The 72089-nt window shown below is 35.4% G+C and overlaps 1 protein-coding gene and 1 pseudogene across 3 annotated transcripts; one reads left to right on the top strand and one right to left on the bottom strand.

Annotated features, from left to right (window-relative positions):
* The first annotated feature begins 29346 nt into the window (after positions 1 to 29346).
* On the top strand, positions 29347 to 32830 carry LOC114313108 (putative receptor protein kinase ZmPK1; annotated as a pseudogene). The gene has a single exon (XR_014340505.1). The product of XR_014340505.1 is annotated as a putative receptor protein kinase ZmPK1 (transcript).
* Positions 32831 to 36340: 3510 nt separating this feature from the next.
* On the bottom strand, positions 36341 to 48043 carry LOC114285570 (putative inactive purple acid phosphatase 1). 2 transcript variants are annotated; one of them, XM_082887879.1, is made up of 14 exons: positions 47882 to 48043; positions 46300 to 46385; positions 45961 to 46184; positions 45614 to 45705; positions 45440 to 45506; positions 45204 to 45326; positions 44295 to 44387; positions 43948 to 44077; positions 43190 to 43271; positions 42728 to 42860; positions 42236 to 42441; positions 42016 to 42141; positions 37952 to 38261; positions 36341 to 37091 (listed from the first exon to the last, which is right to left on the bottom strand). In XM_082887879.1, the coding sequence occupies exons 3-14, from the start codon at positions 46123 to 46125 to the stop codon at positions 36786 to 36788; spliced, it is 1833 nt and encodes a 610-aa protein (XP_082744005.1). In that variant the 5' UTR covers positions 46126 to 46184; positions 46300 to 46385; positions 47882 to 48043; the 3' UTR covers positions 36341 to 36785. The 2 variants fall into 2 exon arrangements, with proteins under 2 accessions (XP_082744005.1, XP_082744009.1); XM_082887883.1 differs by lacking the exon at positions 46300 to 46385 and having other exon boundaries at positions 47882 to 48024.
* Positions 48044 to 72089: the final 24046 nt, after the last annotated feature.

The following is a 72089-nucleotide window of genomic DNA, read 5'->3' as shown; positions in this document are numbered from 1 at the left end:
GGTTATGAAATAGGAATGTTGAGATTGGGAATGTATGGGGTTAAAGGGTGTAGTTGAAGTATTTATCACTCACCGAAATGAAATGTTGATTGAATATCCATTTGTGCATTTATTTTCTGTTTAGAAATAACTGCTTTGGGCTATCGGTGGAGGATAGTCGTGATTGTTGTAAACAATGCATGATGATTAGGCAAACGAAAACTAATCAATGGAACGTGTCATGGAATTTGACGGTTGATAGAATACATTAACTGTATGTATTGAATGATGGTATATAGAACCAATGTGTTTGTATACGTTATGTGTAGAGGAGGAGATGGGGGATGTACTCCGCGGTTTAGGGGAAGATGGGGGATGTACCTCTAAACCGGATAGTATTGGGAGAAGATAGGGGATGAACTCCGTAGATACAGCTCATATGCTTGTCTAGAGAAGTAAAGATAGAGCTCATATGCTTATCTTTGAGAAGTGTAGATATAGCTTATATGCTTATCTATGAATGTGGGATATAGTTGTTATACATATCTGTTGAGAAGTGTAGATATAGCTTATATGCGTATCTGTGAATGTGGGATATAGTTGTTATGCATATCTATTGAGAATGTGGATATAGCTTATATGCTTATCTGTGAATGTGGGATATAGTTTTTATACATATCTGTTGAGATGATGATAGAGCTAATATGCTTATCTGTTGAAAAAGGGAAAATGAAAAGTAACTTGGACTCATAAGTCGTATGACATAAAATGTGATTTATGTGGATGTATCAGTGTTGGCCATGTATCAGTGTTGGCCATCTATCAATTGCTAATCTTTTAGTCATTGTTCATGGTTGGTTTAGTGTATTTCTGCTGGGCTGTGGCTCACCCTATATGGGAATATCATTTTCAGGTGCAGGTAGCATGCCACCTCCAAGGACATAGCTTGGGAGGCTAGATGCGAGCAGATTTTTGCTGTTTAGTTTCTTTTGATGTATTACATGTATATTCAAGCCAAGGGCTTAATGTGTAGATGAGTTAGCACTCGTTTGTTGTAACCAAGTGTTAACTTGGAAAGCTGTAAGCCCGTAGGGCATTTTGCTTTTGTTGTTAACATGTAATACTTTTGTAATGAAACTCTAATGAATAGAAGAATGTGGATATTTCGTATGTCAATGGATGTTTTATTTGTTGGGTTTAATGTTATTATTTTGAGGGCGTTACAATAGATGTTATAAATATGGTTAGATTTCTCAAGTTTACTGCTAATCGTTCTACAGAATCTGTTGGTTTCAGATTCTAAGAATTTTTTAAACTGAAATGGAGTACTTGGGTTTTTTAACTACTTTCATGTTGTTGCTCTGTAAAATATTCTCAGTCATTGATGTTGTGTAAACTTATATAGATTTGGTTTGGTGTGGATGTTTGCTATGTGGATTTTGATCAAAAACACCATTTTCATGTTGGCATGGGGTGCTCCAAAGGGAGAATGGAGAATCCTCTACACATGATTCCAATATGTATGCATATATATGATTCCAAACCCCAAACCCATCTATATAATAAGGGAGAAGGGTTTTTGAAAATATATAAAATGTATTAGAGATACATTTGATATTAACAGATAAGATGAATTTAAGTTTATATCGATGGTTCAGATGAATAACGATTGTTGCCTAAATATACCCGCGTCTAACCCTTACAGAGTAACAGAGTACTCATTTTGATTTTGATTTTGATTTTGATTTTTGTTTTTCTAAACCTTAATTGATTTGTTCATTAGGTATTTTCTGGATATCATTTTTAGGTATTTGGATTGCTCTAAAACAATTCGGTTTCAAAGCATTTCGGTTTCAGAGCTCTCTGTATACACCGCTTCCATGGATCGGTGAGTGTTTTATTTTTTGATAGTGACTTCAATTCCATTGTGGGTTTCGATTAGTTTGTAATTGTGTTTATGTATAGTTGATGTGTTTCAAATTATGTTGATTTGTTTGTACCCAATTGTGTTTGTTATTGCCAGAAAAAAGAGAATTTTTATTGGGTTTTGAGTTTTAAGACTTAATAGAAGTAGTTTTGTTGGTGGGTTGGTGTCATTGGATTTGTTTGATGGAAACTTAGGAGTGCTTCTACGTTTGGAGCTAATTTGGTGAGCTGGGTCTAAATTTGGAGGTGAATTAAGGAGTGGTGAGTGGTTGTCAAGCTTTGAAGAATAAGTTATTCTCTTACTTTCTCTCTTTACCCAACCCCGAACCCCCTATTCCTTTGTTTCTTTCTTTGAATTTATTTGGTGTAATGTTTAGTTTGGTGTGATTTTGATTGACTTTTGTTAGGTTGTTGTTGCCTCAAGCTGTTGCCTCAAGTTATTTGGCGTGATTTTGATTTTGCTATTGCCTCAATTTGATTCATGTTAATTTTGATTTTGACTTTGCCTCAATTTTAATTTTGATTTTGCTGTTGGCCTTAATTTAACTTCTCTCTTCTAATTTCTCTTTAAACTTGGGAATTTGATACACGGAATTTTTTCTATTTCAAAACAGTCAAGTTTCTTGAGGCAACAACAAAATCAAAATCACACCAAATAACTTCTCTCTTCCAATTTCTCTCTAAACTTGGGAATTTGATTCATGAAAATTTGTCTATTTCAACACAGTCAAGTTTTTTTTTTTGGTTAAAATAGTGTGGGTCTTTGTATATTAGATCAGTCTTTGTATGTTATTAAAATAGTATATTTGTTGTAGTGAACCAAAATAGTATCTTTGTTGCCATTAATAACCTACAATATATTTGGGTTTTAATATATTGTTTACAGCTTTTTGAAATCTATATAAGTAACCAAACACCATAGAGAAAGGTTGATCATCATAGGATTTCTGAGAACCTAAGAAAAGAAGGAGAAAAGAAAATGGAGAGAGAGAGAGAGGGGAAGGTGGGTATGCTTTTTTATGCTTTTTTTAGAGAGCTTAAAAAAAATGATTTGGAAAAAATATTTTATTGGCTAGGGAATCATGTATATTTTTGGATCTGAATCAAAATATTATATTGTTTTTTTATTTTTATTTTTATCATTTATATTTATTTTGTATTTTTTAATAATTAACAATGTTTCCAACTGGTTTGTTTTCTTGATGGGAACTCAAAGCAACATATTTATCCAAAAATGAATATTAAACACAAGGTAAACTTTAATTGCTTTTTGAATTTAATTATGTGTCAGTTTACAATCTTAAAAAATTCTTATCCATTATAACGTTGTTTAATCATGTTCCAATTAATAATGTAACTTTTCTTTTCTGTGAAATACATGTCTCACATTACTTTTTTTGGTTTTCCATTGAACAATACCCTCAATGAGTTAGAAGAGTGTAGGAATAACCTAAACTCTTACATTAGGGAAAAATACACAGATACTCTCCAGGTTTTGCTTTAAAGTTAATGATTTTGGTGTAAACTATTTTAATTTGTTGGGGTTTGGTGGGTTTTGATTTCTGAAGTTTGAAATGGATTTGATGGGTTTTATTCGCAGAAATCCGTAGAAACTCGAAGTTGTTTCGCTTGAGACATCACCCCCGGGAGCAAGTTTTCCGGCTTCGGCACTTTCCGGCACATCCCCGTGAGTTTACTCTCTCTATCTCTCCTAGAAATGTGTATAGATATATTAATCTATAAACATATGAATTTGTGAGCAGCAATGGTATGCTCTCTCTATGTCTCTCTCTTATTTTGCTTTCTATGGATATCTATGAAAAAACATGAAATTATTGTTGTATTTTTGTTATCAAAATTAGACCAAATTGAATAAAAGATTCCGCCATGAATACTTTCATCCCATGAATACTTAAACTTCCATCAGATTTTAGATTTTTCAAACAACCCATTATTTTTTCAATGTGTTGGTTAGTTTAGGTTTCTTTATCAGTTCAAATATTTAAAATTTCATCAGATTTTTAAACTTTCATCCCATAAATATGTCGAAATTCCACCATAAATCGGCCCATAAATCAGTAGTTTCATCATATTTTTATCAACCCATAAATCAATAGTTTGTGCCAAAAAAATTATATCCTGTTTGGTTGGAAAGAAAGTGGGGGAAATTGGTTGTGCATTTGATGATGGTTGTGTTCCATTGTATTTTCAACGTGTTGGGTTAGTTTTATTTGGGCTGGTTTTATTTAGGTTTTCTATGCCATTTGTGGAATACTTGATAGTTTTACTTGGGTTTTTTCCTTGCTGCACTTCCTTGCTGCACTTGGTGCAGAAACTTTTATCTGATAAAATTTCTGCCATGAACACTTTCATCCCATGAATACTTAAACTTCTATCAGATTTTAAATTTTAAAATTTTCAAACTTTTCATTATTTTTCAATGTGTTGGGTTAGTTTTAGATTTTTTTTTATCAGTTTAAATATTTGAACTTTCATCAGATTTTTGAACTTTCATCCCATAAATATGTCAAGTATTCCACCATAAATCAACCCATAAATCTGTAATTTCATCATATTTTTATCAGCCCATGAATTAGTAGTTTGTACCCAAAAAAATTATGTCCTGTTTGGTTGGTAAGAAAGTGGGGGAAATAGTAAAGAAAGTGAAATTTGGGCTAAATATATATATATATATATATTTAGCTTTCTGAGAATGAAAAGAGAGTCTTCGTTTGAGAAGAGAGAAGAACGAGGGGATATCAGCTGGTGAGAGAGAGAGAGAGACAGTTGAGAAGATTAATGTTTTACAGTCTTTGAGGGAGAGAGACTGAGGTAATAGAGAAGAAGAGACAGAGTGGGTGAGAAAATTGAGTGATTGCAATTTGGGTACGTGCAATTTATCTTGGGAAGATTTTTTTTATTAAAAATATAAAAAATGCTACATATTCTTAAAAAAATACAACTTTATAACTCTGACTCACTTATGATTGGTCCAGGAAGGAAAGAAAAAAATAAAAATATATGATTGGTTTACATCATTTTGGGAGTCATGGAGGCTCCTAATTTTGGGGGTTCTTGAAATTTATTTGGGATACTAATAAGGCACGGTACAATTAATTATCAGATTAAAATATAAATCAAAATTATAGAGGAATGTATTCAAATTTTTTGTTTTTTGTTTTTGTTTTTTTTTTTTTTTTCTTTTCAAAGAGTAGGTAATGAATTCACATGAAGGAGAAAAATTCCTAAATGAAGACATGAAACTTAAATGAAACACCAATTTATTAGTAACCCAAATAAATTTCAATAACCCCCAAAATTAGGAACCTCCATGACTCCCAAAATGATGTAAACCAATCATATATTTTTATTTTTTTCTTTCCTTCCTGGACCAATCATAAGTGAGTCAGAGTTATAAAGTTGTATTTTTTTAAGAATATGTAGCATTTTTTATATTTTTAATAAAAAAATCTTCCCAAGATAAATTGCACTTCCCCAAATTGCAATCTCTCAATTTTCTCACCCACTCTCTTTCTTCTTCTCTATCACCTCAGTCTCTCTCCCCCAAAGACTGTAAAACATTAATCTTCTCAACTGTCTCTCTCTCTTTCACCAACTGATATCCCCTCGTTCTTCTCTCTTCTCAAACGAAGACTCTCTTTTCATTCTCAGAAAGCTATATATATATATATTTATATATAATTTCACTTTCTTTACTATTTCCCCCACTTTCTTACCAACCAAACATATAGCGACCCCGGTCTTTTCCCATTTAATTATTGTATCCGGACTGTTCCGTAGATTCTGTCATTGTATAATGGTTGTTGTTGTTATTCCTTATTTTCTCTTTTGGAATTATAGGATGTGTTGGGCAGGTTTGTTTCAGGTTGGTTGGGTTTAGAAACCAAGAGTTTGCTGTCCAGGTTTTTGGTTCTTCGCTCGAGCGAGGAGTTGTTCGCTCGAGCGAGAGGTAGTGTTTGATTTGGACCTGTAGCTGTGCATTCTTGGCTCGAGCGAGATTTTCTTCGCTCGAGCGAGTTAGTTCATCCTTCGCTCGAGCTATAGTTCCTTCGCTCGAGCGTGTGTCTGGGTTCAGACCTGAGGGTTTGAGTTCTTCGCTCGAGCGAGCATTCGAGTTGTTGGCTCGAGCAAGGCTTCCTTGGCTCGAGCGTAGTTTCTCTGTGTCTGGTCGCTCGAGCGACCAAGTCTTCGCTCGAGCGAGCTTGTCCAGTTTATATACACAGCAGCGGGATTTGATCAGTCTTTTTCATCTCATTTTGATTCCAAACCCTAGGTCCGACTTCTCTTTCTCTCTACTCACCTTCTCTCTTAGGTTTGATCCATTTAGGGAGTGTTTCTACCCTAGATCCTTCATTAAAAAGATAGAGTGAGTTGAGGGCTTCCATTTAATCTGAATAGTTGGCGATTTGGAGCACTTTGGCATTTGGGGTATCATCTCTGTCTTCTCCTTTTGGGTTGTTTTCTTCAAGGTAGGGATTTCCTACTCCATTTTATAGGTTTTGCTCTAAGTTTTGGTATTTTGATGTGTTGGGTTACTTTGGTAATTTTTTGGGAAAACTCTGGTTGTAATATTAAAATTAATTTGTATAATTAATTTAAGGGAATTGGGGAATATGGCTAAATTCATTGTATCGGAGAAATTATTGAGTAAATGGTGTAGTTGGTTAGTTTAATCACTCACCTATGAAAATGTAGGAATTATGTTAGTTGATACATTTATTTCCTGTTTAGAAATAACTGTTTTGGGCTATCGGTGGAGGATAGCCGTGATTGTTGTAGACATTGCATGTGGATTAGGAATAACTGAAACTAATCACATTGGTTAAGTCATTAACTTTGACTATTGCGTTGATACAGAAAATACGTGTATTGATTGAGCATTGCATTTGCATACATTGTTTTGTGTGGGAGGAGATAGGGGATGTACTCCACGGTTTAGGGGAAGATAGGGGATGGACCTCTAAACCGGATTTTGTTTGGGAGGAGATAGGGGATGGACTCCATTAGCATCACTTTTATGTGTGCTTATTATATTGAAGTGTTTTTATTGATACAGCACTAAAATGTGTATCAATCTGGAAGTATGAAGTGTTGTGAATTGAGCTTGAGTCTCATTTGTTTGTTGATATTGGAAGGATGTGAATATGGTATATGTAATTCACTGTTGTAGGTTGGCCAGGTTCTGAGCCATGTTGATAAAATTGGAGAGTAAATTGTATCTTAGACAATAGTGTCATGAGACTGTAAAATGAAGTGGTTGATTATCTTGGTTAACCATCTGTCAAATACTATTGCTTTATTCATTGCTTATATTTGGTTTAGTATATTTCTACTGGGCTGTGGCTCACCCTTTATGGGAACATCATTTTCAGGTTCAGGTGATAAGCAACCTCCCAGGACTTAGTTTGGAAGGATGCGGATTTTGAAGACTTGTCTTTAGTTATTTATTTTAAATAAGATTACATGTAAACATTCAAGCCAAGGGCTTAACTTGTAAATGGGTTAATACTCATTCTTTTGTGTCCAAGTGTTAGCTTGGAAAGATGTAAGCCCTTAGGGCATTTATTTTGATGTTCCATGTAATGACTTTTAATAAAAGTACTCTGATGAATAATTCAAAAGATTCGTTTTCTTTTAATAATGCATGTTAATGTTATGTACATTATGGGTTTAATTTGAGGGCGTTACAACTTGGTATCAGAGCGTATCGGGTTTGAATACTTTGGGTACGTGGGAAGTGATTAGTATCACATTGGGTTCGTCTCGTTTGATAGAGACTTAGTGTAATGTTATATGCTTATGTGATAACATGTTTATGTGATTATGTGGGTATGGAATGTAGTTTCTAGGATGTTGATTGGACCCTTGAGTTTCTTGTAGTCTTGTTGGAAAGGCACTTGATCACTGCTGCTTCCAACCGAAACTATAGTAACGCATTGGGACTATCATTATCCGGGAATGAAATTCGTAGGTGCTTATGTGATTATGTGCTTACGTGGAATGAATTATTGTTGTCCATTGAATTAGGACGCGAGTGTTTAGCTTCGGCACATTTATTAATGTGCTAATGTCTTTGTTTCCTTTATTAGGATGTCAGGACGAGGACGAGGACGCGGTAGGCGTGGTAGGCCGGGTAGGCAGGAGTTGCCTGTGCCAGAAGAGATTCCGGCAGTTCAGGAGGGAATTGGCCAAGCCAATGTGGCCGAGCCAGTAGGCCAGCAGGCTATGGGCGCTCTCGCCCGAGAGATAGCAGGGGCATTCAGGGAGTCAGTAGGCATTCTTAGAGCTGAGAATCAAGCTCAGGCTGGTATTGCGGATGCAGGACCTTCCTTTCTGAAGAGGGAGTTCTTCCGGTCCAATCCGGATGAATTTGTGGGTGATCCTAAAGAGCCACTTAAGGCAGATGAATGGCTCGAACAGATAACGAAGACGTTTGAGATGCTTGGCATCGAAGACGAGGGGTTGAAAGTGACCTTGGCATCTTTCCAGTTGAAGGGGGATGCGGGTCAGTGGTGGAAATTTACTAAGGGGCGTATAGGAGGTACATGGGAGGCTTTTGTGAATGCATTCCAGGAGAAGTTTTTATCTCCGGCAGTCAGGGAGAAGCTACGAGACCAGTTTTGTCAGCTTAAGCAGGCGAGTTCTTCAGTGGCCGAATTTGAGGCTGCATTTACTAGTTTGTCCAGGTTTGCACCTGAGTTGGTGGCGTCTGAGGAACGCCGTTGTATTGAGTTTGAGAAGAAGTTGAGGCGTGGCCTCAAGCTGAGAGTTGGGGGTACTATGATTCGAGATTATGGGCGTATGGTTGATGCAGCAGCCCATATGGAGATCATGATGCAGGAGGAGGAGGAAGGACAGAAGGGCTCCAAGAGGAGTCAGGATGGTCAGAGTGATGGTAGGAGACAGAAGGGTTTTAATCCCCAGCAGTCTCAGGGTAGCTATTCTAGATCGACTTTTCCTGTACCGAGTGCTAGTTCGGGGAAAGGCAGTCAGGGAGACATTACCTGCTTTAAGTGTGGCCAGCTGGGCCACAAGTCTCCAGTTTGTCCTCAGAGGGGAGGAGTTCAGAGAGCAGCATCTTCTTCGGCTCGATCTCAGAGCCAGAGTCAGGGTAGAGGCCAGCCACTCTCGTGTTATCAGTGTGGTCAGCCGGGGCATATGAAGAGGTATTGCCCGCAGTTGGGTGGCACATCTGGTGCATCTGGTTTGAGGCCGATTCAGGGTCAGCAGCCAGCTCAGTCGGGTCAGGCCTCAAAGGCCAATCAGGGGGCTTCATCGTCTCAGTCAGTACAGCAATCTTATGCTCCTAGGGTTGAGCAGGTTGATCAGAGGTCGTCTGGGCGAGTGTATGCTGTTACCGCACAGGATCTTGTGCCAGCACCATCAGTTGTGAGAGGTACCTTCTTGTTTTGCAACTCGGTTGCTAATGTTTTGATTGATACAGGTGCATCTCATTCCTTTGTGTCTGCTGCATTTGCATCTGTTTTGGAGTTGGAATTAGCACAGTTAGCATCTCCTATATGTGTAGTATCACCTCTTGGGGGTGAATTGATTTTGAAACAAGGCGTTAGGGGTTGTGATATAGAGGTTGATTATCATAGAATCCCATTTTCCTTTGTAGTTATGCCTATGAGGGGTTTCGATGTTATTTTGGGTATGGACTGGTTATCATCATACCGGGCAGTGATTGATTGCTACCGCCAGAGGGTCACTTGTTGTACCGTGAGCGGAGAGTATTTTCATTTTCTGGGGGACCGGGTTGGTGATGTGTTGCCACCGGGGTATGTTCGGCGAGGAAGGAGTGAGCTTAGTGGGCTACTAGCTAACCTTTTGATTAGTGAGGATAATGAGACTCAGATTGTGTTGCCAAGGGTGGTTTGTGAGTACTTGGATGTCTTTCCCGAGGATCTTGTTGGTTTGCCACCGCATCGGGAGATTGAGTTCTCTATTGACCTAGTGCCCGGCACGGCGCCGATTTCCATGGCACCTTATCGTTTTGCCCCAGCCGAGTTAGTTGAGTTGAAGATCCAACTCCAAGAGTTGCTAGATAAGGGCTTTATACGTCCTAGTGTTTCACCGTGGGGAGCACCGACCCTCTTTGTTAAAAAGAAAGGTGGTGCTTTGAGACTTTGTATAGATTATCGGAAATTGAATCGGGCTACGGTTAAGAATAAGTACCCTATGCCTCGTATCGATGATTTGTTTGACCAGTTGAAGGGTTCCCGTTGTTTCTCTAAGATAGACTTGAGATCGGGTTACCACCAGTTGAGGGTCAGGGAAGAGGATATTCCGAAGACGGCATTCCGTACGCGGTATGGCCATTATGAGTTTTTGGTGATGCCATTCGGGCTCACCAATGCACCGACAGTTTTTATGGATTTGATGAACCGGATCTTCCGGGAATTCTTGGATCGGTTTGTAGTCGTTTTTGTGGACGACATCCTTATCTATTCGCCTTCTGAGGAGGAGCACGAGGCACATTTGAGGGTGGTGCTTGAGTTACTTAGAGCCCATAGGCTGTATGCCAAGTTTGGGAAGTGTGAGTTCTGGCTGAAAGAAGTCAAATTCTTAGGCCATGTGGTATCCGGTGAAGGAGTGTCTGTTGATACATCCAAGGTAGAGGCAGTGCAGGATTGGGCACAGCCTAAGAGTGTATTTGAGATCCGCAGTTTTCTGGGGTTAGCTGGGTATTACCGTCGGTTTGTGAAAGATTTCTCCAGGTTAGCATCACCGTTGACTAAACTGACTCGGAAGGGAGTCAAATTTGTATGGAGTGAGACTTGTGAAAAGTCGTTTCAGGAGTTGAAAGTTAGACTGACTACCGCTCCAGTATTGATTATTCCAGAGAGAGGGTTGGGTTATGCAGTCTATTGTGACGCCTCACGAGAGGGTCTGGGTTGTGTGTTAATGCAAGAAGGGAAAGTAGTTGCCTATGGCTCTCGTCAGTTGAAAATTCACGAGCAGAATTACCCTACACATGATCTAGAGTTAGCAGCTGTGATATTTGCCTTGAAGATTTGGAGGCATTATCTTTATGGTGAGAAATTCGAGGTGTTCTCGGATCATAAGAGTTTGAAGTATTTATTTACACAGAAAGACTTAAACTTGAGGCAGAGGAGGTGGATGGAGTTCATAGAGGATTATGACTTTGAGTTGCATTATCATCCGGGAAAGGCCAATGTGGTGGCCGATGCCCTTAGCAGGAAACCTGTTGGTGACATAGCTAGCATAGCCATCCGAGAGTGGGAGATGTTGGGTGCACTTGGAGAGTTTGATTTACTTATGGGCGAATCCGTTGAGGCTGCGGCCTTGTTTTCTGTTGTTGCACAGCCTACACTTGTGACTCGAGTGTTAGAGGCTCAGAGAGGTGACCTTGAGGTAGAATCTCTCCGTGAGAAGATTTCCAGTGGAAAGATTGAGAAAGGTTTGACGGTGTATTCCGACCTGAGTGTGAGATACCGAGATCGTCCGTTTGTGCCGGAGTCTTGCCGAGAGGAGGTACTCCGAGAGTTTCATCATTCACGCCTTGCGGTGCACCCGGGAGGCACTAAGATGTATCGGGATTTGGGTCGTCAGTTCTGGTGGCGGGGTATGAAGAGAGATGTGGCAGCTTTCGTATCTAAGTGTCTTACTTGTCAGCAAGTGAAGGCCGAACATCAGAGGCCAGCGGGTTTGTTGCAACCCTTGCCTATTGCCGAGTGGAAGTGGGAGCATGTCACTATGGACTTCGTTGTAGGTCTTCCGAGGACTCAGCGGGGTAGTGATGCTATTTGGGTGGTTGTAGACCGGTTGACTAAGTCGGCGCACTTTATTTCTATGCGCATGAGAGATTCGGTAGATCATCTTGCCGACTTGTATATTCGGGACATAGTGAGATTGCACGGGGTCCCAGTGACGATCGTCTCAGATAGAGATCCTCGTTTTACTGCTAGGTTGTGGCAGAGTTTGCAGAGTGCCTTAGGCACTAAGTTGACCTTTAGCACGGCTTATCATCCTCAGACTGACGGACAGTCCGAGCGTACTATTCAGATACTTGAGGATATGCTTCGGGGTTGTGTTCTAGACTTTAGTGGGTCGTGGGAGAGACACTTGCCGTTAGTGGAGTTTGCCTACAACAACAGTTTCCAGTCTAGTATCGGTATGGCACCATTTGAGGCCTTGTATGGCCGACCGTGTAGATCTCCTGTGTGTTGGGCCGAGGTGGGTGATGCACCTCTGTTGGGTCCAGAGTTGGTGAGGGAAACTACGGAGAAAGTTGAGCTTATCCGTAAGAGGCTTGTTACAGCACAGAGTCGTCAGAAATCGTATGCCGACCGTAGGAGGAGACCTTTGGTGTTTGAGGTGGGTGATCATGTCTTTCTGAAGATATCACCTAGACGGGGTTTGATGAGGTTTGGGAAGAGTGGGAAGTTGTCCCCTCGATTCATTGGTCCGTTTGAGATCCTTGAGAGGATTGGCGAGGCTGCTTATCGTTTAGCTTTGCCGCCGCAGTTGTCTGGAGTACATGACGTGTTTCATGTGAGTATGCTTCGGAAGTATGAGCCGGATCCATCACATGTGTTGGATTGGACCGATTTAGTGGTTGATGTGGATATTTCGTATGAGGAGAGACCGGTTCGGGTATTGGATAGGCGGGATCAAGTCTTGCGAGGCAAGACCATCCCTTTGGTCAAAGTTTTGTGGAAACACCATGGAGTGGAGGAAGCCACTTGGGAACGTGAATTGGAAGTCCGCGAGAAATATCCGGACATGTTTGTTGATTTGTAATCTTACAACTAGATTCTGTTATATTGTTGAACTTAAGAGCTTTACATATGTCTTAAGTTGTAAAACATTGAGTATGTTTTGGTCATTGGTTGTATCTTGAAACTTGTTTCATTATAGAAGATTAGTGTAACATTGTATATGTTGGTTACATTGTTGGATGTGTTATATATATCATGCAATTGAATATGATATGGAAATGGTTACCATTGAAGGGAATAATGCATAATAGTGGTGCAGGTTGAAATATATGTTGTTTTATATATATTGTGGGATACCTCTTGATAAAAAGATAAAGTGACCAGTATTGGGTCAAGTTGTTTATTATTGTTATATACTATCTTTGGGTATTTAAAAAAAAAAAAAAAAAAAAAAAAAACCTGTTTTCAAATTTGTGCCTAATTTCGGGGACGAAATTCTTTGAAGGGGGGGAGGTTATAGCGACCCCGGTCTTTTCCCATTTAATTATTGTATCCGGACTGTTCCGTAGATTCTGTCATTGTATAATGGTTGTTGTTGTTATTCCTTATTTTCTCTTTTGGAATTATAGGATGTGTTGGGCAGGTTTGTTTCAGGTTGGTTGGGTTTAGAAACCAAGAGTTTGCTGTCCAGGTTTTTGGTTCTTCGCTCGAGCGAGGAGTTGTTCGCTCGAGCGAGAGGTAGTGTTTGATTTGAACCTGTAGCTGTGCATTCTTGGCTCGAGCGAGATTTTCTTCGCTCGAGCGAGTTAGTTCATCCTTCGCTCGAGCTATAGTTCCTTCGCTCGAGCGTGTGTCTGGGTTCAGACCTGAGGGTTTGAGTTCTTCGCTCGAGCGAGCATTCGAGTTGTTGGCTCGAGCAAGGCTTCCTTGGCTCGAGCGTAGTTTCTCTGTGTCTGGTCGCTCGAGCGACCAAGTCTTCGCTCGAGCGAGCTTGTCCAGTTTATATACACAGCAGCGGGATTTGATCAGTCTTTTTCATCTCATTTTGATTCCAAACCCTAGGTCCGACTTCTCTTTCTCTCTACTCACCTTCTCTCTTAGGTTTGATCCATTTAGGGAGTGTTTCTACCCTAGATCCTTCATTAAAAAGATAGAGTGAGTTGAGGGCTTCCATTTAATCTGAATAGTTGGCGATTTGGAGCACTTTGGCATTTGGGGTATCATCTCTGTCTTCTCCTTTTGGGTTGTTTTCTTCAAGGTAGGGATTTCCTACTCCATTTTATAGGTTTTGCTCTAAGTTTTGGTATTTTGATGTGTTGGGTTACTTTGGTAATTTTTTGGGAAAACTCTGGTTGTAATATTAAAATTAATTTGTATAATTAATTTAAGGGAATTGGGGAACATGGCTAAATTCATTGTATTGGAGAAATTATTGAGTAAATGGTGTAGTTGGTTAGTTTAATCACTCACCTATGAAAATGTAGGAATTATGTTAGTTGATACATTTATTTCCTGTTTAGAAATAACTGTTTTGGGCTATCGGTGGAGGATAGCCGTGATTGTTGTAGACATTGCATGTGGATTAGGAATAACTGAAACTAATCACATTGGTTAAGTCATTAACTTTGACTATTGCGTTGATACAGAAAATACGTGTATTGATTGAGCATTGCATTTGCATACATTGTTTTGTGTGGGAGGAGATAGGGGATGTACTCCACGGTTTAGGGGAAGATAGGGAATGGACCTCTAAACCGGATTTTGTTTGGGAGGAGATAGGGGATGGACTCCATTAGCATCACTTTTATGTGTGCTTATTATATTGAAGTGTTTTTATTGATACAGCACTAAAATGTGTATCAATCTGGAAGTATGAAGTGTTGTGAATTGAGCTTGAGTCTCATTTGTTTGTTGATATTGGAAGGATGTGAATATGGTATATGTAATTCACTGTTGTAGGTTGGCCAGGTTCTGAGCCATGTTGATAAAATTGGAGAGTAAATTGTATCTTAGACAATAGTGTCATGAGACTGTAAAATGAAGTGGTTGATTATCTTGGTTAACCATCTGTCAAATACTATTGCTTTATTCATTGCTTATATTTGGTTTAGTATATTTCTACTGGGCTGTGGCTCACCCTTTATGGGAATATCATTTTCAGGTTCAGGTGATAAGCAACCTCCCAGGACTTAGTTTGGAAGGATGCGGATTTTGAAGACTTGTCTTTAGTTATTTATTTTAAATAAGATTACATGTAAACATTCAAGCCAAGGGCTTAACTTGTAAATGGGTTAATACTCATTCTTTTGTGTCCAAGTGTTAGCTTGGAAAGATGTAAGCCCTTAGGGCATTTATTTTGATGTTCCATGTAATGACTTTTAATAAAAGTACTCTGATGAATAATTCAAAAGATTCGTTTTCTTTTAATAATGCATGTTAATGTTATGTACATTATGGGTTTAATTTGAGGGCGTTACAAAACAGGACAAAAAAATTTTGGGTACAAACTACTAATTCATGGGCTGATAAAAATATGATGAAATTACATATTTATGGGTTGATTTATGGTGGAATACTTGAAATATTTATGGGATGAAAGTTTAAAAATCTGATGAAAGTTCAAATATTTAAACTGATAAAAAAATCTAAAACTAACCCAACACATTGAAAAATAATGAAAAGTTTGAAAATTTTAAAATTTAAAATCTGATAGAAGTTTAAGTATTCATGGGATTAAAGTGTTCATGGCAGAAATTTTATCAGATAAAAGTTTCTGCACCAAGTGCAGCAAGGAAAAAACCCAAGTAAAACTATCAAGTATTCCACAAATGGCATAGAAAACCTAAATAAAACCAACACAAATAAAACTAACCCAACACGTTGAAAATACAATGGAACACAGCCATCATCAAATGCACAACCAATTTCCCCCACTTTCTTTCCAACCAAACAGGATATAATTTTTTTGGTACAAACTATTGATTTATGGGTTGATAAAAATATGATGAAACTACTGATTTATGGGCCGATTTATGGTGGAATTTCAACATATTTATGGGATGAAAGTTTAAAAATCTGATGAAATTTTAAATATTTGAACTGATAAAGAAACCTAAAACTAACCCAACACATTGAAAAAACAATGGGTTGTTTGAAAAATCTAAAATCTTAATCTAAAATCTAAAATCTAAAATCTGATGGAAGTTTAAGTATTCATGGGATGAAAGTATTCATGGCAAAATCTTTTATTCAATTTGGTCTGATTTTGATAACAAAAATACAACAATAATTTCATGGTTTTTCATAGATATCCATAGAAAGCAAAATAAGAGAGAGACATAGAGAGAGCATACCATTTCTACTCACAAATTCATATGTTTATAGATTCATATATCTATACACATTTCTAGGAGAGATAGAGAGTAAACTCACGGGGATGTGCCGGAAAGTGCCGAAGCCGGAAAACTTGCTCCCGGGGGTGATGTCTCAAGCGAAACGACTTCGAGTTTCTACGGATTTCTGCGAATAAAACCCATCAACTCCATTTCAAATTTCAGAAATCAAAACCCATCAAACCCCAACAAATTAAAATAGTTTACACCAAAATCATTAACTTTAAAGCAAAACCTGGAGAGTATCTGTGTATTTTTTCCTAATGTAAGAGTTTAGGTTATTCCTACACTCTTCTAACTCATTGAGGGTATTGTTCAATGGAAACCCAAAAAAAAGAATGTGAGACATGTATTTCACAGAAAAGAAAAGTTACATTATTAATTGGAACATGATTAAACAACGTTATAATGGATAAGAATTTTTTAAGATTGTAAACCGACACATAATTAAATTCAAAAAGCAATTAAAGTTTACCTTGTGTTTAATATTCATTTTTGGATGAATATGTTGCTTTGAGTTCCCATCAAGAAAACAAACTAGTTGGAAACATTGTTAATTATAAAGGTTAAAAAATACAAAATAAATATAAATGATAAAAATAAAAATAAAAAAACAATATAATATTTTGATTCAGATCCAAAAATATACATGATCCCCTAGCCAATAAAATATTTTTTCCAAATCATTTTTTTTAAGCTCTCTAAAAAAAGCATAAAAAAGCATACCCACCTTCCCCTCTCTCTCTCTCTCTCCATTTTCTTTTCTCCTTCTTTTCTTAGGTTCTCAGAAATCCTATGATGATCAACCTTTCTCTATGGTGTTTGGTTACTTATATAGATTTCAAAAAGTTGTAAACAATATATCAAAACCCAAATATATTGTAGGTTATTAATGGCAACAAAGATACTATTTTGGTTCACTACAACAAATATACTATTTTAATAACATACAAAGACTGGTCTAATATACAAAGACCCACACTATTTTAACCAAAAAAAAAATTTTGACTGTGTTGAAATAGACAAATTTTCATGAATCAAATTCCCAAGTTTAGAGAGAAATTAGAAGAGAGAAGTTATTTGGTGTGATTTTGATTTTGTTGTTGCCTCAAGAAACTTGACTGTGTTGAAATAGAAAACATTCCGTGTATCAAATTCCCAAGTTTAAAGAGAAATTAGAAGAGAGAAGTTAAATTAAGGCCAACAGCAAAATCAAAATTAAAATTGAGGCAAAATCAAAATCAAAATTAACATGAATCAAATTGAGGCAATAGCAAAATCAAAATCACGCCAAATAACTTGAGGCAACAGCTTGAGGCAACAACAACCTAACAAAAGTCAATCAAAATCACACCAAACTAAACATTACACCAAATAAATTCAAAGAAAGAAACAAAGGAATAGGGGGTTCGGGGTTGGGTAAAGAGAGAAAGTAAAAGAATAACTTATTCTTCAAAGCTTGACAACCACTCACCACTCCTTAATTCACCTCCAAATTTAGACCCAGCTCACCAAATTAGCTCCAAACGTAGAAGCACTCCTAAGTTTCCATCAAACAAATCCAATGACACCAACCCACCAACAAAACTACTTCTATTAAGTCTTAAAACTCAAAACCCAATAAAAATTCTCTTTTTTCTGGCAATAACAAACACAATTGGGTACAAACAAATCAACATAATTTGAAACACATCAACTATACATAAACACAATTACAAACTAATCGAAACCCACAATGGAATTGAAGTCACTATCAAAAAATAAAACACTCACCGATCCATGGAAGCGGTGTATACAGAGAGCTCTGAAATCGAAATGCTTTGAAACTGAATTGTTTTAGAGCAATCCAAATACCTAAAAATGATATCCAAAAAATACCTAATTAACAAATCAATTTAAGGTTTAGAAAAACAAAAATCAAAATCAAAATCAAAATGAGTACTCTGTTACTCTGTAAGGGTTAGACGCGGGTATATTTAGGCGGCAATCGTCATTCATCTGAACCATCGATATAAACTTAAATTCATCTTATCTATTAATATCAAATGTATCTCTAATACATTTTACATATTTTCAAAAACCCTTCTCCCTTATTATATAGATGGGTTTGGGGTTTGGAATCATATATATACATACATATTAGAATCATGTATAGAGAATTCTCCATTCTTCCTTTGGAGCACCCCATGCCAACACGAAAATGGTGTTTTTGATCAAAATCTACATAGCAAACATCCACACCAAACCAAATCTATATAAGTTTACACAACATCAATGACTGAGAATATTTTACAGAGCAACAACATGAAAGTAGTTAAAAAACCCAAGTACTCCATTTCAGTTTAAAAAATTCTTAGAATCTGAAACCAACAGATTCTGTATAACAATTAGCAGTAAACTTGAGAAATCTAACCATATTTATAACATCTATAAATACCCACAAATCTGAAATTCATGTATTGACTAATTCATGAAAACATGGTACTTAAAAACAAACACAAAAAGCAATTTTAAAAACAAACCCAAAAAAAAAAAAAAAAAAAAAAAAACAAACAAACAAACAAACAAACAAACAAACAAACAAACAAACAAACAGAGAGAGAAGAGGAAAGGAAGGAAAACAAACACAAAAATCATAAATTATATACACACACACAAAAAAAACATGAAATTGCTTTAAATCAATCACATACTTAAACAAATTCTACAAAACATGCTTTCAGAGCATATATAATCAGAGCATATAATAAGCATATAATCAAAGCTTTCAATAGAATTTATATGCTTTCAGCTTTGATTCTACTTAAAAAAAACATGCTTTTAGCTTGCTTTGAAAAACAGCTCTGAGCATATAATGACATACTTATTATTATATTGAAAGCTGTTTTTCAAAGTTGATTATATGTGATTAGTATACTAATCAAAGCATTTTTTTTTATATGCTTTCAGCTAATTATAAATCATTTTCTCCTACAGATTATATGTGTGTATATTATTATATTGTAACAATATAATAATAAGTATGTGATTATATGCTCTGATTATTCAAAGCTGTTTTTTTTTTGCTTTGAATTTCTAACATGTAAATCAACAGTAAAAAAATTAAATATGATGAAGAAAAATGAGACTGGCAGAGGTATTAAAAAATTCAAAGCTCTTAGATACTGCCCAATTCAAAGCTCTCAGAGGTATTAAATATGATGAACCAATGCCATAGATACTGCCCAATTCAAAGCTCGCAGCTGGAGTGAACAACGGTGAGAGTGGTCAGAGTGATCCATAGAAGCTCTGATGAAGGCAAAAGCTGAGAGAGGAAAAAAAAAATTTCAAGAAGAAGAACAATTACCCGAATCAATGAGAGAATACTAAAGTCATGTTTTCAATTACCCGAATCAATTCTCTTGAACTCAGCAATTAAAGTCATGTTTTCAACACTAAATAATAATACTGAATTGGTTAAAGTCATGTTTTCAATAACTCTATTGAACCCAGTAGTTAAATATATATATCATTTGTCTGTGCAAAATCGGGTTGCTTCAATATATATTGAATCGGGTTGCTTCAATAACTATAGATTGGTCTGTGCAGAATATACTTTAAAATTCAATTCTCTTTTGTATATGCTTGAATATACTTTAACAATTCCATAATGATATGAATACATTATAAGAGAATATTGTGCTATCTAATATTATTTATTTAAAATATTTTAATGATATAACCAAATATTTAATATGTTTATTAGATATGAATACTTTGAGATAAGTTGATGTCCTGTTGTTAAATTCTAGGCTTGAACACAAACCCTTAACCCAGAGAAACCAATTCAAGCAAGCAAATACAAAAGAGAAATCCAAATAATTAATCTTGAACACAAACATCATTAGGCTTGAACACAAACCCAACAAAAAATACAACACAGCAACTCATCTGCAACTATCACCAATAAATTCAAATAATTTAAACAACAAATTTAAAATTCAGAGTTAAGGATTCAGAATTCAAGCAAACAGAAAGTCCAAGGAAACATAAATTCAAAATTCAAAATATTATTAAGGATATCGATTTTCAATATCTGTTTCCTTTATACATATATCCATAATGATATACTTTAACAATTCCATAATGATATGAATACATTATAAGAGAATACTGTGCTGTCTAATATTATTTATTTAAAATATTTTAATGATATAATCAAATATTTAATATGTTTATTAGATATGAATACTTTGAGATAAGTTGATGTAGCAACTCATCTGCAACTATCACCAACAAATCCAAATAATTTAAACAACAAATTCAAAATTCAGAATGAAGGATTCAGAATTCAAAATTCAGAATGAAGGATTCAGAATTCAAAATATTCAAAATTCATAATTCAAGCAAGCAGAAAGTCCAAGGAAACAGAAATTCAGAATTCAAGATATTATTAAGGATATTGATTTTCAATATCTGTTTCCTTTATACATATATCCAAGGAAACAGAAAGTCCTTAGGACTTATTTTGAATTAGAAAGTACTTTTTCTCATGTTTCATTATTCAGAAACCAGCTCAAATACATATATCCAGTACTCATGTTTCCAATACATATATCCAAGGACTATACACCAATACTCTGTTTCCTTTATTTTAGACTTAAGCTATACACCAAGTCTTGCCCTTTTTGTTCAATCAGGTCTACTATTTCGGAGCAGAAAAAGGAATGATTAAGCAGAAAAAGAGCAGAAAAAGGGAAACACCAGTTAATTGTGGAGGATGATCAACACTACAGGCCAAGACATGAAAGACATGAAAGATGTTGCTGAACGGATCACTCCAGCTGAAAATGCAGATGATTTTCTATGTTTTGTCCAATCGTATTCTATCCATTCTAGTTGTTCTTCTCGTTGGTTGGTTGTTCTTATCGTTGGTTGTTCTTAGTTGTTCTAGTTGTTCTGGTTGTTTTACCCAAAAGACAAACCAAAAAAAAAAAAAGAATGAAACTAAAACAAATGAAATATAGATCTATTCTGGTATGATGCAATAATAATAAGGCCAAGAGAAATAAGTGAACTGTTTGGAACTCATAACACTAAAATTGCTCGAAATGTAAAGAACAAACACATGAGATCTAAAGTCATCAAATGAGAATTACAAATCAGAATAAAATCAAACACAACTAAATTCAATTAGAATCTTATGGTTTAATGAAATGGAAAGCAAATGATTAGAAGCTAAAACAACAGCATCAGAAAATGAAAGTGCTGATTGATAGACAGCGAGATTTAAACATAAATTGATGAATCAAAATACATTGAATCCCAGACAGAGAAAGAACAAATTTTATTCCTGGAAAATTTAATTGGAGCGCTATTTGCTTTGAAAGAAACAAAAATGAGAATCGCAAATCAGAACTTAATGAAACACAACTAAAAAAATATCAAAAGCTTCAAATTTTCCAAATATTAAGCATATTATCATTCTGACATGAGTAAATCAATTTGATAAATCAAATTCACGATGAACAAATGGAAATGATGGTAGATCTAACCTCGGAGATCGAGAAAACAAACCCAGAAAACTTGTATTAGAGAAAATGAGGAACTCAAAATTTTATCGATTGTTTGTGAAAATGGCGACTGGAGCTATTTCGGCATCGTTTACGGCTCTGAAGAACAGGGACCATGGCTTAGGCAATTAGAATGACTAATAAAAAAACAGATTCATGACTAATAAAAAATGTAGAAGCACTGATGACTAATAAAAAACAGATTGATGATTGAGTCAATTTTATTCTTATTCTTCAGTTACCAAAGCAAAAAAAAAAACTAACCCAATGCCAAAGTGTCAGAGTGAACAACGGTGCTAAAGTGCCGGAGTGCCAAAGTGAGAATGGTGTGAGCTCTGATGAAGGCTCTGGTTTGAACAACGGTGTAAGCTCTGATGAAGACAAAAGCTGAGATTTTCAAAAAAAAACAAGAAGAAGAACGGAGAGTAAGAGAGAGATAGAGAGGATAGGTAGAGAAATAGAGAGGGAAGGTGGGTAGACAAAGGGTAGATGGGGAGACAGAGGTTAGATACTGAGAGAGAAAAGTGGAGAAACATACAGTAGAGTCCTGGGCAGGAACATCATCTGAAGAATTGATCTGAGCCCTTCAAAGGAAATATGTCTCTCATACATTTTTTACATTTTCAAAAACCCTTCTCCCTTATTATATAGATATATATATCCATTATATACACTCTCTATATCCATTCTAAACCCTTGATTGCAATATTTCAAAATCAATGTATAATATGACTACTAAAGATACAATTTTTTTAAATCAAATAAGCATAATTAATCCACAACCAAGAGGCCAAATATGTATTCCCGAGGCAACCAAATGAGCAAATTGCCTGAACAATAATTTCAATAAACACACAACCCAATTTCCATTCGACTCAAAATCCAATATAGTAGTAATATAATATAATCCCCAAAAGATGAAATCAGAGAGTCTTAAACCCAATACCACATAAAAGTACAAAACACAAAATTCAAATTTGAAAAGCAAAAATCCAAAAAGGGAAAAGGGTATTACTATTATAGTATACAGAGAAAAGAAAATACCTGTACTGAACCCTCATCTTGATACCGAGCGACATGTCAACACTGCCAATAGCCTCAGCAATGGAGAAATACTTGGAAGGGTCATCAGCAACGTACCTAAAAGGCCTAATCCCAGCTTCTCTGACCAGACCCAGAAGCTGCCTCATACACAGCTCTCGATGATCGTCCTTGGAGATCTCAATCGGAGTCTGAAGATCGGGCCTAGAATTGAAGTACTCAAAAACCCTCTCTTGTATGTCCCTGTGCTTCCCTCTCATGTAGTCCGACAGCTGTTGGGTGCTCATGCTCAACTTCGTCGTGCTCGCGCACGATTACAGCTCGAGGGCGTCGGTCACTTGACGGTCAGGATGAATCGGCGGTGGGTTTAGGTGCAAGGACAGCCGTTGGATTCGCCGGGAAATGGGTTGATCATCATCTTCAGCCGTCTGATTGGGATTGGGAGAATGAATTGTGGGGCTCAAAGAGATCATTTGCAGGGAGCGGGTGCGAGTGCGAGTGCGAGTGCGAGTGCGAGTGCGAGGAGGGTAGGTGTCGATGAGCCAAGTTCGATTTTCCCCTTCAATGGCGGCGATGAGCGAACGTGTAGAGAGGGCCAGATGTGTAGAGAGAGAATGTGTAAAGAGAGGCGTCTGTTTGGGCAGACGTGGGAGTGAGAGAGAGAGATGAGCATTTGGGCAGCAATCAAACACATCTCAACCATTGATATTTATTAGAATGGATCTAAACCCTTCATTTAAAATGTATCAAAATATATCTCACATACATTTTAAGACATTTTCAAAAAATCTCTCATCTTATTATATAGATATATGTTTGTATAAAATATATACATATTGCTCTAAAAATATAATTAAATTTAAATTTGGTTAAAAAAAGTTATGAATTGAATAAATAATTAGGAAGCTAATGATAATTTGTGTTCTAATTAAATTAATTTTTTGTTTCAAATTAATTTGTTAAATCGAAACCCTAATTTCACATGTTGAAACCTTAAGTTCTCTTCACATAACCCTTACTTTTCTCAAATGCATTGGAATGAGAAATAATAAACTAGGGTTATATGTAAGGGTAAAATAGTCTTTTTACTTCTGCTGTTAACGGTGTTAACTGTGCACTTCAATCCGTAACCACGAGGGGTTATGTGGTAATTTTCAAATGTCAAGGGGTAATCCGCACCTTACCCAAACTACAGGGGTGCCTCTATTTACATACCACATTTTGTCTCAAGGCATACCATTAATTAATTATTTTTTATTACAATAATAACCTTACTTAAAATGACTAAAATGACCACAAAAGAATATCAATACACACCTTAGTTGAATACACAACATCCAAATCCTAACTCTAGCCACCATTGCTACAGCTACCGCCATTTCACCACCGTTGCCTCGTCGCCTCTCTCCAGCTCCAGCGAATTCCCATCACCATAAACCCTCGCTGGCGATCTCTCTCTCTCTCTCTCTCTTGATCTGTATTCTCGCAATTTGCAAGGTAGTGGGTCGTCAGCGCCGAAGTTGCCTCCTCCCATCCAACCGCCACCCCCTCTCCCTCCCTAGCTCCTCTCCTTTCCCCGTCACCCTCTTCCTTCAATCGCCAGCCCACTGTCGCCCCCTCTCTGTCTCCCTCTCTGTTCCGTCCTTTCCTCTCCAGCTCTGTCTCCCCTCTCCCCAAACCCTAACACCACAAACCAATCGCCACTGCGACCCAACCTTCAAAATCGTGACTTCTGTCTAGCCTTCGCCAAATTAGATCTAGGGTTTGAGAGGGTTAGAGATATAGGATTTTAGAGAAGAAAAAGAAGAAGGAGAAGAATGGCAGAGGAATGGCGTTGTAGAGAGGGAGGGAGGGAGAGGGTTGGAGAAGGAAGGCAATTGAGGGAGGTGTTGCAATGGAAGTGTGAGAGGTGGTGGGAGGTGTTGCAAGGGTGGTGTCTAGGGATGGGGAGGGTGGCATGAGGCTGGTGGGGTGGTGGTGCTAGTGCCGGTGCTGACATCAGATAAGGTTTGAGGTGTGTACTAGGTGGTGTGGGACTAAGGACAAAAATGGAACGTTGTGGTCTGTGTTGAGAAAAATTATATTTTTTCAAATTATTAAAGGTGTGAACTGAGTAATAGTGTGCCTTGAGACAAAATGTGGTGTGTAAATAGAGGCAACCAAACTACAGGGGTAAAGTGAAGTTTGTCCATTTTTTAATATATAATATTGGTCTAAATAAATATTTTTTAGTGAATTACAAATACACTATCTGAAATTTATTTAAAATATGGATTATCCTTTATAGTTTGACAAATTACAAATATCTCATTGTCATAATTTTTTATTTAATAGAATTAATTGAAAATAAATTTCCTAACTACTCTCTTATAAAATAATAAAATTACCTAAATTATTAATTAAAATAATTTTTTACCATTATTAAAAATTGTTAATTGAGTTAATATTTTTTACAACAATGATTCATCCCCCCTTTTCCTCTCACCCCCTTTGACCCCCTCTCTCTCTCATTGGTTACATTTTCTTTTTCTTTTTCTTTTTTTTCCTACTCCTCCAATCACCCCCCGCCACGTGGCAAAGGGGGGTGAGGGGTGACCCCAAAAGGGGGTCCCAAGCATTAAAAGAGAAAAATTAAAAATTTCCAGCGACGTGATATAATTTTTAAAATTATAAAAAATAATTTATATTTTAAACAAATATAAGAATGTATATTTATAATTCACCTTTTTGTTATATCAAAAAGCTCACTGACACACTACAATTTGGAGTATTAAAATGACAAAGTTAAAATTTAAGAGATTATAGTGACAAAAAAAAGCATTCTTTAAAAATTAAAACTGTTTTTTTATGTTTATTTCTCATTATCAATGTAGGCATAGTATCAAATTGACTGAAATTGATAATTTTGATGACTAAAATAACAAAATTAAAATTAAAGAAATTAAAATGACAAAAAACATATACTTTAGAGATTAAAATTGTATTTTATCCTATTTCATCTATCAAATTGTGGATGTTTACATTGCAATCATGGAAATTAGTCTTTCCACACACAACAACAAAAATATACTTTAGTGACACTACACTAGTGGCATATTTTTAGAAAATGCCACTAAAAATGATATTTAGTGGCACGTTTTTGAAAAATGCCACAAAACGACAAACATAAAAGGCTCTAGTGACATTTCAATGAACAAGTGTCACAAAACTACAACAAAAACATACTTTAGTGGCACTACACTAGTGGCATATTTTTAGAAAATGTCACAAAAATGATATTTAGTGACACGTTTTTGAAAAATGCCACAAAACGACAAACATAAAAGGCTCTAGTGACATTTCAATGAACAAGTGTCACAACACTACAACAAAAACATATTTTAGTGACACCATACTAGTGGCATGTTCTTAAAAAATGTCACAAAAAGGATATTTGGTGGCATTTTTTAGAAAAATGTCATAGAGCCACAAACATACAAGGCTCTAGTGGCATTTCAATTAAAAAAAGTGTCACTTCACTACAACAAAAATGTCACTACAACAAATTTACACTTTAGTGACACTACACTAGTAGCATGTTTTTAGAAAATGCCACAAAAATAAAAATTGGCATTAAATGTTTTAGAAAAATGCCATAGAGCCACAACACATATAAGGCTCTAGTAACATTTCAATAAAGAAATGTCACATCAATTTTATGACATTTTATAAAATAATGACACAAAAAATTATGTTCGTGACATTTATCAACAGATGCCACTAAACTTTAGTTGCAATGGCATTTTTTAAAAAATGTCAGGACATTAGGTAGGTGCAAATTACTTTTTATGGCACTTAGGTGAAAAGTGTCATAAACAAATATTTTATAACATTTTGAGAAATGTCACTAAGCCAAAAACTTTCCAAGCTTAAAATGACATTTTTGAAAAAACAAAAAATGTCAATATATTTTCTAAATTTTTAAAATGCAGTAAATGATTAAAAATAAATGAATTAAACTCAATATACACTACAGGAAAAAGCATATTCGACGACTAAATTTCCTGACCAAAAAAATTTGGTCGCTGAAAGTATAGCTTTCAGCGACCAAAACAGCATTAGTTGCCAAAAGTAAAGCTTTTTGGCGACTAAATAATTTTAGTAGCCAAAAGTCTACAATTGGCGACTGAAACTAAGTTTGGTCACTGATTATATGGGTTTTAGTGACTAAAAAATTTTTAGTAGCCCAAAGTAAAGCTTTTTGGCGACTAAAAAAATTTAGTGCCTAAAAGTCTACAATTGGCGACTAAAAATAAGTTTGGTCGCTGATTATATGAGTTTTACCGACTAAAAAAATTTTAGTTGCCAAAAGTAAAGCTTTTTGGTGCCAAAAAAAATTTTAGTAGCCAAAAGTCTACAATTGGCGACTAAAAAATAAGTTTAGTCGCCAAAAGTAGTCATTTTTAGCGCGGGAGAACTAAAATCCTAAGGCGGGAATAAAATTTTTTGGTGACCAAAATTTTGGTAGCTGAAAGTGCATCTTCGGTGACCAAATCCAATTTTGGTCGACAAAAGTTATATTTTTAGCAACTAAAAAACAATTAGTAGCCAAAAGTATAGAATTGGCGACTAAAAAATATTTTTAGTCACCAAAAGTGATCTTTTTTTATTTTGGTAGTAAATAATTTATTTTACATAAATTATGTTCAATAAAATAATTATGTTTATACATATACTTTTATATTAATATGGATATATGTACTATATAAATAATATATGTTGCATATATAATCATGTGGTGGTATAGAGGTGTAGTGGGAAGAGTGTGGTGTACAAGGTTTATGGTGCGGAAGGTTGGCGGTTCGAGTCTCCGCAAGAGCGGATCAAATTGTTCTATAACAAATTATTGTCATGAATGGCACTTGATAGCGTCACGAATAGTGCCTATCATGACATTAAAGTGTCACTGAAAGGTTTTAGTCTTGATGGTGTAATGACACTTACAAGTGTCACTAACTCTTTTTTTAATGGCGCTTGATAGTGCCACAAATAATATCTACCATGACATTAAAATGTCATTGAAAGTTTTCAGCCATGATGGTGCAGTGGCACTTGCAAGTATCTACCGTGGCACTCGTATCTACCGTGGCACCGATAGAAGTGGCACTTGTTCAAAATGCCACAAGACCAAAAAATGTCATTAGAAGAATAATTTTGTGGCACTTTCAAATGTCACTAAACTAAGAAAATGTTGTAGTGACAAATGAAATTAAAGGTTTGAGCATAATCATATGACATGTTTTTTTATTTATTTAGTTAACATCATAATTGACATTAAGTATTTTCTTATGCAAAGTCAGGTCATAGGAGGCATAAAATCAAATGACATTAAATTATCATTGTCTTACGGGTCATGTACGCAGTTCACTGTTATATAAGTTTCACAGGAAGATGTGAATCTTTTATACAAATAAATATTCCAAATATGATAATGAATAATTATTTCAAACGCACAGTTTCATCGTGGAGGGACAAGTCAAGACTAAGAATTTTTCAACCAAGAATGGGAAAAAGAGCATGTTTTTTAATACAAAACGATAATTCGAAGATATTTTTAAGAGATAAATCAAATTCAGACTTAAAATGAAATTGATATCCAAGTTGCATTTGAATTTATGAATTTAAATTTTAAAAATTTATTAATAATTATTTTAAGGAAAATCACTTAAATATATACATATTGATATTCACTTAAATTGCAGAGTTAAGAAATTAAATCAGAGGAGACACTTATCAATTACAATATTGAAAATTTTTATAAAAATATTTCACATAAATTTTTACGATTGACTTTAAAAAAAAATAATAATAATATTAGTTGTAACTAGTGTATTATGAATAATATAAATAAAATAAATAAAATCATGGATATAAGTTTTAAAATAAATTATATAATGATAAAGTAGTTTTTTATACAAAATTTGAGTAAAAATTCAATATAATAGCAATACCACGACATCATGTGATATTACTAGCCAATAATAAAAAAACACATGGAGGATGAACTCCACATATCAAATATAACTAACAATCCAATAATTTCATATATTCATTAAGGTTAATTATGTTTGCATGTCAATAATGATAGACATCACCATTATATTAAAATTTTCATACATTATTGACTTATCATAGTCTCTTTATTTTCAATCAAAACAATTATTATTGTTCTCATAATTTTAAAAATGTCATTGACATTTCATTCTAAATAATATTTAATAATTTTTTTATTTAAAATATTTTATTTATATTTGAAAAAAAAAATTCCAAAACGTAGAGGGGGTACGTGACACCCCGGACCCTCTATGCCTCTGCCACTGAGTTCAAATATGAAGTTTAGATCCGTTTTTCAACGCAATTGATGGCCTGATGGGAGGATAATAGTCCTGAATTGAGTTCAAATATGAAGTTTAGATCTGCCTTTCAACGCAATTGATGGCATGCCATCATAGTCCTGCATTGAGTTCAAATATGAAGTTTAAATCCGCCTTTCAAAGCAATTAATAGCATGATGGCAGGATAATAGTCGTTGGTTTTTTTCTATTGACATCATTAGGTTTTTTCTATTTCCTTCCAATATGAATAGTCAGTACACACTATCTCAACATGGCATGAGATAATAGGGCGTGTGTAGACATAATTTCTTATATCATATCTATATATATATATATATATATATTCACAACCACCATCCCACAAGAACCACAACTCCAAGTAATTCATATGCATAACGATAATCACTTCATGTCTATGCCAATTTTGATCCTCTTTATTTCCTTGACCCTGTCATTCCTACCTTTATCATTTTCAACACCATACATACATAGCTTAAACAAAGGCTCATCCCTCTCTGTGGAGAAGCCAGACCAAGTTTTGATTTCACCAAATGGGGTATTTTCAGCTGGATTTCACTCTGTCGGCGACAATGCTCACTGCTTTGCAATATGGTTCAGTGAACCATTGTATGATGGGAGTCACACCATAGTCTGGATGGCTAACCGAGACCAACCCATTAACGGAAGACTCTCAAAGCTCTGCCTCTTGCAAAATGGCAACCTCATCTTAACAGATGCCGGCCAACTCAACGTTTGGGCCACCGGCACTGAGTCAATCTCTTCAGCGCAATTGCTACTGAATGACACTGGTAACCTTGTTCTTCTTACTTTAGAAGGTTTGATTCTTTGGCAAAGTTTTGATTCACCAACCGATACCCTTCTTCCCAACCAACCACTCATTAAAAACAAAAAGCTTGTGTCATCTCGAAGCCAAACCAATTATTCTTCTGGTTTCTACAACCTCTTTTTCGACAATGATAACGTCCTCCGTCTTCTCTTTGCTGGCCCTGAAACATCTAGCATTTATTGGCCAGACCCATGGCTAAACAACTGGGAAACTTTAAGGTCCAGTTACAACGATGACAGAACTGCGGTACTCAACTCCTCAGGGCATTTCAAGTCAACCGATAATTTTGAGTTCACAGCTGTAGATTCTGGCATTGGGACTCAAAAAAGATTGACTATGGATTATGATGGCAACATTCGACTCTACAGTCTAGACAAGATAGGCAAAATTTGGAGCGTTTCGTGGCAAGCCATCCAAAAGCCATGCAATATCATGGTATCTGCAGACCCAACAGTCTGTGTACTTATGTTCCCCTTGAGAAATTTGGAAGGAGATGTTATTGTATAGCAGGGTACAAGATTAAAAGTCATACAGACCAATCTCTTGGGTGTGAACCAGAATTTAGTCTCTCTTGCAGCGATGGTGAGGCTGGTTTCCTTGAACTTCCTCATGTTGAATTTTATGGCTATGATATTACTTTCTATAGTAATTATACCTTCAAGATGTGTGAGGAGAAATGCTTGCAGCGTTGTGACTGTTGTGGGTTTCAATACAGATTTCACTGGGGCGATGGTGTTTACAAATTACAATTGTTATACCAAGTCACTATTGTTGAATGGATATCGTTCAATAGGTTTTCCAGATCCCATGTACATAAAATTGCCGAAAGTCACACTCAAATCCTATACAAATCATGTTCAAGGATTCAGCTCAGATTGCCCATGGCCAGTCAGTTTGCAACTTAATAGAATTTACAAGAAACCCCAAGAAAATGAGACATTACAGTTCTTGGTTTGGTTCGCCAGTGCTATTGGAGGAGTTGAGATTATTTGTGTATGTCTTGTGTTTTGCTTCTTGTATAGAACTCGTCCAGATTCTGTTGCAACTACACAAAGCTACCTTCAAATCGCTACTGGATTTAGAAAATTCACCTACAGTGAGTTAAAGCAAGCAACACATAATTTTGGTGAAGAGATTGGAAGAGGAGGCGGTGGCATTGTATACAAGGGTGTATTGTCTGATCATCGAGTTGCAGCAATCAAGCAGCTCAACGATGCTAACCAAGGAGAAGCTGAATTCTTAGCAGAAGCAAGCACCATTGGGAGGGTTAACCACATGAACTTGATAGAGGTCTGGGGATATTGTGCAGAAGGGAAGCACCGACTTTTGGTTTACGAGTATATGGAACATGGGTCCTTAGCAGAAAATCTTGCAACCAATACCCTTGATTGGGTGAAGAGGTTTGATATAGCAGTTGGTTCTGCGAAAGGACTAGCCTATCTACACGGGGAGTGCTTGGAGTGGGTTCTCCACTGTGATGTGAAGCCTCAAAACATTCTCTTGGACTCTAATTACCACCCAAAGGTTGCAGATTTCGGTCTCTCCAAGCTATTGAATAGAGGTGGTGGACATAACTCGAGCTTTTCTAAGGTCAGAGGAACAAGAGGTTACATGGCTCCTGAGTGGATTTTTAATCACCGAATCACATCCAAAGTTGATGTTTATAGCTACGGAGTGGTGGTGTTGGAAATGGTCACTGGAAAGAGCCCGCTTACAAATTCTCCTAGTTCTGGCAATTCAGGGGAGGGAGATGGAACAGAGGCATTTGGTTAAGTGGGTGAGAGAAAAGATGAATGAAACTGTAGCAAAGGAATCATGGCTTGAAGAGATCATAGACCCAGTTATGAAAGGAAGATATGATGCAAGTAAGATGGAAATATTGGTTGGAGTGGCATTGCAATGTGTAGAAGAAAACAAAGATGCAAGACGAACTATGAGTCAAGTGATAGAGAGGCTTGTACATCATGAGCCTAGTGATTATTAGCAAAGGCCTAAGCAAAATAAACAAATAATGTTTATTAGCAAAGGCATGAATAAAACATTGTCACGTGAATGCAGTGGAAGAAATTGAAGCTTTTCTAAATGTAGCAAGCAACAATCATGTCTCTCAGGTTGTGGGAAGTTAATTTTGACCTCTTGGTTTGTGAAAGATTGTCCTGTTCCTTTTTTTTTTTTTTTTTTTTTTTTTTTTTGAACTAGTCCTGTTCTTTTTGTTGGTCAGGATCTTTTGTCCTCCTATCCTAGTTTTTCTTTATCGTGAGGCATGTTTTGAGATTCTCATGTTAAAATGTTATTCCATAAGCATGTTTTGAGATTCCCAGATTAAAATGTTATTGATAAACCACATATTCAAAAAAACTTAAAAATAAATAAGAAAAACGGAAAAATCTATTTTACCTCGTGTTCTGGTTTGGTAGCATTTTATTCTTGTGTTCTAAAAATAACTACATACCACCCTAATGATTTTGGACTAAAATGAAATACCCAACTTTGTTAATAGAAATATATTTTGATATGTAGCATTTTTTTGACATTGTTTTTGCTCCCTAATGATTGGGTGGTGTTTAGTTTATTAGACTAAAGAGAAATAGAATTATTATTCTATCAAAATATTTATTTATTTATTTATTTATTTTATTTACTATAATAATGATGAAAAATGCATTGTAATGAATCAAATGAAACCTCGAAGTATTATATGCCATTGCTTACATGGAGCTTGTAGTGAAAAATTGTAATCCACACTAATTGAGTCGTTCTTTGTCTCTCATTTATTTAACAAAGATGAGTGACTATGTTTCACTCAAAAATTCACACTACTCTATTGATTTGGATCATCATAGACAATGTCACATGATACTCTACTCGGCTATAATGGAAAAAATAAATTCTTATATAAAATTTTTGACTATTATTTTTGTAAATAATACCAAAAAAATTACATTTAAAAAAATAAAATAAATTTTTATGCATTTGTTTAGAACATTAATAAATTATGCCTTACCTCAACTTGTGTTGCCCCACCACCTCCACCTTCGCAACCCCACTACCCCCAACCACTATTACCATTAATATAACTACTAGCCTATCACATGTGCTATGCACGGGATAATTATAAATATTTATATTTGTTTTAGATTTTTTTTAATATATAAATTATGTTTTTTTAAGATTTTTTATAAAAATAATTTAACAATTTTATCACTAATCATAATGTATGAGAGAAGTTGAAAAGGGTGTTGTAGTACCTATACACAGATTGTATCTATAATTATTTGTATGAGGGGATTTTAAATGCTGATCAAGGGATTTTGACCAAATCAATAAATGCAGGCATGTAGAAAGACATGTGGATTGAAAAAAGTTAATAAATGTTGATCAGGGATTTTGACCAAATCAATAAATGCTGAATTTTTTTTTTAATAAAAAATTTAGAAATTCAAATTGAGATTATTTAGAGCTATTGAACAAACTACAATCACTTACAGTTTTTTTTCAAAAAACACAGTGAGTTAAAAAAATCAATTACAATTTTTTTTTTCAAAATACAATCTAATCATTATCAATAATTGGTACTTTAAAAACCAAATCAGAAAAAAAATCAAATCAAATCAAATCACAAATATTTTTATGCTATCTAACTACAATCATATTTTTTTCATAAATAATTATAAAGAAAAACCATTAAAACAGTAAATAAAAGATTAAATCACATTAAAAAAAAAAGAACCATTGAACAAACTACAATCGCATCACATTTTTCTCATAATAAAATAAATAAATAAAAGAATCATTGACTAACTGCAATCACATTAAAAAAAAAACCATTGAATTAACTACAATCACATTTTTTTTCTTTGTGAGTGTTTATGTTTATCTAACTTCAATCATATTAAAAATAAAATTAAAATGGTAAATAAAAAGCTTAAATAACGTTAAAAAAAAAAAAAAACTATTGAACTAACTACAACAATCATATTAAAAAAAAGAGCCATTGAAACAAACTACAATCATATCACATTACAATCACGTTTTTTTTCTTTGTGAGTGTTTATGTTTATTTAACTTCAATCATATTAAAAATAAAATTAAAATAGTAAATAAAAAGATTAAATAACATTAAAAAAAATCATTGAACTAACTACAACAATCATATTAAAAAAAAGAGCCATTGAACAAACTACGATCACATCACATTTTTCCCATAATAAAATAAATAAATGAAAAAAAAGAACTATTAAACTAACTACAATCACATTAAAAAAAAAAAAAGAATCATTCAAGTAATTATAATCACATTTTTCTCTTTGTGAAGATTTATATTTATCTAACTTCAATCATATTAAAAAATTAAATTATAATTTTTTATTCGCTAGACAAATCACAAATATTTTTATGCGCTATCTAACTACAATATTAAAACAGTAAACAAAAAGAAAAGTCAAGAAAGAAAAAACAAAAGAAGACTTACTGTTTGCATCCGTGATTATTGAAGTTGAAAGAGTAGAACTGAGAAGTCAAGAAGGAGAAAACAAAAAGGAGACTCATTATTTGCAATAGGTATGTGAAAAGTTAAAAGAGTGTGTGTATTGAAAAAATTAAAAAGACTTGGAAGAATTTAATAAATGCTAAGTTTTTTTTTTCAAAAAAAATTAAGAAATTAAGGTTTAGATATTGAAACTCCCACAAAACTTATAGGTTAGAGATAGATATAAATAAATAGATAGATATAGATAGAGATATTTATATTTGTTTTAAATTTTTTTTAATATATAAATTATTTGTTTTGGAAAAGGTACTGCAATAATTATGGGAGAAGTCAAAAAATCTTGTGGATTGAGAGAAATTAATAAATGATGAGGCTATTTTTTTTTTTAAACAAAAAATTAGAAAATTAGGATTGGCATATTGGAGCTCCCACAAGCTTTGGGGGTTAAAAACTCCCTTTTGCTTAATATATAGTATAGATATAGATAGATAGATAGATAGATATATCTTTTTATTTTTATTTTTGTTTTTATTTTTGTGTTTATTTAAGATGGAGTTGTGGGTATTTTTTTTTTTAATTTAATTTATCTGTGGTTTCCATTTGTTTTTAATTATTATTATTTAGATAAGTTATGATGTGAGTTAGATGTGTGACAGGTATGTGAATTTTATTGATTTAAAGTTTATTCAGATAAGATTTAAAATTTATTTAGATAAACTTTAAAAAAAAAAAAATTAGTTTTTTTTGTTATGTTATAATATAATATATAAAGTATAGGTAGATATCTACAACTTTAATAAAAAATATTATCTGATTTTTTGGGAAAGAGAAAAGGAATACAAGTTTTAATATTTTTTTTTAAAAATTTGTAAGAGAGATTAGGAGGGAGAGATTATGAAATATTTTGGTTATTAAATAAATAAATCAGTCAATAGTTTTTTTAATTTATTTTGTAAATTAAAAATATATAAATCAGTCAATAATTTTTTTTAATCTATTTTGTAAATTAAAAATCAATAATTTTGAAAATTTGATTAATTTGTCCCATTAAGAGATTTAAAATTTTGATAGATATACATAAAAAAAAATACATAATTATATTATTAAATAATAATTTAAATTTAGATGTTATATTTTTTTGAGATCTATAACTAAATTCTTATTTTTTTAAAAAAAATTTGTGTTTGACTATAGTGTATGGAAGAAATTGAAAAATGTATTGCAATAATTATGAGAGAAGTCAAAAGGGATTGTGTATTGGGAGAAGTCAATAAATGCTAAAGTTTGGTTAGGAGAAGTCAATAAATACTGAGTTTTTTTTTTTTTTTTTAAATCAAAAAATTAGAAAATTAAAATTAGGAGATTGGAGCTCCCACAGGCCTTGGGGTTAAAAACCCTTTTTTGCTTAATATATAGTATAGATTAAAGTATTAATTTTAAGGTCATGAGTAAGGCTAAGTTTGACATTCCCAAAAAAGTCAAAAAGTTAAAAAATTACTATCCTATTTAAGTCGCATCATCTTATTTAAATCACATCACCTCTCTACCACATCACTTCAAGCACAACCCATATTCCATAAAAAGTGAAAAAAATATACTTATTTAGAACATCTCAAGCAACCCCATAAGAACAAATCTAGAAAAAAATTAAATACAAGAAAATAATTTTAATGACTTTTTTTAATAAAATTATTAGGCACATTCGTGAAACAAACGGAACGTTAATCTTTTATTCTATTCATTTTCTTAAAGAATATTCTTGTTTTTGGATAATAATCTCAAATAAGGTTTGATTAATTGAAATGGAGATGGAATGCCATTGATTTAGGTAGAATGAAATGAAATAATTATTTTTTTACACTCAATAAAAGAATTATTCTATTATATTTTCGTTTCATTAAAATAAATACTAAGTCAAAAATAAAACCAAATTCAAAATAATAATAAAAAATCAAATACCCTGTGCAAGTAGCTCGGGCAATTTTTAACTAGTATATACACAAGACATTGAGGTTATCAAACCCATCACCAAAATGAAACAACTTGCTATTATATTTCAACCAGAGATTTCTACTTTCAACAAACATTTGGGGTGAAGTACATTATGCAACCTGGATTTCAAATAATGGCAAAAAATGCAGTGGTTGTGGATGTTTTGGAAGTTAGAGAGAGAGAGAGAGAGAGAGAGAGATTGGCAATGGCAATGAAATGAAAATGACCCTGTAAGGCCTCAGAAGCTAATGCACAAGAAGGGTGGCCATAAAAGCTAAATGACCTAGTAAGGCCACATGTGGAGGTTTTCAATTCATAACTGCCATAAATATGGTTGCACATATACATATGTACATGCATCTCTTTTTTCTTTTTCTTTTTTTAGTTTTATAAAACCAAAACAATAAAGGCATGAGTTATTATACCTTATTTTCTTGTGTTTTTATGGCAGCAAATTCAAAACAAAGTTCTCCCTTCATTCCCAAAATCAAGATGCCAAAGTCAAACTTGGGCAACTATCCACAGCGCAGGCCAAGATGTCTCTATAATCGCGAGATATTCTGAAAGAATCATAAACATTCCCATCCCTGCTCTTCTTGTACTCAAACAGAAGGTTTGAATGATCAAATGCGGTGAGTTTTACGAATCCATAATCCAAATCCCTGAAAATACTCCAATGAGTCTGGATGGTGGTAAATGGTGAAAGGCTTGCTCCTGCACCCCCGGCAGCAACATGAATTGTCCCATTAAGGGGTCCCTTGTAATAATGCTTCTCCTCATTAGTGCAAATATTCTGTACCAAGAAAAACATAGACAATCAAAATGTTATATAAATCCATAATGCCAGTTAATTTGATAGCTAACTGTATAGTCTCTTTTATCATCGCTTCCTCTTAGTTTTTGCTTTTATCTTCTAAGGAAACAAAAAGAATAAATAAAATAAAATGTGTTCGAGAACCCCAACTGTGACAATTCGACAAGAATAAACACAAACTTACAAAGAGATGACTAGTATCAGCACAATCCATGTATTGAAGAACCCCAATTTGCAAATGGTTCAAAATCCCAGTTTCAATCTCGTGGCCCTGTTTGTTGACCGTATATAAGGGCGGGATATGAGGGTGGGGAAGGATATAATAGGAGGTGGGTCCCACATGTTTTCTTATCTCCCACATCTTGTGTTTGGTTGCTCCAATGATATTGTATATCCCCACAGTTGGATATAGGGAATCTTTCATCCAAAGGTCAAAAATAATCACTCTCCTCTTACCCATCCTATATCCTATCTTAACCAAACATAATATAAGTGACCCCACAATATATAATCCATCTCATATCCTACAACATATTATATCTCATCCTTGTCCTTAGATATTACATATCCTTCTCAAACCTTTATATCCAATCCAAACAATCAAGCAGGACCTAGGCTTTGTTTTAATCATGGATTTGGATAAGAATTTGAAAAGGGAAAGGCAGAATATAACTATATTTCATTCACATTTCATCAAACTTTTCCCTTTCCCTTTTTCCTTTTCCTTTCCAAATCCCTATCCAAATCCAAACACAGCCTAAGTGATATAAATAAAAAAAAGGATAAAGATGGGTTGAAAAGTATAATGGAATTGACTTCTGTACAACAAATTCAAGTACCTGGTAAATGGGACATGTCCTTTCATAGTTGTGTACATGGCCAAACATGGCTATATCAACCTTGTACTTCTGCCAAAGCTTTTGAAGACTCTCCCTCCCCATTGGTTCTGCAAATGATCCTTCTACAGCATAAGACGCATCAGAGGAATAACCTAACACCCGATGTGCAAGGAAAATCAGCCATGGTTGCTTCAGTCTATCAGCAGATGCCAGGCAATGCTCGATGAACACATATTGCTCAGACCCCTCTCTCCAGTCTTGTTCTGTGTCAGCTATGCAGAATTTGAACATGCCATAATTGGTGGAGTACCTAGCAGAGAAAGATATGACACTTAAAAGCAGTTCCTCCTGGACTCGGGTTGCATGTGTTGAAACATGTCTATATTTCAACATGTCTATATAGAAAATTTACATTAAGTGAATTCTCTGCTGTTAAAAAAGCAAGAAAATCAGTGTTGGCAACAAACACAACCAAAAATGTAATTGAAGAAAATGGCAAAAGTGAAGGAGGAGAAGGAGAAGAAGCATGTGTTTTCATATGCAATTTGCAAGGAATAGCTCTGGAATACAACATTATAAATATTCCAAATACTTCTGATATTTACGCAACTCATAGTCCTTGAATGTAAGAAACTATATATGATTACATTGTTACACGGTCTTGGGTAGAACTCACCCCAAAAGCTAGCTATTAAGGCGAGGGTGCCCTCACACTTATATGCTTAATATTACTTTAGTACTCAGGCGATGTGGGACTTTGCTTCACACTCTCCCTCACGCCCAGCGTGCTCACTCGACAACACCTGCGGCGTGTAGGCCATGGACACGCACCCTACCCATCCTTGAGTAATCTGGCTTTGATACCATGTTACACGGTCTTGGGTAGAACTAACCTCAAAAGCTAGCTATTAAGGTGAGGGTGCCCTCACGCTTATATGCTTAATATTACTTTAGTACTCAGGTGATGTGGAACTTCGCTTTACATAAACACCATCATCTCCTTGAAATAGCTCGATCTCTTCTTTTCTCTGCTTCTGTTTCGGCACCATTCTGAGGTGAGGCAGTTTTTACCGCTGCTTCCTCTTTAATTGCATGCTGACTCCCTTACTCTCCAGTCAATCCCCTTATGAGGCTTTGTATTCCCAACCTCCCAATTATTCCCTCCTGCATGTCTTTGGGTTTGCTTGTTTTGTCCTACTTCCTTGTAAAGATAGGACCAAACTCAGTGCTCGGTTTATCTTGTGTGTCTTTTGGGGTTACAGTCTTACTCAGAAAGTCTATCGCTATTACGATCCTGTCTCTAGTCACCTTATGTCTCCGGCCATGTTGCCGTTCTCAAACGTCTGTCTTACTTTCAGCTTCCCCCTCTCACTACTCCAGTATCCAAAGAGGATTTAGTTCACATTGACCCATTTCCTTCTGAGGTCTCGTCTGATGAATACATTTCCACTGTTCCTCTTGAGCTTGTTCTATCTTCTCCTCCTGCTTCACCTCTGGCTGCTTCTCCTCCTTTGACTTCTTCTCCTCCTCCGTTATTAGTTTATTCTCGTCGCAAGGTTCCTCCTCCATCGGTTGTCTCTGCCCCTACTGCTGCTCCTCCTGCTTCTGACAACTCCGATCCTACTGAACACCAATATCCTACTCGAGTGCGTCATTCTCCAAACAAGTTGGGTTGGTCTAATACATGTTTTTCTGCTGCTTCTCATACTTTTTTGTCTGCTATTCACTCTTTTTCAGAATCTCAGTCTTACAAAGAGGCATGTCAGGATCCTCATTGGGTTCATGCTATGGAGGATGAGTTGTCTGCTCTACAGAAAACTAGTACTTGGGCGCTGGTTCCTTTGCTTGCTGGTAAGAACTTGGCTGATTGCAAATGGGTCTACAAAGTCAAGACTCATTCTGATGGGTCTCTTGAGCACTACAAAGCTCGTCTGGTTACCAAAGGTTTCTCTCAGGAGTATGGTATTGATTATGAGGAGACATTTGCTCCTATTGCCAAGATGACTACTGTCCGTACTTTGATCTCTGTCGCTACTATTCGTTCTTGGCCTCTTTATCAAATGAATGTTAAGAATGCTTTTCTTAATAGCCATCTCATTGAGGAGGTTTACATGCGTCCTCCTCCTGGCCTTCCTCATTCCTCTGGCCAAGTTTGTCACCTTCGACGTGCTCTGTATGGTCTGAAACAGTCTCCTCGTGCTTGGTATGATCGTTTTTGGACTGCTGTTACACGGTCTTGGGTAGAACTCACCCCAAAAGCTAACTATTAAGGTGAGGGTGCCCTCATGCTTATATGCTTAATATTACTTTAGTACTCAGGCAATGTGGGACTTCGCTTCACATTCATATATATATACATATAAATAAAATACAAAACTACAACCAATTTAGTCCCATTTGATCTGGAAAGGGTTATGCTTTTTGTTTGGTTTTGGCAACTTGGCGTAGAAAGTAAGGAAATGTTAGATGGGGCTAGAAATTGCAGGATTTGTCCTTTCAAGGCCTTAATATGCAGAAATTAAGGCCTCCTAGCCATTGAGAAAGCCAATCAACAGTGACAAACCTCTCTGCAAACTCAATAGGTTTGTTGGCAAGTATGTCAGGCCATATAAGAATCTAGAAGATCCTACCAGCACAAGCCGAACAAATAAGAAGAATGGCAAGCCTTCCAGTACACTTGTCAGGAATTTGCAACATCCTGGAATATAGTGCAGAACCTGACATTCGGCCTGGAACATAGTACAAAACTTGACAATTCGGCCTTCAAAATAGTGCAGAACCTGACATTTCGTCTATACCATGGTGCAGGAACTCACAGTCGCCCATGACATGGTGTTGCAATTCATAGTCATCCTAGATATGGTACAAAACTTCACGGACAAGTGGCAAGATGACAGTAATTCTTGGAATCCTAACAGGGCAGGAGGTCATGAGGTTCTAATGATGTGGCAAGGGTTTGATGACATAGAAGATATGTGGCATGACAATAGCGCTACAGGAATAATGGCTCCAAGTAATGACATGGCAGTCGTAATTCCCTTTAATTAAATTAATTAAATGGATAAAGAAGAGAAACATTAATCAGCCCAACTGTTCCTCGAAAATAGGGGTGGTTGAGCAGCCCCACATGCTAAAATGGGTGTTGGATGATGGTCCATGTTCCTAAATAGTTGCTAAGTTAATCCACGTGGAGAGCAAGTTGAGATATAATGGGCCACATGACAACCATCCAATGAAATATGTTGCATATATAGCCGTTAGTGGGAAAGTGGTTGCTAAACTTGGGCTCCAAACAAGGAAACATGGAAACTTGGCACAAAATCAAGCAGACACGTTTTGGCAGTTGGAACAGAAACAATAGGTAGTTATTAGCTATTTTTTCATTATAAAAGGATTTCATGGCCAACATTTGAAGTGGTCCAACACCAATAACACAATATCAACTCTTGCCAAATCATTTTATCAATTTATATTTTATTATGATCCAGCACCAATTCCTGCAAAATTCACTTTTCAATTCCTGCAATTGGCAGTTTTATTTGAACCATTTATTATCTTTTCCTTTAATTGTACTTCATTATCCGTTTAGCAAGTCCAATATTCCTGCAAAGTCAGCAACTTTAGTTCTTTATAATATTTTTATTCTAGTTTGTTCATTTCCTTTGAACTTTTTATTTCACTATCATCACCTAAGAAAATATTGAAGTCCTCTTCGTTGATGCAAAATCCGAACCAGTTATCCATCTTCCTGACCACACACAATTCCTACATTGGAAGTCTGAATCCCACACCTTAGACTACGTTCAAACATCCTGACACGCCCGCGCAATCCAAAGCATCAACACTACGCCCAAAGTTGTGTTTTCCCTTTTAAGGGTAAACAACGTTACAAAAATTTGAGTATACTGCAACAGTTTCACAAGAGAACAAAATGAAGGAGAAGAAAGGTGAGAATGAAATGCTGATCCATATCACAAAACAGTCAAACAGGTACATATAAATATACAAACATATATATATGTGCATATGTGACTGTAACACATTACTTTTGCAATGACTCATACCAGAACTTAGCCCTGTTCTCAGTAGGAACATAAAACATAGTCTCAGCCAACACGCCACATTCTCCTCCTGAATCCATGTTCCCATAGAACGATCCTGTTCCAGGCCAGTCACGTTCATGGTTACCACTGCAAGGAAAAACTATTAATTCCCATAAGCCACACAAGAGGAGAGAACAGATGACTGACTATGTGTTCCAATAATATAAAAGTTGCAACACACCTAGCAATCATATAAGGCACAGTTGAGGCAATTGGCTCAATTTGAGAAGTAAACTGATCCCACTGTGAAATATATCCATTTGCATAACAAATATCTCCAATGTGGAAGACTATATCAATGTTCTTCAAGTCCTTAATAAGCTGTTTAGTAGTGTTAAGAGAGCCGCGCTGGAAATTATTATATTCACTAGAGCCATCAGCCTCATCCTTCATATTGGAAAACAAAAAAAAGATACTTCAGAACAGAAGCTTACTGGGTAAATGGAACTGGGCTGGCCTTAGAGTATTGGAATAAAAACTCAAAATGAGTGATGCAGTGGAAAAGAAATAGATTTATTACTACATGACATAGATCTATTACAATCTCCAGTTACAATGATATATTCAAAATAGACAACAGTTGGAATCATAAATCATCATGATAAGAAAAATAAATTAATCAATAAAGAGCTAGGTTCAATGTGCATAATGAAGCTTGCAGGGTAGTTCAGACCTTTCCCATGTCACCATAAATGACTACACGTTGTATTGAATTTTGACCAGGATAAGGTGATGCCCTGAACTGGTACATCTGAGTCCATATATATGTACCATTCAACAACATATGCCCTATCTTGTACGTATACCTGCATTATAATTCAGAAAATAGGAAAACACCTTTTGTACCCATACTCAAAGTAGAATATTCAACTAAATCTTTTTGAAGAGGCCACCATCAAAACAAACAGTTTCTTTTTTATTTTCTTTCTTTTTTCCTCAACAAAAGTATGTATCTCGTAACATTATCAGAGAACATCATACTTCTACAAGTTCTAATAACAATTAGTATATTTCATTCTTTCGCTGATTTGGATACATTATTTAACTTTATTAAACAGAGGGCTTCTTTATATTATCATAAGTTATAAATTAGTTTATCCTTTATTCTGATATAATAAAAATCATATAGACATACACTGAGTTGGGCCACAAGTCCTTCAGGAAACTAGTGTGTATGAATCCAGGATCACGCCATCCCACTGTTCTTGCTGGTGCACCTGCACCATGGAAATATAAGATGAATTATCTACCATAAAGATTTTTTCATAGAAGTCTTGCTCCGTTCAACCAAATGAATAAAAAGGCCAGGAAACACCAACTGTGTAGAATGCTCAGAAATTGAAGTGCCAAACAAAACTTTTGTTAGTTCAATAAAAAAAAATAAAAAAAGAGCATGACTTGTGTAAATTGTCTAGTATTGGCACTGATTTGCCAGTTCTTATGGAATAGCATTTTTGCCACAACTGCATTACATGTTACATAAATCTCCATACAAGATTTGATTTAGTAACAATCACTGTGTGCAAGAAGCATTATCCAAGTAAAAACAGCACCAAAAAAAGTAAATAAGACTTTGTTTCATTATTAAATATTGGTGCATGGTACTATTGAGACAGTCACTCTGCCCAGAAGGGTGTATCTATAAATGCACAAAATATTTAATTAAATTTTAATATATCATGTTTTACTCAAAACAGAAGTTCCATAATTATCAGCATATTAAAGATGTTGCCACCAGAATTCTATTTTATATCCATTACTTTGAAAGTATGTGGAAATTCAGTACAAAAATAAGGTCATCATTCCAAAGCAATGCACCTCGTGTCCATACTAAAGAATATGTTATAGAAACTAGATTCAAATGTATATTTACATTTATAGATATTTACGCACCACACATACTGCTGCGATCAAAAGTCACTGTCCCAGCTGGGGAACGGCTCTGTTCTCTTCCTTTTGGACCCCATTGAACGAAAGGTTCTGCTTCATTGATCCCATATCCACTTGTCCATGTTACGGTCATCTAAGTTTCAAGTTAAAGTACATCATCTCCTCTAAGAAATTTTTAAAATCAACCATGTAATTAAATGACTAAATAAAAGAAACAACAAGAAAGAAGGCCCTACCCATGCATTGGCAAGGCATTAAGATAATCATCTACCCAAATTAATAGCTTTCTTATACTTTCGGCATACACTACACATAAGATCTAACAACTAATGTGACAGAATTAGACTTACTTCATTCCATGTTTTTCCTTGTGCTAAGCGTGGGTACACCGGCGCATTTGGATTTGCAAAAGCTACAATATTTGACACTGCCACTAGCTTTGGCTGTTATAGAAAGAAAAAAAGATTTAAATTTCATTGAAGGTGGTTGTGGCTGAAACACAAAAGAGAATATAATCTTCATATACAAGCTAAAAAAAATGGTAAAGAAAGGAAACAAACCAACAAAAATTTAAAACAAAAAATATTTTATATAACATGGTAGATGAACAATGAATTCATCAGCTAGTGCATTCAAAACACATTATGGGGGGGAAAAAAATGAAGAAGAAGAAGAAGAAAGAAAGAAAGAAAGAAATTTCCTAATTGGAATTTCATTTGTAATTTAGATTCAGTTGGAGAGTTTTTGGTCAACTAGCCTTGTAAAGATAAACTGCGATATTAAAAACAAAATTTCAATTATAGTCACTAATGTTCTCCCACAAAATTATAATCCATCAAGAAACAGCAAGAAACATTACTATGTCTGATTTTTGTTTTTAAGTATATATATTTGAAAAATACTAAAAATAGTTTGGTGAAAGTAAACATCAAAATGATATTTTTGAATTTTCAAAAAGTATTTCTGCGCAGAAAAATAAAACAACATAAAAATGATGAGTTTTCTAAGTTTTTCATTATTTTTTCAGCAAAATTATTTTTTTATTATTTTCAAAAGAAAAATTTTAAAAACAAAACTAAACAGAGATATTGAACTGTCAAAGTCCAGCTCCAGCCAATCATTTTAAAATTTAGAAAAGACCATAAAGGGCCAACACAGAACAATCAATGGTTCTTTATAATATTCTGTTCATGAAGGACGGTTTGACCTCCACATAGCTATGTTGGCTATATAGGAAGAGTAAGACATTGTGAGCATACAGCTAACAAACCGCCAGAAAACAATGCAAAAGAGAAGTCGGATCTCTGATTGATCAATTGAAGCCTTAATGATCCCTTGCCATTATCTTTGTACTCAGGATTTGCGTAATTTGCATATTGATACTGCAAGAGAAGTGTAACAGTTTAATATTCAATTTAGTTATAGAAACCCCCTTCTTCCACTCGGAAGCAAGCCAAGAAGTCATAGAAGAAATCCAAGGCAGCGCAGCTCGAACCTTAATTGGTGCAGTACACAAAAGGGGAGGAAAAACTCTTCCATTTTCAGGGGCGCAAGTAGAAGCACTGAAAAAATAAATAAATAATTAAAATTAAATGATTTATTCAGATTAACACCATCAAAATTATATATATATATATATATATTAATCTCAGAGAAAAATCATTTCAACCTGAAATTTGCCGGTGAAAATACTCCAATCCAATCATCAATTGATGGGTTCGAAATGCTATATTCCACAGTCAACCATTCAGAATTTTGCCCCTATAACCGAGAAGGAATCTTGGCATCAAGACCAGACCAAAATTACACAAAATCCTTCATGAATTTTCAGATGTTTGAAACTACCCTCAGTCTCAGTAAGTTCTTGGCAGCAGACACTGGGCACTACCCATTTTATGTGGGAATCCATTCTCTCCATTGGTAATATATTAATTAGTTTTAAACATTTGGCAAACACTCCTTTTTTCATGACTGCCCTGAACTCTGAGACTGAGAGTGCAATTGAAGGTTTCCTACCTCTAACCCAAGAACTGGAGGAGAGGCTTTAATATAAGCAAGGTCATCAAGTGCAAACACTGCCTTGTGAATCGCAATTCTTGAGAGAGGCTGCTGGTCTCCATGCGATGTTGCCTCCTTGAACCCCGACAAAATTGCCAACAAAATCAACCCCAATAATCTCATCCCTCCCGCCCGAGATATGATCAACTCAATCAAAAGTCAAATACCTAACAGTAAGAACCCTATTCACAGCAACACAACACGAATGCAATTGCAAACTCAAAAAATATATAAATAAAAGAATAATTACATTCTAAACTTAGCAAGGAATCACATGGAATGAAAATCTTAACTCACATTTGCTATTATGACCATTTATCATACCAAACATGCCTTCTTTTTTTCTTTTTCCTTTTTTTTTTTTCAGGTTTTTCTCTCTGGACCTAATAGGAAAAAAAAAAAAAAAAAAAAAAAAATCATAATCAAAGGCTAAAAACAAGGAATTCTTAATGCACGGCATTGCTAGTCACCCACAAAAATATATCTACCAAACAGAATCCCTAAATACATGCATGCAGACATATAAATGTGTGTCTGTGTTTAACCATTTATGGACACCAACATACAAAAACAACTAAAATTCTGCACTGCTCTTACAACAGTGGGTGACAATCTGAAAATAAGCAAATATATTGGGGACACAATAAGCATAGGCGTGAGGTGGCTTATACTTGGACAATTTTTCAAAACATATGAAATCTCACCAGATTCTTCTTTATATCCATTTTACCAAAATGATCTAATGGTTAATAGTGTAGAATAATCTCTAAGTATAAAATCACCATTTTGTCTTTATGGATCATCTCTAAGTATGAAATCACCACTGTGGCTTTGTGGATCAAAATTATCATTTTTCTCATAAGGGTCTAAGTTTACCATTTTACTCATATTAACTTCATCAAGTTAATTCTAAATGATCAAATCAACCATTAGTTCATTTTCTCCCAAAATATCCAATTAACCCCTAATAAGCCAAAATTACCCATTTTTTCTTTTTTAATAAAAAATACCCAACAATTCAAATAATCAAGGTATGAACTTAAGATATGAAAATATCACATTAAATCCTTAAACTAATAAAACTGGTATGGTAATCAAACATAACTTAAAAAAATACCTTTAAAATACCAAAACAATTCCAAATCAAGCCATCAATTTAACTAGTTTATTTTTCATACCAAGCAAGCTAACTAAACCAATTTTTCCAAATTTTATACACCTTAATCATCAATCATTACCTTAAAGTTAGCTAATCAACATAACTTTTATACCACAAATCATCTAATATGGCAAGGAGTACACTTTTTCAAAATTTACGAAACAAAAGCCCTAATTTAATATTTAATAATTTCTCAATCTCAAGCAAAGTTTATCAACATGCATATCATTGCTCATCAAATGTCATGAATAGAGCACTTTTATGGTTTTTAATTCAAAAACAACTCTTTTAACTTCAACATGAGATTTTCGGCATGAAATACAACTAACTTCATGATTTTCTCAACTAGAGCTCAGGAAAGGAATATGAGGACATTTGAACATATATTTTTCAAATACAACCACAAAGTTTGAAAATAATTTCAATACATGAAATATAACTTCCTAAACATGCATTTTCTCAAAATAAAACCCTAGACATGCATTTCAAAGCAATATAATCAAGAGGGAGAAAAAAAAAACCCCTCCTTATTGAAGCTTTAATCAACAAAAAAAATGAAAGAGAAAGGAGATGAGCAGTGCAGATTCAAGCCACACTAACTTTGGGATAGCAAGTAAATGTCTTCCAATCATTGTCAAGAGTGTGTAATAGTTAAGATTTAACTAAAATATAAAAAATAAATACATAAAATTGAAGAGGGGGGGAAGAAAGGGAACCCACGGGTTAGGCTAGCAGTGGCAGGTTTGAAGGGAGAGTGGTTCCTTCATTCCTGCAATAATGAGGCAAAGAAGTGTATTTCAAGAATATGCAAGAAAGATGCCACCCTTTCCTTAGAGAAGCTTTGATGCAAACGCAATATTCAATGCACTAGAAGCTTGGCCTACGTGGCCTTTGCTACAGTTGTCCTATTCAATGGGGGTAGACGAACCCTTAGTGTGGTTTTTTTTTTTTTGCGAATTTATATATTATAATTTTGGAAAAATTATTTTGAATTATTTAATTAAATTTATTTCAAATAATTTCTGATTTTAATAATTTATTTTAACTCAAAAAAGTTGATTCTGAGAAATTGTCCATCTCTTAATTTTTATTATCAATTTTTGTTTTGGACATGCTAATTTATGATTATACCTTTAATTTTTTTTTTTTTTTTTTTTGGTGAAAATAGAAAAAGATCCAAATGGACTGCTTATTATTATTTTATTTTTTTATGAAAAACATGGACTAGTAGTAAAGAACATAAAATAAAAATTAATTCAACTTAAACTATAACAAAGGTTAATTCAATTTACAATTAACGGGGTAAAAATGACATTTATACACCCAAAACATTATTTCACAACTTAATTATTAAACACTACTAAATAACTTAAATTTGTAATCCAGCAATTGTATCAAACAAATCAACAACTTCTGATTAAATTTATAATTTATAATCTGTTAAGTTATAATTTACAATCTATTTTAACAGCTATACCAAACACCCTCAATATTTGTTTGGGTCTCCAAAAATATATTAAAGGGTTTTTCAAGTAGGTCCTTACAAAAGGTATGGCCAAACAAGACCCCCCCCCCCCCCCCAAATAGAATTCACTAATAGATGTTAGTATACCCTTAGGAATATGCCTATAATACCCGAGTTATAATAACGCTACAAAATTTTAGATTAATTACTTAAAAGTTTTATTGGTAAGATTGGTATTCCATTAAATTCTTCTTCTTTTTTTTAACCCATAAAGTTTTTTTAAAAAAAATATTTATATATATATGACTCTTTTGCTCTAATTAAAAGATCCAAAGAATTGAGAAGCGTCAATTCATTGAGGTCTAATAAAAATTTATTAAGTGTTACAAGTGTATCACATGGCAATGTTATCTACCAATTACCAAGCATTATGCCTCATGCCCCATGCCCTAATACAAAATTGCGGGCTCTACCAGCTTCACTAATCATAAATTTTTGGGTAATCGCCTAACCATGCCTCAAAAGCACAAGATATTTTTTCTTATTCAAATGGTATTGATGATATGGCATTTTAGTTTTGTTTTATTGTTTCAAAACTTAAAAAAATCATAACTTTTATTATACACATTTATTTTTAATAAAATTTATATTTTTAGAATCTACACAATGAGATCTATCAAACAAGCCCAATATTGAATATAAAATTTTATAAAAATAAAATCTTTTTTTTTTAGCTTTATAAAACTAACAATTTCTCAATTTGCGAAGCTATCTAGTAAAATAGAGAAATTTCTCAATTTTTTTTTTCAATAGTAATTGGGAATATGCTCAATTTTTGAGAAATTTCTCAATTTTTTTTAGTTTTAAAACTGAGTCAATTTTCCCAGTTTTAAACTGAGAATATACTCAATTTTAAATATGAAAAAATGAAAAAATTAGACCAAAAAGATATTTTTAGTTACGTTAAGAAAACTTACTATTGAAAATGGTTTTAAATTGTAAATATCTAAAAAAATAATATCTTTTATTTTTTTATAATTTTGTATTTAATATTAATCTGTTAACATAAATTTCAGAACATAAACCTTACACTTTGGATCATTTACCATGTGTATTATCAAGAAATTAAGACAAAATGGCATACCTGAATCCATTGATGAACGGTTAAACGGAAGCGTGATTATCAATGAACTCTTTGTTATTGATTATGTTATTGCCTTCTAATCCTTTCCCCTTTGGTGCCTTATGTTTCTCCTTGAGAGGGTTTAGAAAGAAAAATGGCAGTGTTCTTTTCCACCTGGGAAGGAATAGGGACCATAACCTTTTAAAGGTTGTAATTGGTTTTCAAAACTGAAAGGTTGTGGAAGTTCAAAAGGAATGAAAACCAACTTTAACCATTATTGATTTTAATTTCTATTTATTGGTTTTCAAAACTGAAAGGTTGTAGAAGTTCAAAAGGAATGAAAACCAACTTTAACCAATATGTTTTAATTTCTATTTCTGCCGCTCATAGAAATATAAATAATACAACTAATATCTACACATTAGGTCCATAACACATATACCCTTAAGCCTATTAACTAAATTGAATCACTTAAATTGTAGGCTTCTTATAAATGATAACACCACATTTAATTATGTGGTCCCATTGAGACATTATCTAACATAATCTTGTTTGATAGATTTTGTTGTGTTGATTCTAAAAATATAAATTTTATAAATATATATATATATATATATATATTGTAAAAATTATGATGATTTGAAGTTTTGAAAATTAAAATAAATGTTCCGTCATCATACTTTTTTATACAATTACAAATGATGAATAATCATTGTTTGAAGGGTAATTTCGTCTATTAAAAATTAATGAAATTTGAAGGAGTAAAAAATCTTAGGATGATTTTATTTACACACTGCTAATCCTCTCAATACACACCATTACTTAGTACACACACAAAATAATTTTTATGATTTAAAAATATCTTAATTCACACCTTAACTTTTCATTACTAGCTCTATGGTAACACATCACTTGTCTTTGAATACATACCATGATACACACCAAAAACTCTTCATCTTCAAAACCGAGACCTCCATCTTCAGAGATCTTCATCGTTAGTGTTAAACTCCATCACTCGCAGAGGGTTTCATTCGGTCTTCATTTTCGTTATTGTCTCACCGGTGCATTGTCGTTCTTTATCTTCTCTGTCGTCTCACTATTGTTTTGCCGTTAAAAAAAAAAAAAAATTGGTCTTGTTCATGAATATAGAGTTGAACAAACTTAATGTGTTCAAAAAATTATATCTGAAAAAAAAATAAAAGTTTAATTATTTTAACTGAACTAACTTTAAATGTTCAATTTTTTATGTATAAACATTTAATATTTGATGATCAATCTTAATATCAAATATAAGTAATCAAACATTATGTAAAAGTTCAACTCTGGTTATTCAAACACATGGCGAACAAACTCATTTGCCTAACATACGAACGAGATAAACAAAAAACCAAAAAACAGTAATAAACTAACATTTTCAATGTTCAAATCAACATTTTCAATGTTTATATTAGAACCAACCATCTCCATGTCATCCATGGTATGCAAATCTTCAAAACTAATTGATTTCAATATTTTTAAACCCTAAATCTTCAATGGCAATAATGTTTTGAGTTTAGGAAATAAGTATAATGGAGAATCGAATGAAGTGAGTTAATTGATAATAAATAATATCATAAGTGTTGTGTATTAATGGTAAAGATGATGAAGAAAATATAGTATTTATATGTTTAAACCCTAAATCCTATAGATGATGATAGTGTGTGAAGAGTATTTTATGTTTTTAAATATAAAATCTTTGAATGGGTATAATACACCTACATATTGTCCTTAATGGTCTTTTAATTTGAGGATATTATTGGAATATAAATTTAATCTATTGATGGTGTGTACTGCAAGGATTAGTGGTATATAAATAGACTTACCCAAAATCTTATCTAGGACGTAATAGAGTACAAATTTATAAAATAGGACTTGCATATAAATGCCCCTAAATTTTTTTAATAAAATACAAAGGCCATATTTGGAGTATGAAAAAACATGGAAATTATGAGGATAAATAGATTAAAAGTATAGAAATAGATAAGTTCAAATATGGTGACAAATAGGTTAAAAACATAGCGACATATAGGTTTAGATATGGTGATAGATTAGTTAAAAATATAGGGCCAAAATCCAAATATAGGGATAAATAGGTTCAAAATATGGGGACAGATAAATTTAGACATGGTGATATATAGGTTCAAAATATGGGGACAAATAGGTTCAAGTAGGGGGAGATTTTATTTGCACTCCAAAAATTTGGTTGGACACCCTAAGTTAATAAAACAAAATTATTACTATTATATTTCTATTTGAAATAATCAAAAAGTGCTTGATATTTTAAAAAGCACAAACCATATCTAGTACCAATCTTCATTCTCTTTTCTCTATTCTCTCACTCTCTTTACCTTATATCTTCATACTCAATCCTACTTTCTTTGAATCCATCATTCTTGCATTCTATTTCATATTGAAATCAACAATGGACAACGAAGAATATGTTTCGAAGTCGTTTCTAATAGATAAGAAATGTTTTTCATTGAGCTTCTTCGTTTTTAGTTGTTGGTTTTGAGAATTTGAAAATTTAATAACAAACAAATTACATTTATTCGGAAATTTTGTTTCTAAACAAATTTTACTGTCCAGACATTGTGTTTCCAAATTATTCAATGTTGTTCTATATTTCATATATGAACAAAATGTATGTGTTCAACTCTATGTTTCTATACATTTAAGTTTCAACTTCTTCATATTCTAGTTCTGAACAAAAACAATCCTCTAGTATTATACATCAAAAAAAATTACATATTTTCATAAACTTGTTTCCAAATAAAATTCCTTTTGTTCAGTATTTCATATCTAAACAAAATGAAAATATTCAGCCTTATGTTTTCATACATTCTGTAGAGGTTGGGTTGTGGGCGATAGTGGTGTACCCAATAGTGGGTGATGACAAGGGTAGGCTACAAGGGTTTGTTGTCTACTCTGCCATGAGAGGTTGAGTTTCGATGGAATGGGCCCTATTTAATGTGTATGGTATCCTAAGTATATATTTAGGGCTTGTGAATGTAGAATGGATATTATTTAAAGTATTCAAAATAATAGAATAAATTTTAAAATTTTAGAATAGGATATCCAAAATATTAAGGTGTCCAAACAATCTTTTAGGATACAAATAGAGCCTCCCCAAATAGGTTCAAATATAGGAAACATATAAGTTTGGATACAAATAGAGCCTCCTCAAATAGGTTCAAATATGGGAGACAGATAAGTTAAAAAGAAACATATCTATTTAAAGCCAATATGTCCATTTTTAAGTCAAAAATGGGAACATATGTCCATATGTCCATTTTCAATGCCTATTTGACCATTTATGAAAAGGCCTATCTAGGAGTATGGAAAACTCCAACCATACCTAGAATTAATCATATCCTCTAGCTTACTCTTCAAAATAGATTGAATATCAAAACAATCTTCACATTAGGAACATTCCTCGAGATAATTGTTGCCAACTTTCTGGTAATGCAGCGGAAACAAATTTACACGCCCTTCGTGATTTCCCTGCAGCTAGGAAATTCTGGGGAAACATTTCTATACTACCATCCCTCCTTCAATCCTTTTCACTTGACATGATCCATTAGGTTAAAACCAACTGTCAATCCAAATCAATCCATAGATCTGCTTCTCCATGGGCTATCATATTTTCCTTAGTTTGCTGGACCATTTGGAAAAACAAATATTCCTTTTGCTTTGAAACCCAACCCCCCTCCCCTAACCCTCACTTGGACCTTGGCCAAAGTTGTGGAATGTGTTGGCTTTTTTGGCTTTGGAAGATTAATAATGTAAATTTAAGCATGCCAGCAAGGATCAATCAGTCCTTACAGAATATTAATTGCCAACCAATTATTAGACGATTGTGTTGTAGTTCTTTCAGCCTCAATGAAGAGGACTTTTACTAGTGGCTTGTTTAAGAGAAATTAGTAAATAATAATAAGTGAAGAACAATTTCAGAATCTGAATTTCATTAAGTAAATGAAAACTTACAATGATTTGACCGGCCTCGTAGAGCTTCACAGCAACAAACTATTTGAAACTATTCCTAGGAAATAAAGTGCAGAAATATAAAAAATTGTAAAACTGAAAGGAAAATGAAGTAAATAAACTGGTTTCTGGATCTGAGTCTAGGGGTTTATTCGGGGGCCTTTCTCGCTATTTATACTTCTCAATGGGCTTCCGATCGTCGAAATGTCCTTCCAAGACTGCTGAACATGCTCTCTCACAATCAGTCCCACTACGCCACTCTTGCAGTTAGGTTTCCCTCATGATTTTGAATTTAAACTTATGAGTAATCGTTAGGCCACATCATCTTGTATCTCTCAACTATTCCATTGCTACACAAATCCATTAATACCAATACAAGCTGCCACGTGTCAGACTTTAATTGGCGACTTGCATTAATTCCCCAAATTGCCTTTTAGGTACCACGTGTCACTCTATGATTAGCTTTTATAAATTATACAGCCAACATTACCCCCCGCACTAATATATCCAATACTTGGTGATATTAGTGGACTAGTGCATTCTACCCACGTGCATGGACTCTGTATATTTTGGAAATATAACTGCTTTTTGAATTATAAAGCAGTGAACTTCATTAAATCCTAGTGCTTTGCACTTCCACTCTTTGAGTAAACGAAACGACTGGTACATCCCCAGTGGCCAATCACACATTTTCTTACATTGATCCAACATACAATGAGTCTTTGGAAGATGATTGTAGGCCTCGAAAGAACCTTAATGCATTTATTAGCTACACCTATCCGCCTCCATTTATACAATTCATGGAAGCTTTTACAAATTACCAACTTTAATGCATTTATTAGCTACACCTATCCGCCTCCATTTATACAATTCATGGAAGCTTTTACAAATTACCAACCTTTAGACCAAGAATCTGCCAAACTGCAAACCTTTGGACCAAGCATTTGCAGGAATAGACCTTGGAAGCTCCTCTTCTGCCCCACTACTCTCCGCATGGGACAAATCCATTTCTTCTTCCTCCCAGTCCACTGGCTGGAAAAGTTGGTCAAAACCTAATGAACCCCAATTAAGGGAGCGGATTCATCATCGATTTGTTGAATTCAATGATCCCCTTTCTATTCCTCCTTTTGCACGAAGCTCAGTGGTTTACTCCTATGTACCCATTGATCACCAACGCAGTCTGGAGGACAACTTGCTTGTGGTGTGGTACACATCTTCCATGCCATACAATCTGTCATTCTTGGCTAAGAAGGCAAAACTTTGCTCTTCTGACTGGCTCGAATGCTTGAATAACCCCCAGTTCCCCTATTCCTTTGGGATGGATCCCTTTGTACCTCCTCTTCCTCAGAATCCTCATTGGATGGAGGAATTGAAACTTACTCTTTTCAAGAATCATTTTTTTCCTTCCTACCAACCTCCAGCTCTTCCAACTGCATTTGAGCGATACCAAGCTCAACTTCTGCTTGCTGCCTTTTCTCACTTGCCTTTCAATGTTCTTGGAGATGAGATTCCTCTCAAGAACTTCCAATGGGCCTGTGATGTTATGACTCAGGGTCATGTTCTCAACCCTATTGCCCAGGCAGAGCTTCAAGCTTTTTTGGATCAACTTCCACTTCTTCTTCATTGGTACAAAATTTCTTTGGCTATCAATGACTCTATAAACGAAATCACAGCCAATCGAATTCAGACACAGTACAAAGTAGAGAACCTTATTGAAGAATATGATGACTTCAAGACTAAGAATTCAGTGTACTAGGATGATTTAAATATGGACGAAATGGAACAAGGCTTGAAAGAGATAGAATTCGAGGTGAAAGTTGAATAGCTTTTTCACCAAATAAGAACATAGCAGCTGCAACAACCTAGCTTTGATAGAATAGAAAATAGAATAAAGAAAGAACATAAGTTCATTAACACTGCTGGGTTAAATTTAATGAACTTGTTACTCTTTCTATTCCCTATTATTATGAAATCGAATTCGGAGCCAAGTAGGCTTTTCTAATGTAATTACTAACATATCAATAAAACTAGGGTTTTCTTTCCCTATTTGGCATGATCTGGTTTTATGTTCCAATTGCATGCTTATGACCATTTTATTCACACAATTTAAATAAAATTAGAGCTTCAAATTAACCAATTTTTGCTTCAAAGCCTGATTTGAACATCTCCAAAGAATGGAATACTTGAAGCCTGATTTGAATATCTACAAAGTATGGAATACAATTGACAATCTTTGCCTTAGGTCTTCTCATTCCAATCGCATGGTCAACATAATTTAACAGCTTTGAATTAACCAACCTCTGTATCAAAGTTACTTTTAAGTACTTTGAAGTACTTTTAAAAGTAACAACGTTACTTTCCAAAAAAGGGTTTATTTTGACAGAAAATCCCAAAAGGAATTTTTCATGTTTAGGCAAGTCTTTTTGGATTTTGATCCTCTACTTGACTTGGTACTGGCTTTGCAACTCTGAAGTCTAAAACATTAAATAAGAATCAAATTCCAGCTACAGAATACTTCAAAGTTCACTTCGAAGGATTTTATCTTTCACAAGAAACCTAAGAGCAAGTTCCTAATCCCTTCGAAGCAGACCAAACCTAAACATTCTTGCATTCTTGGCATAAAATGTGCTTCGAAGTCAACTACCTGCTCTCGAAGCTCTAGCTGGATATTTGACATCTAGCTTTGGATCTAAATCCTAGCTTTGAAACCAAATATTTGTTTTTGAAGCCAATCTAAGTGCTTGAGATATGTTTCCCTCCCAAACAATCACCATTGAGAGAAACTTTTTATGTTATACTTTCAAGACTCCTATGAATTTTAAGACAGAGGCTTAAACTCTTATGGCTTCCAAAATCAGTCAAACAATTATCTCAGGTCTTTTTACCCATTTAGATTGATTAGGCATCTTTCGGACATAAAGGTTTAAAAAACCCATTCATTTCGCGCTTTTAACTTACTTGCTCGCCCAAAACACAAACCCTTCATTTATATTGCCCTCTCTTCCTCTTTACTCTTTTTTTCAACTTCGTCCTCTGAAAACTTCTGCTAACGGCTTCTTCCTCCTTGAAAGTACCAATTGTGGAGCGCGTGAGCCCATCCGTAGCTTTGAATAAGGTCATTGCTAAAGAGTGTAAGAAATACAAAGCTGGCTAACAAAGTGCTATCGATGGGCGCATTTTCATTTCCCGTCGTCATGAGCAATAGGAATATATGCTTGGGCCCATTTTTAGGGAGGCTCCTACTCAACTTCCTGCTTTATACCCGCGTTTGGAAAATCACTGCCTCCTCTATGAAGGTGGTCTAGATTGGAGAAGCTGGAGGATAAACCGACCTCATCGCTGCTGGCCCCCACAGTAAGGCCAGAATGGGAAGAATGGTACGATCAAGTTATTCCTGCTAGGTCATTGGATCTCCAAGAACTTTGTCTCTTCGACGCCGTTCAACTATCCATCTTCACTATTTCGGAGGATCCATTTTTAATACTTGCTGCTCTTTGTTTTTGGAACTCTGCTTTTAATTTCTTTCAATTTAGATGTGGTATGATGGCCTCTACTGTCCTTGACATCTGTCACCTTTTAGGGTTATCCTCTACTGGCACTCCCTTTGGCCCAGACTACCATGACCTTAACATCTCTTTTTCTACTCCTCCTCTGAACTCATCCTATAATGACTTTGTCAAATCTGAGAACAAAAGGGAAGGTCCTGTAATTGATAGGGAACTCTTTTCTTTTTTATTGTTTTGGCTTTGTAAATTCTTCTTCTGTACCTCTTCTCAGAGAATTATACCTGAGTTTGCCCCTTTTGCTAAAGCTTTTGTTTTGCATAAAAAGGTAGCTTTAGCTTTATATGTTTTGGGTCATGTCTACAGAACTTGCTCTCAATTTTGTGAAAAACCCATGGATGCTAATCAAGGAGGCCCCATTTTGGATACTTCAACTCTGGCTTTTTGCATACTTCACTGACTTGCACTCTAAATGCCTAAGATTTCTATCACCAAACCCTACCTCTTATGGCATGAAGTTTGCCAGGGTCTCTCTTTACCCTTCCAATTTTTCCTTCTACTTTTCTTTTTTCCATCAACTTCCAGCTTCGCCTTCTAGCCTCTTTTTCTGTCCATTCAAAGCCAACATTGGACCAGCCTGGCTAAGGGCCTTTTTGGGTGACAAGTCCTGCTCTAGGCCTCAACACAAAGATATGTGGGCTTCCATTTTGATTCCGAGGGAGCTTTTCATTGGCACTGTGAATCCTAGAGCTTATAAGTGTATTTCTGAGCCCTACTGCCCTGCCCAATTTGCTAGGCAATTTGGATTCACTCAGGGGATTCCTATCCTTCTCTGTAACCAATCCAACTCAAATCTTGTAAGTAAAGAACTGAAAGTTCCAAGGTCTAGATTGGAGGAAGCAACCTCCAAGTTGATCCAAAACTTAATTGATTTTGAATACTTACCCTTCATTCCTCAAGGCAATACATTGAAAAGACACCAAAATTGGTGGACGGCCAGTATGGAGGTGCACTTGGCCATCCCTCCTCAAGATTTGTTAGTGGGAATAGATGTGCCTCAGGCCAAGTCCAAGGAGACTAGGCTCATCATTCCTTCTACTACTACTGTTATCCCAACTCCTACTCCTACTGCTATTACCACAGAGACTGCTTCTCACGACCCAAACCCGTCCCTATAGGTTTAGTGTCGTAACCAACCAGTAGTCATTGGATTACGAAAGGCTTCTTAGCTGAATAACATATAATAAGGGACTGCGGAAACAAGTATAGAAAATATACAATGTCCACAGAGCTGTGTTAACATATATGAGACAAAAAAATTTCAAATTAACTTATATATATATATAGATGTAACATTATAAATACATGAGTCTTACATCACTCCAATGCACAGATAAGGCCAAAAAGGAACTTAGCCCAATATACAGATAAACAAAACAAGGCAAAAACATCTGTAGCAAGGTAATAAACTAAACATTTCAAAGAGAACCTTTCCAAGAGGCATAGTGGCCGGTTGACCCAAAACACTCCAGGCAACAGCTTAGGCCTGGTCATGCGCTTGTTCACCTACATGCATAATATAATAAAGTGAGCGGAAGCCTAGTGAATAATAACAGAGTAAAGGGTTTAAATGAACGATGTCCCTAACAGATTTAGAAATCAGAATTCAAATAAAAAACAGATGTATATTTATGTTCTTGTTCAAACTTCATACGGAAATTGGAATTCATACTTAATCATACATGGTACATCCCTTAGCGTTATCTTACTTGTTAGTTTCATAAGGAACCTCCGGTACAGGGAACTTGTAATATACTTGAGCCACGGTATTGTTACCCCCGGCCAAGGGCCATCAGACTACAGTATTATTATCCCCAAGCAAGGGCCTTGCGTAAAATGCACAGTATTGTTACCCCCGGGCAAGGGCCTTGTGCTAAAAATGCCATGAATACATTTCAGAAATTTGGACAATCATTTATTCATATAAAACTTTGTATTTCAGAAAGCTGATCATTTCATAGCATCAAAAAATAGTGAAAGTTAAACATAACTTTACAGAGTTATTACTCACAGATGGCTCCACTTGCAGAATAGATAAATCAGATAACTTGTGGCGCATAACCTACACACATAGCAGAAATACATAATGAAACACACACTCGGTTGGTACTTAACTTCTTTCGTTTCATTCTTAGTGTTTTTCTAAGTCTTAGCCTTTTATGGAGTCTTAAACATGGCTTAGGAATGCCTAGGATGCAATGTGAATGCCAAAATTAGGGGTGAGCATGGTCCGGATTAGATCGGATTGGAGTAAAAACAAGACCAATCCGTTATCTACGGATTCTGAAAAATTGGAACCAATCCAATCCATTTAAATCATGGAACCAATCCGAACCAATCCATTTAAACACGGATTGGATCGGTTTAGGACCACGGATTTGCATAATTAAATTACAAAAAAATATATATATGACTTTAATTTCATAAAAATATAAATATAGTACCATATTAGTTTCACAATAGCAACATGTCTTTTCATAATAGCGGCAAACTATTTTAGAATTTAAACAATCATAAGAAAATTAGTTCCACCATAAGTATTTACACCATTACAAATTAACACTAAAAACTAGCAAACAAAAATAATAAAAGAAGATATTATGCAAGTTTAGGCTTGGATTTAAGTTTCATATAAAATAAGAGAAGATACTATACAGGAGGGTGTATAATAAAAATATAGACTATTTCTATACGGTCCGGATCGGTTCCAATCCGGAACCGTGGGGTTCAATCCGGAACCAATCCGTGAACTACGGATTTTTAATTTTTCAATCCGGAACCAAACCACGGATTCAAAAAATCAATCCAAACCTACTGGATTGGACTGGACTGGATCAGATTACGGATTTCACGGATTCCTTGCTCAGCTCTAGCCAAAAAGCACTTTGGGACTCTTAACCAAACTTGCTGAAAATAGGGGTCACACTCGAGCGTAACTTCCCTCGCTCGAGCGGACATGAAAACATGTGAGGGGCCGCTCAAGCTCAGATTCCCTCACTTAAGCAGTCTGTAAACTCTAAAAAAGTACTGGTTGTGTGAAATCTCCGCTCGATGGCCGCTCGAGCATAAGACTAAGGTCCCTGCTCGAGCGCAACTTTTATCGCTCGAGCGGTCTGTAAAATGTAAAAACTTTTGAAAGCTTGCATTTCTCGCTCGAGTGAACTTTTGGTCGCTCAAGCAGAAGTGCAAGATCGCAGAGTGGTCGCTTAAGCGCAGATTATGCCGCTTGAGCGAAAATACAAAATCTAGAATTTCCAGATTGCACTCCCAAGCTTCAAACTCAAATTATCCCTTTCAAAACTCTTCTTTTTGGGCCAAATTTTCAAAAAACATTTAGAAACTTATAAAATATCATGGTTTGAAGATCATTTCATGAAATCAAGGCCCAAAATTATGTCAATTGTTCAAAATCCACCTAGACACTTTAAAAACATAACATGAATACTACATGCATGAAATGGTTTGAGCTTCAAGTGTCCAAAACATAATCAAATGAGGTGTTTAGCTCAAAAACATGTTGAATTCTTAAACCATGGCTAAAATATAACCATGCATAGCACAAATTCTTAGACAACATGCTCTATTTATCATGTAATGCACATGCATGCATGCATCTTCTTCTTTCTACATCAATCAACTTAATTATTGTTTCAATTCACTTAGTTCTTTTGAATACATGTGGTAAGTACTCCAATTACACAACTGAAGGCTTGATTTCTTACCTTAGGGTCCCAATTTTAACTTAGATGTGTTGATGCTTGAGCTCACAAGTCAAATTTTTCAATTCCCTTTCAAGTCCCCCAATTCTCAAGCTTAGAGTCAAATCTTCCTAGTCCCTCTCTTACTCTCACGTTTTGCTACCAAGGATGAAGATATGAGAGTGTAAAATGTGAATGAGGGTCCATTAATGCCTTTTATAGGCTAAATTAATGGTTTAATTAAATGGTTGATCAAATTACTCAATTAGACATAAATTATTCTAATTAAATCGTTCTGAATCGACTTTCAATTGAACCTACCATAAAATTCTAAAAATTCTAACTAATATATAATTCAAGTCAATTTTGCGATCGGATGCCGATAAGGCCTTCAATTCACAGAACAGAACAGAACGACAAGCAGATATTTCTACGATGGACAGATAGAAACACAAATAATGTCATACACACATGCAAATAAATTCAGAATTTAATCTTAATTCTTCTTAGGCATAATTAATCATGGATTAAAGGCTAATCACAAGTCGGGGTTGTTACAATCTTCCTCCCTTAAAGAGTTTGCTCCTCCAAACTTGGATTACCTTCATTTTGGAAAAATATCGAATCAAAAGAAAACAATTCGGGGTATCTCCTCATCATATCTTCCTCCATTTCCCAAGTTGCATAGGTCCCTCTGTGGTTTTGCTAATCAACCTTTACCAATGGGATTTCTTTGTTCCTTAGTCTTTTGATTCGACGATTAACAATCTGTATTGGCCTCTTCTCATATGTGTAATCATCTTTCAAAAGCACGTGTGTTGGTTCAATGACATGTAACAGATCTCGTAGATAATACCAAAGCATGGAGACGTGGAAAACATTATGTATATGTTCCATGACTGGCGGTAAGGCTATCTGATACAACTAGGTTGATTTTCTCAAGGATTTCGTATGGTCCAACATATCTTAGTACCAGTTTGCCTATTTCTCCAAACTGGGGCTGGCCTTTCATCGGAGTTACTTTGATAAACACGTGATCCCCAACTTCATATTCCCTATCTCTCATTCGGACATCCGCATAACTCTTTTGGTGACTTTGTGCATTTTTCAGTCTTTGTTTAATCAATTTCATATTTTCAGTTGTTTCTTACACAAGTTCCGGTCCCAACAAAGGTCTGTCACCTACTTCAGCCCAACATATCGGCGAACGACACTTTCTACCATACAAAGCTTCATAGGGAGCCATCCCAATACTTGAATGATAACTGTTGTTGTATACGAACTCGGTCAAAGAGAGGTAAGTTTCTCAATTCCCTTGAAAGTCCAACACACACATACGTAGCATATCTTCCAAAGTTTGATTGGTTCGTTCTGTTTAGCCTTCTGTTTGTGGGTGATAAACACTACTTAGTTTCAGTTCAGTTCCCAAAGCCAGTTGCAAACTTTGCCAAAACCTTGACGTGAACTGTGAATCTCTGTCAGATACAATGGATACTGGCACACCATATAGCCTCACAATCTTATTTGTGTAAACATTGGCCGATTTGTCCGCATTGTAAATAGATTTAACAGGCAGAAAATGGGCAGACTTAGTTAAACGATCAACAATAACCCAAATAGAATCCATACCTCGGGAGGAGCGAGGCAGTCCAATTGTGACAACTCTCACCTCTGATTAGTGCTAATCTGTGATTAAGCATGATAAGTAATTGGTTATGATGAAATTCTGAATTGATTAAATGAGTGTGTTGCTTTGATTATGTTTCTATCTGTTGAACCATAGAATGATCTGTTCATGTTTTGATTTCGTATTGCAAATTAAAAGCCTTATCGGCGCCCGATTCTGAAATTGATTAGTGTTATGCGCTAATTAGGATTTATGTGATTTTATGGAAGGTTTAATTAAAATTTGATTTGGAATGATTAATTAGATTAAATACTGTTAAATTACATTGGTTTGCTTATTTACATGTTTTGCCACTTGGGTGGGCCACTTTGTTAATCATTGTTTGGGGAATTCATACACTATTTTTCATCCACCTTCTTGCCAAAAAACAATAAGACCCGTGAGAGAGAGGGAGATAGGAGAAACTTGATTTCATTTGAGAGTTGCTTGGAGATTTAGAAGGATTAAAGAGAAGGTTGCAAAATTAGACTCCCACACTTGAAATTCAAGGCCTAAGGTAGGAAAATCATCTTGTTAATTGTGAATTCAAGTTATTTCTTGCATGGTTCATGGAAATTTGGAGTTTAAAGTCAAGAATTGATTTAAAGAGTGGGATTGAGTAGTAATTCATGCATACATATCTATGTTATTGAGTTTTGAGGTCATTTTCATGAGAATTCCTATTTGCATGTTCATATTTTTGGTAGTAATCCATGAATTCATCATGTTTTGAGCTCAAGCATGCATTTGATTATGTTTTAGAACATTAGAGTTCATGGGAACTCATGCATGTGATGTTTTTGCATTGTTCTCCAAGTTTCATTGAATTGGGTGTTCAATTGGCTTACCTTTGGGCTTGATTTTACAATTGATCTTCAAAAACATGTTGTAGTATGAGTTTCCAAGAGTTTTCTAGAAAATTGGCCCAAAAGGTTGAGTTTTGATGTGTTAAATGCATGGTTTGAGCTTGGGAGGCAAATTTGGAAAACCCAGAATTTGGCTTCCTCGCTCGAGCGAAGGATTCCACGCTCGAGCGAGCACCTTTGTTTTCTGAGTTTCGCTCGAGCGACAGAATGCTGGCTCGAGCGCAGATTGCAAGCTCTCAGGTTTTTGTGCACGCAAACGCACGCTCGAGCGACGAGACCCACGCTCAAGCGAAGAGCTGTGTCTCACGTTCGAGCGAGCATCGAGCGGAGATTTTCAACAACCAGTACTTTTGCACTTTTTACAGACCACCGAGCGAAGGAGTTTATGCTCGAGCGACCCCTCTGTTTTGGTAAGCTCGCTCGAGCAAAGAAAGCCACGCTCGAGCGAGACCCCTGTTTTCAGCAAATCTTGAAAAGTGTTTTAAAGTGCATCTTTGCATCCTCATTCTATCCTAGGCATTCCTAGGCCTAGTTTAAGGCATCTTAATGAGGATAATGTTATAGAACCACACCGAGTCAAGATAGGGGCTAAGTTATTGATTCCCAAGTGTGTGACTTAGTGTGTGTTCATTCTGTAACTATGTAGGGTTGGCATCCGATGATGCTCATTAGCCTATCTGTAGCCCAGTACTCTGTGAGTAACAATGTTGTAAAGATATGTTCAATTATAATTATTTTCTGAACGATTGACTGTACTATGTTCTGAAATGACATTATTTACTGAATGAATGTTTGTCCTATTTGTGAACTGTATTCGTGCCATCTATAGCAACTTACTGTTACTGTACTGTTACTGCTACTGTTACAGAGATCTCTGTCAGTTCCAATGTTTGGAACTACTACTGTTTCCTGTTATGATGGCCATCAACTGACTGTTCGGTCTGTTAAGACCTACTGTACTGCTTTGCCATTGGATGTACCACATATGACTACCATGGTTTTTAAATAACTGTTATGGCATGAATTATGAGCCACTGATTGAATAACTGCTTTACTGATGCAAATGACTGTTTTAATTACTGAAAGGACATTCATTCTGAACCCCTTTACGCATTTGTTATTCACTGGGCTTTAGCTTACTGTTTATATTTATATGTAGGTGTCCAGGCATCGGACCGAAGCTAGGAGCGTCAGGCTAAGCTCCCGTTTTGTCAAAACCAACCATTGTGCCTCACCTCGACGTTCTGAGTGCGGTAAAGCCAAGGCTGTTTTGGGGTGTTTTAGATCTACCCTTTTTGTCTCTGTTTGTATTAACTGAATAAGACTCGACTGTATAGTTATAGTTAGGGATTTGGTCCCTAATCTGGATGTTTGTGTTTATGTCACATGTATATATGTTTTGGCTCCGAATGTGGCTTGTTTATAAAAGTCTTTTTGCATTCAGATTGTCACAGCTCATTGGACATTCTTTTTATTACTGTTTGGCTTCCGACAGCCCCTTACTCTGTATTATTGTTATTACTGTTAAGCAGGCCTTTGGTAATCACGGATTACTAGCCGGTTACGATGCTAAACCCATAGGGGCGGATTTGGGTTGTGACACCAATAATAAAATCCATGGTAATATGCTCTCATTTCCATTCCAGTTCTCGAAACGGTTGAAGCAATCCAGCGGGTTATTGATGTTCGGCTTTAACTTACTGGTAGTGCAAACATCAAGCCATAAAATTAGCAATACACTTCTTCATTCACGGCCACCAGAAGTTTTGTTTCAAGTCATGATACATCTTTGTGTTTCCCGGATACATAGCAAATTTCAAATTGTGAGCTTCAGTCATGATGCGTTTCCTCAAGTCAAAACAATCTGGCACACAAAGGTGATTTTGAAATTTCAACACATCATTGTCAAGCACAAATCCCAATCTTGGTTTTAAGTCAATCTCATCAAAAATTTTCCTTAGAAACTCATCTTTATGTTGTTTCTCTTTAATTTCTTCAATGATTACAGGTTGGACAGAATGGCAGCCAAGATCCCACTTTGTTCACACAACACAATTTCAATTTCATTATTCTCCAAGTCACACAATAACTCTCTCTGACCAGTGACCAAACATGACAAATTCCCAATAGATTTTCGGCTCAATGCATCTGTAATGGTATTTGCCTTCCCTAGATAATACAAAATTTGCAAATCATAGTCCTTGATCAATTCTAACCATCTCCTCTGTCTCATGTTCAGCTATTTTTGGGTGAAGAAATATTTTAGGCTTTTATGATTTGTGTATACTTCACAAGTTACTCCATACAGATAATGGTGCCAAAATTTTAAAGCAAATATCACAGCAGCTAATTCAAGGTCATGGGTTGGATAGTTCTTTTCATGAGGGTGGAGTTGTCGAGAAGCATAAGCAATCACTTTTCCATTTTACATCAACACACATCCCAAACCTTTGTGGGAAACATCACTGTAAATTTGAAACCCATCAGTACCATTAGGCAAGGTCAAAATTGGTGCAGTTACTAACCTAGTTTTTAGCTCTTGGAAAGCAGTCTCTCTTTGATCAGTCCAGTTAAATGGTGTAGCTTTCTATGTCAATTGAGTGAATGGCAAGGCAAGTTTGGAAAAATCTTTTACAAATCTGCGATAATAGCCTACAAGTCCTAGAAAACTTCGAACTTCTGTTACATTCGTCAATCTAGGCTAGTTCACAATAGCTTCAATTTTCTGTGGGTCAACGGAGATACCATCCTTGTTGATTACATGCCCCAAAAATGCCACACTATCAAGCCAAAATTCACATTTGAAAAATTTTGCATATAACTTCTTTTCTCTCAGAATCTGTAAAGCAATTCTCTGGTGATTTTAATGTTCTTCCCTACTTTTAGAATAAATCAATATATCATCGATGAATACAACAATAAACTCATCAAGGAATTGTTTGAACACTTTATTCATTAAGTCCATGAATGTTACGAGTGCATTAGTTACCCCAAATGGCATGACTAAGAATTCATAATGTCCGTATCTAGTTCGGAAAGCGGTTTTCTCAATGTCTTTGCTTTCACCTTTAGTTGGTGATATCCGGATCTAAAGTCTATCTTAGAGAACACTTGTGCTCCTTGAAGTTGATCAAGCAGGTCATCTATTTGGGGTAGTGGGTACTTGTTCTTGACAGTTACTTTGTTCAGCTCACGATAGTCAATACATAACCTCAAAGACCGTCTTTCTTTTTGACAAATAACACTAGAGCACCTACGGTGAAGTGCTCGAGCGGACAAACTTCTTGTCTAATAGTTCCTGGAGTTGAGTTTTTAATTTCTTCAGTTCAAAAGTGGACATTTTGTATGGGGTTTTAGAAATTGGTTGTGTCCCGGGTACTATATCAATGGTGAAGTCAATTTCCCTATCAATTAATTCCCCAGGTAGGTTAGTAGGAAACACATCAGGAAATTCACGGACTATAAGTATCGTTTCTACATTAGCACTATCTGAAGACTCAGTTAACACATAACACAAGTAGCCCTGACAACCTTTTTTTAACAATTTCCTGACTTTCATAAATGAAATCAAGTATGGAAGAGGAACTACCCCATTTCTGGTGAAAACAAACTCCGGCATACTAGGTGGTCTAAACATAATAGATTTATTTGCACGATCAATAGTGGCGCAGTATTTAGTCAACCAATCTATACCCAGAGTACAATCAAAATGATCAATACTTAGGGGCAACAAATCAACATAGAATGTCATATTACCAATCATAATATCATATACCGGATAGACATAAGCACAAATCATAGAACCCCCAGATGGTGTACACACGGATAATAAGCAGTTTATAGGTTCTAGTGGTTTAGTTAATTTTTGAGAAAAAACATGCGATACAAATGAATGCGTGGAATTAAAATCAATCAACACATAGGCATTCTAAGCACAGATAGAGATTATACCTGACACCACTGACTCAGTATTCTGTACATCCCCAGGTTTTAATGCAAAAACCCGATCTTGTCTCAGAGTTTCTTCTCCAGTATTGGCCTTCGCATTGGTTCTTAGTATAGGAGCAGATCCGGCTGAACTTGCCGCAGGACGGGTGGTTGTGTCGAGTCTTATCTGGCAATCTCTAATCATGTGGCCTGTCTTGTCGCATCGAAAACAAGCACCAGATGCACGGTGACACATGCCTCTATATTTCCTTCCACATTCTGGACAAACAGGCATAGACCCACTGCTTTGGCTTGAGCTACTTGATGATCCAGTATTTTGTTTGTTCGGAAATGATCGGCCTTTCTTGAAATTGAATCCAGCCCTTTTACCTCTCCATTCAGTTGTTGGAGTTGTAGCTTGTTTCTTGGATGCTAGTATGGCCTCTGTCATCAATGCCCTATCAAGCACTTCCACATAAGTAGGCAATTTCAATACACCCATTCGATCATACACGTCCAGGTCTAAGCCCCCTTCAAATTTTCGGGCCTTCTTATAATCTGTGTCAACCATATGAGGAGCAAATCTGACCAACTCAGTAAACTTAGCCTCATACTCGGCTACGAACATTTTGCCTTGCTTCAATTCTTGGAATTCAAAAACTTTTCGGTCTCTAAAGCATTGGGGAAAGTACTTATTGTAGAAGATCTCATTGAATTAAGTCCAGGTCATATTCCCATTACTATTTCAGGTCAATAACCACCATCTCCGAGCTTCATCCTTAAGAGTGTAGGTGGCCAATAAAACCTTTTGAGTCTCAGTACAAGGAAACACTTCAAATAACGTTTCCATTTCTAGTAACCATGTCTCCGCTTTCAACGGTTCAATACTACCCAAGAAAGTTGGCGGTTTCATCTTCATGAATTTCTATGTTAGGTTGATGATATCATTATTATCCAATTCAACTGGGACCGGAGGGGGCGAAGGAGGCATCGGTTGTTGTCTTTGTTACCGTGCTATTGCTTTAGTTAGAGTGATAATCATTTGTTTCATTCGGCTCATGCAAGCCTCTGAAGATTCACTTGTATCATTACTTCTTGCATTTTCCATTTGCTATAGTTAAACACAACAATAATAAACATAGGCGCGTAAACCCTTCCATAATGTTCAGAATATTCAGTTTTAATTCATTTGTTTCATTTATGTGAGGTCAAGTTGAATTCATGTTCAGATTCAGTTGTCATAATAATAAACTCACACACTCACACATGCACATGAATGTCCTTACTTCTTTTCTAGGACATCCTATAGTTCATATGAACACGTGTGTGCGGTAAGATGCGTGCTCTGATACCACTCTGTCACGACCCAAACCCGCCCTTATAGGTTTAGCGTCGTAACCGGCCAGTAATCCTTAGATTACCAAAAGCCTCTCAATAGAATAACATATAATAAGAGGCTATAGAAGCAAATATAGAAAATATACAATGTCCATAAAGCTGTGTTAACGTATATGAGATAGAAAATTTTCAAAACAACTTGTATATATATATGTGACGTCATAAATACATGAGTCTTACGTCACTCCAATGCACAGATAATGCCAAAAGGGAACTTAACCCAATATACAGATAAACAAAACAAAGCAAAAACATTTGTAGCAAGGTAACAAACTAAACATTTCAAAGAGAACCTCCACGGGAGGCATAGTGGCTAGTTGACCCAAAACACTCCAGACGGCAGCTTAGGCCTGGTCACGCGCCTGTTCACCTACATATATAATATAATAAAGTGAGCGGAAGCCCAGTGAATAATAACAGAGTAAAGGGTTTAAATGAACGATGTCCCTAACAGATTCAAAAATCAAAATTCAAATAAAAAACATATGTATATTCATATTCTTGTTCAAACTTCATACGAAAATCGGAATTCATGCTTTATCATACATGGTACATCCCTTAGTGTAGACGCGCCCGTGGGCCTCATGCTACAGTTCGGACTCGATTTGTGTCACGGTTCTTAATCTGAACCAAAGAGTCCAAATCTGGCAAATCGTTTTGAGAAACAGATTTTTGAAAAAGTAGTGCCAAACATGGACTGCTTTGCCAGATACAGAGTCGCCACCTAAATGTTTTTAAAATGGGGAAATTTAGGAAACCCTGACTCGGTGCCGAAGGCCACATGTCCGTCATCACCGGAGTTGTCTCGGCTCGGGAGCTTGGGTACGATCGGGGAAGGTCAGCTATGAGCACCCCCTTTCGCCCGGTCCGAAGACCGGCCTCTACTAACCATGATATCCGATTTTGAAAACGTTATGTGTTCTTATTCCAATTATTAGCCTAGAATTACTATGTTATGCGCGCAACAAACAAGTATAGACTAGATTGCCTAATTTGGAAAGGAACATTGCATATCCGTTTGTTTTGAAAATGCTTTGGAATTTGCTACTCGCAAGTAGGCTAAAACACGGATTTCAATGAGTTTTTCCAACTCAAACAATCCAACCTTCACCCACAGGCATTCAAAACAGTTTATCACATAAGCATCTAGCCACATGGCAAGCATACTGTCATGTTAACATTCACACATATGCGAGATGCTAAAGCATAAATACTTACATCGTACTCCGTGCCAAAACAGTAAACTAGTTAGCAAAATGTGCGTGTCCTAGTTCATGTTAAATTGCTTAATGCAACACATACATGATGCAATTAGATAGACTCGGCTAACCTAAGCATGACATATGAAATGCGATCAACTATCACATATTCAATTTGTGAATTGAAGTACAAATGCAGTTAGTGTGATATACCGAGCCTAATGCATGCAATACAAATGCATGGATGCACGCATGCATAGCATGGGGTATGCTAATTTAAACATGCCCTAATCTACCATCATAAGCAGGTAAATAAAAGGGAAGAAAGACGTGAGGTTAGAAGACATACACACACTCACGCACACTTATTACATATTTACCCTCACTCGGAGGGACCAAATAAATATTACAAATTAATTAACTACGCAAGCTAATTAACAATTACAAATTAATTAATTTAATTAACAAATTAAATTAAGCTAAGAAAACAGATAAACCGCCTCGGGAAACGAGCCGCCATGCATAGGCTGCCTCTGTTTTCCTTCCTTCACTCCTCTGGAGGCTGTCAAAACCTCAGGACTGCGTCCTTGGGCACTGGGGAGTGCCACCGGCTGAGTGGAATTACCACCGGCAGTGGTGTGTGGCCATCGGCACAAAATGAAGCTGTCGGCAGAGAAATTGTTGCCGGTCGGCACCTTACACTGCTGGTCGGCAGAGTGTTCCTGCAGAATCTGCAAATGACAGCAACAGAGGGCAAGGCAAAGCATGGCAGCACAATTCAAGGCATATATGCACCAACCATGTCCCTTATCATGATAATGACTCAAAGGGGCATGTGCCTCGATTCTCGGACCACCAATCACGCATTTCCATGCATGATGGCCCAAAGAACCAAGTATGCAACTTTGATTTCAAATGCAATGCAAACCAATCAAACCAAACAAGGCCCAATTCCTATCATCAAGTCAAGGAACAAGGCATGCATGCAAGATGCAATGCAACCTAAGCATACAAGCTAAGGATGCAACATGGCATGGGGACAAGCTTATGCAAGCATACAAGCATACATATGGCAATGCAAATAGATGGAAAGATGGACTTAAACATGAATTAGGCTGCTCTAAATAGGCCTAAAACAGTAGCCATAATGCTATAATGAGGGACCAAATACATGCACACATGCACCTAATTGAAGGCCAACACATAAGCACAAATTGAACAACCCTCAAACACATTTGAAAGGGGGGAATCATGGACTAATTAGCATGCAACATAAGCATTGAAATCATGCTAAAACATGGTGCCAAACCAAGCAATAAATCAAGCCAAGCACGCATCAAATGGCCTAGGTGCTCAAAACAAACCAATAGAGTATTGAACTACACTTAGCAAGACCAAACATGGCATGAAATCATTGACCAAAAACAGAGTTTTGGGACATTAATACAAGGCCTAAGGACCACTTAGATGGCATCCAAATGACTCAAAAACAAAGGCATGCATAATCACCAAAACATGGAGCATGAGATGACAACCTTACAAGGCATTAAAGGGACATCAAATGCGAGCTCTCAAGCATACAATAAGGTCTGAAATGGCATGGTGGATGGTCCCAAATCACCAAAACAATGCAAGGATAGCATGCTATACATTCACATACTTAAGGCCAACAAGCCGGAATGCAAAGGGGCTATATGATGCATGCCAAATTCGACCCAAACAACCTAGGACAGACCTAGAACATGGCAAAACATGCACAAAATCTTCACAAGTCTAAGCCTAAAACATGCTCCAACAAAGGCTAACAACCTAAGGCACATTGAGGCAATAACATGGCATTACAAAGCAACTATGCTAAACATGCATAGAGTACCAAAACCAAGTAAAAACAGAGGCATAACATGACATATTAAGCATAAAAAGCAGCCAAGTCATGGTCAATACACCCTCAAACATAATGCTCTCTCAAGAGGCCAAAACATGCCCTTTTCAAGGACAACAAG

This window comes from Camellia sinensis, chromosome 1 (genome assembly GCF_055761805.1).
Source record: "Camellia sinensis isolate YWXY chromosome 1, ASM5576180v1, whole genome shotgun sequence".
Lineage (NCBI taxonomy): Eukaryota > Viridiplantae > Streptophyta > Magnoliopsida > Ericales > Theaceae > Camellia > Camellia sinensis.
Note: the sequence above shows the minus strand (reverse complement) of the source record. Positions and strands in the feature narration are given on the sequence as shown.

Coding starts and splice junctions, on each gene's coding strand:
- LOC114285570 (XM_082887879.1), bottom strand. CDS start 46,125: ATGAGATTATTGGGGTTGATTTTGTTGGCAATTTTGTCGGGGTTCAAG. Junction 43,272..43,947: donor TGATCGCAGCAGTATGTGTG/GTGCGTAAATAT, acceptor TCCATGGTGCAG/GTGCACCAGCAAGAACAGTG. Junction 38,262..42,015: donor GAGAACAGGGCTAAGTTCTG/GTATGAGTCATT, acceptor TTTCTCTGCTAG/GTACTCCACCAATTATGGCA.